The 72,089-nt window shown below is 42.2% G+C and overlaps 1 long non-coding RNA gene across 2 annotated transcripts; it reads right to left on the minus strand.

Moving 5' to 3' along the window:
* Window positions 1-6,952: 6,952 nt before the first annotated feature.
* Window positions 6,953-30,099, minus strand: LOC133082957 (uncharacterized). Of its 2 annotated transcripts, none has more exons than XR_009699097.1 (3): window positions 30,003-30,099; window positions 16,865-17,011; window positions 6,953-7,064 (listed from the first exon to the last, which is right to left on the minus strand). It is a non-coding gene; the product is annotated as an uncharacterized LOC133082957 (long non-coding RNA). The 2 variants fall into 2 exon arrangements; XR_009699096.1 differs by lacking the exon at window positions 6,953-7,064 and adding an exon at window positions 8,943-8,994.
* Window positions 30,100-72,089: the final 41,990 nt, after the last annotated feature.

The raw sequence follows: 72,089 nt of genomic DNA on the forward strand, positions 1-72,089 counted from the left end.
CTTCTAGTGTAGTTTTCATTTCAGTTATTGTACTGTTCATCTCTGTTTGTTTGTTCTTTAATTCTTCTAGGTCTTTGTTAAACATTTCTTGCATCTTCTCGATCTTTGCCTCCATTCCTTTTCCGAGGTCCTGGATCATCTTCACTATCATTATTCTGAATTCTTTTTCTGGAAGGTTGCCTATCTCCACTTCATTTAGTTGTTTTTCTGGGGTTTTATCTTGTTCCTTTATCTGGTATATAGCCCTCTGCCTTTTCATCTTGTCTGTCTTTCTGTGAATGTGGTTTTTGTTCCACAGGCTGCAGGATTGTAGTTCTTCTTGCTTCTGCTGTTTGCCCTCTGGTGGATGAGGCTATCTTAATAGGCTATTTTTAGATCAGTTTTTTAGTTCACAGAAAAGTTGAGCAGAAAGTACAGAGAGTTCCCATATACGCCTTCCTAGACCTCAATTTCCCTTGTTGTTAACGTCTTGCATTGGTGTGATACAGTTGTTAAAATTGATGGGCCAGTATTGACACATTATTAACTAGTCCATAGTTTACAGTTTGGATCACTCTCATGTTATACATATTATGGGTTTTGCCAAATGTATGATGGCATGTATCTACCATTACAGTATCATACAAAATAGTTTCAGTTCCTGAAAATTCCCCATGCTCCTCCTTTTCATCCCTCCCCCATCTCCCCATTCCCTGATCTTTTTCCTGTAGCCTTTTCAGACTGGCTTCTTTCCTTTAGCCTCTGTGTTTAAGGTAATCCCATGTCTTTTTGTGGCCTGAGAGTTTATCTGTTTTATCTCTGAAAATATTCCACTGAATGGACATACCATGGTTTGTTTATTCCATTACCTATTGAATAACACCTTGGTTGCTTCCAGTTTTTGGCAGTTGTCAGTAAAGCTGCTGTAAACACTCATGTGCAGGTTTCTGTATGGGCATCAGTTTTCAACTCATTTAGGTAAATGTCTGGGAGTGTGATTGCTAGGTTGTATTGAGCTTTGTAAGAAACTGAAAAAAATACCTTTTGAAGTGGCTGTAAATAATTTGCTTTTAATTGCATGCCTTTTTCTTTCTCTCTTTCCTGTTTATCTTTTTTCCTCCATTCTGCTACTCACTGCCTATCTGAAGCTGTTGAGTGAACTATTGCATGAGACCAGTCATTTGGGCTTTAAGTGGTTTAAGGTATGAAGAAACTGCTTTTATGTTTGTACTTCTGAGGCTGTGTACCCGTCATTCACTGTCCTCTCCAGCTTCCATCTTCTATTCTTTTATTGTATCTTTTTCTGTCTTCTAACCCTACTGTTAATTTTGCTTGTATGTATTACTTCTATGCACCAAAGTAATCTACAAATATTTGTTTGAAATATCTTAAATGGCTTTTAACGTCCCTAATGGCTAGGGACATTATACTTATTATCTTGCTCAGGTCCAAAATTTATGTCTCTTGCCTAAATTTAGCCTCTGAGAAGAAATGCCTCCCTCTGATAGAAGAAGGGTAGCTGCATCTCTGAATTTCTCAAGAAGCAACGTAAAATTGTTTGGGAACCATTTCTCTTATTAAATTAAAATACACACCCTTTTAAAGTTGAGCAGAGAAAAACTCTCAAAGGAAAATGACTCTTGATGCCTTTCTTGTATTCTTACAGGATCCCCTTACATGTCTTTATTCCTAATATGTGCTGCTCTGCACTGAGCCCATGCCCCAAATTTAAAGACGTTGTCCAGTGATCTAATGAAGGAAGACCTCCTCTAACCTGTGTTGGCAAATGGAAAGAATAAAGTGAATAATTCCGTGGGGGAAAACTCAAGGGCTTTTTTTTTTTTTTTTTAATAAATTTATTTATTTTATTTATTTTTATTTTTGGCTCTGTTGGGTCTTCGTTGCTGTGCGCAGGCTTTCTCTAGTTGCGGCGAGCAGGGGCTACCCTTCGTTGCGGTACACGGGCTTCTCATTGCGGTGGCTTCTCGTTGCAAAGCATGGGCTCTAGGTGCACGGGCTTTAGTAGTTGCGGCACATGGGCTCAGTAGTTGTGGCTCGTGGGCTCTAGAGTGCAGGCTCAGTAGTTGTGGCGCACGGGCTTAGTTGCTCCACGGCATGTGGGATCTTCCCGGACCAGGGCTCGAACCCGTGTCCCCTGCATTGGCAGGCGGATTCTTAACCACTGTGCCACCAGGGTAGTCCCTGTGATGGTGTTTTTGGATGAAATTCATATTTAAATTGGTGGTGGACTTTGAGTAAAGCAGATTATCCTCCATAATGTGGGTGGGCCTCATCCAATCAGTTGAAGCTCTTAATAAAACAAAGACTGACCTCCCTGTTGCAAAAAGGAATTCTGCCAGAAGACTTATAGAAATTGAACTGCAACTCTTTCTAGAGTCTCTAGACAGCCTAACCTGCAGATTTTGAATTTACGAAGCCTCTATTATTGTGTGAACCAATTGTTTAAAATCTCTCTCTCTCTTTCTGTATCTTTATATAGATATGGATATAGATCTAGGTATCAATATCGATATCTAGATCTATATGTATTAACATATATGGGCACATTGTATACACATGCTATTGGTTCTGTTTTTCTGGAGAACCTTGACTAATACAGTGGCCCATATAAATAAAAGGATGAACCCAGGTAGAAAGTAGTACCATGAGAACTGGAACTTAAGGCCTCATGACTCATTCAGCTGTGAACACTGACCCAGAACTGGGGTCCGCAAACTCTGGCCCACTGATCAGATCTCGCTTGACTCCTGGTTTTGTACGTAACGTTTTGCTTGAACACAGCCGCACCCATTCATTAACGTATTGTGCATGGCTGTTTCTGTGCTACAGCAGCAGATGGGCAGTTGCAGCAGAGACATATGGTACACAAAATCCAAAATGTTTACTATCTGACCCTTTACAGAAAAGATCTGCTGACCCTTGCTCTGGGATGCCATCTGATTTCTGATAGCACCGAGGAGAATAATTCATGCACATTGGGTTAGATTGTTCATCTCGTGTCCTCCTTAGGTCAGAGATCTCTTAAATGCTCACCCTTGCCATAGCCAACTTGGGGAGCATTGTCTAGGGATGCAGAAATATTTCTTGCCAGGTCTTTCCAATCCACACTGCTCCCTGACTATGGTTCTTAAAAGCTATTTTTTAAAAATTTTTATTGGAGTATAGTTGATTTACAGTGTTGTGTTAGTTTCAGGTGTGCAGCAAAATGAATCAGTTATACATATACATATATCCACTTTTATTTTTTTTTAGAGTCTTTTCCAAATAGGCCACTACAGAGTATTGAGTGGAGTTCCCTGTGCTAATAAGAAGAGCAGGTTCTTATTAGTTATCTGTTTTATGTATAGTAGTGGGTATATTTCAGTCCCAATCTCCCAATTTAGCCTCCCTGCCACAATCCCCTGGTAACCCTAAGTTTGTTTTCTACATCCGTGCCTCTACTTCTAAAACCTGTCTATTTTAACCAACTACCACTCATTGCTTACTGTCTCTGGCTTCAGGTACTTGATAATAAATCTATTTCTTGTTCTATCCTGGATGACATGTTCCAAGGACTGAGATAATATCTTATTCTACATAATTTGCCCTTGATATTGTCTATCTTGGGGTCTTCATCTATGTCCCAAAGAAGACAGTCACACTCTGTCTTCTAGTACTACTACTAATACCACATTTTATGGCATGAATTTGACCCAATGCACTGAACTATCCCTTTAGAAGCTGTATGCAACCTGTCACTGGGTTTTAGCACAGAGGTAGAACTCAGATTAGTGTTCATATTTAAACAAATCTACTTGACCAGAAGCTTTTTGTCTCACCATTTATTTTATTACACAAGTAACTTCTGTCTTTGCATCTATGATGTAAATATTTTTAATTTCCTAAATTATCTGAAAAATTATTTAGACCTTCCATTTCAGTAGGCATTGGAATTGCTGTGTTATGACTATTTCATTATTTTATTTCCAAATGTTAAATTAGGCTTCAAGCTTTGGCCAAGAGTAGACAGAAAAGGGTTTAAAAAGAAATGAAGAGTGGGAAAGACTTCTGATGCAAAGGAGACTTAATAAAGATTTGATTTTGAATCAATAATTTATAGTAAAGGTTTGATTTTGAATCAATAATTTATTGCATTTATTGTCATTGCAAAGTAACTCCCTGGTAAAATTCCATTCTTTGGTAATCATTAAGTACAGAAATTAACAATCAGAATATGCAGTGCTCGTCTTCATTTTCTAAAAACAAACCTATATCTAGATGAGAGGAGAATTCATTTCATAACTCAGGCTCTGGACTTACGACTCCAAGTCCTGTCTTCTTTCAACCATACCTGCTAAGTTTCTGTCTAACTTCTTGAGCATGAGGTAACGGCTTCAGCTTTCATCCCCTTCCTCAGTATATAGCTTGGTGACTAAGAGTAAGGGATCTAAAACTTGAGAACTTGGGTTCAAATCTTGACTCTAAAATTTACTTGTTGAGTACTCTTGAGCGTGTTATCTGTTTTTGCCTCAGTTTTCTCATCTATAAAATAGAGATAACATTACTTCTCTCAGGGAGTTGCTATGAGGGTTAAAAGAGAAAATTCATACAATGCAAGAATTTATCAGGTCTTGGAACACAATAAATACCGAAGAAAAATGTTAGCCATCATCAAGGGCCCCTCATTTTATGGATAATATAGATTAGTTTATATAGGTCTAATATTTACATATACATAAACATTTTGTACCTATATGTGTGTATATGTTCTTAGAAATTGAGCAGTCAACATTCACATCTAAATATGTGCTCTGTGAAATGTAGATCTCCTGTGTACAGACACAGTGCTATAGTCATCTATTGCTACATAATAAAGAAGTCCAAACTGAGTGGTGAAATAAACAAAAATTTTAATATGTGCCCAGATTCTGTGGGTCAGCAATTCAAACAATACACAGAGGAGATGGCTTGTCTCTACTCCATGACTGATGTCTGAAACCTCAGCTCATGAGGATTCAAATGGCTGGGGCTGGAATCATCTAGATAATTTTAATTCACACGTCTGGCCCTTGAGATGGGATGACTTGAAGACTGGGCCCAACAAGGACTGTTGACTGGCGTGCCTATAGATGGCTGCCCATGTGGCTTGGACTTCTCACAACGTGGTAGTTAGGATTCAAGGTAGAGTATCCCAAGAATGAGTGTCCAGGGTTCAAGCATTCCACGAGAATCATGCAAAATCATGCATGACCTTTTATGACCTAGTCTTAGATGTTACATAGCATCACTTTCATTATATACTATTGCAGGCGTTGGAGATCTTTTTCCATAAAGTGTCAGACAGTCAATATTTTAGGCTTTACAAGCCATACAGTCTCTTTTGCAACTACTTAGCTCTGCTGCTGTGATGTGAAAACAGACACAAACAATACATATACTAAGGAACATGGCTGTGTTCCAATAAAGCTTCATTTATAAAAGCCGGTAGAGGCCTAGATTTGGCCCACCAGCCATAATTTACTGAGCCCTGCTCTATTGTTTGAAGGCATGGAAAGCCTGCCCAAATTCAAGGGAAAATGCCCACATCTGGATGCGAAGAACGGCAACGAATCTGAGACCCTGTATTAAAACCACTACATATGGGATATTTATAAGAGGATCTGTCTGCATACCTTGTTTCTCCCATGTATGTTGGATATGAGGTATTGGGACATCTTACATCTCTGTAAGCCTGGGTCAAGGTCAAAGTTGGAATCTGAACTTAATGACCTTGATTTCTGGAATAATTGGTAACTCTAATTATGATTTCCTTACACTCCTTACCCCAATAAATATACCACAAAAGATAGATTTCAAGTAAACAATTGCTTTATGGCAGATTTTTATTAAGTCTCCATTGACTGAATTATTCCATTTTGGTTGGAAAGCATGGGTTTTGTTTCTTTCCTAAAGAGATCTGCAACTTTTCAGATGTGGCATTTCGTTCTACTGAGAGGATGATGTAGGTTTTTATAAACGGAAAAAGCAGGGCAGGCTGAGTTCACTCAGATCATACTAATGCTTACAGGAATAACCGAAACTGGAACACAGGCTTCCAGGTTTTCCTGTCCTGTGCTCTTTCTGGTAGGTGCCATTGTCTGCTGGGCCTGGCAGTAATAATTTTTGACCTTTACCTCTCTACGCTATTGTGAAGTGGTTTTGGGTTTTGTTAGCTTTCTTATGAGTTTGTACTAAATTGTGTCCATAAAGTAGGCTGAATTCCTCAGGGAAGGATGATAGCTGTTACTGTGTTATTACTTAAAATGTTGTGTTGGTTACCTTTTGTTCTTTTCTTTTCTCCAGCTGTCTCCTGAACTTAAAAGTTATATTATCCTAAATGAAAGATGTGCATCTGGTGGAAAACACTAATTTAAGGGATGAAAATTCCTGATGATTGCTTCAGTCAACCCTTAATACACACTGAGCTTCATTAGTAAATAGACAACTCTCAGACCTTTCCCTTGGAAGAGGTCGCATAATCAGGCTTTGTGTTGATTTTGCATTCTGTTCGTTAGAGACAGAACAAATTAGAATAATTGGCTGGTACAGGGAAAGCACAAAGAACTTTCTTCTATTTTTGTGATGCATCCCGTAATAAGGGTTGAAAATGAGACTAGAGCTAAGAATGTGAAACTCAGAAGAGCAAAGGAGAGAGGATATTGTTTCTTTGAAAATATTCTTTCAGTGTTGGCCCAGAAGAAATATGAAGCTGAGGAAATTTTTTTTTTTTTAAATGATGATTTTTGTGTTAATGATGTGAATTCCACAATTAGTAAGAATCAGGAAGCAAAGCATCCTTTTCCACCAAGGACTTGGGAGCAAATGAAACCATAAATACTCCCTGCTCTTGGAAACCCTTTTGGAGCAGTAATCAGAGAAGGGTAAAGGCAAAGCCTCAGGGCAAAGGTGTTCAGAGCAAAGGGATAGGAGGAGAACAAAAGGAAAGTGGATATTTTTAGAGCTGTCATTTTGAAATTTACCTGCTTCTGATTCAGTGCTGCTTTGCTACCGTGTTGGTCCAGTGGAAATCCTCAAAGCAGGAGCAGCTGTAGTTTAAAATAATAAGGTTAGAGCAAGTGACTTTAATCCAGGTCTCTTTAGCTCAAGAGCACAGAGGAGAGTGTGAGGAAAGGGTGAGGCCACAAGGAATTGTTCACTGGGTAAATTTTCCCCAAACCTCCCTAACTGGGAGAAATTGACCACTGGATTATGTGCCTTGAAGGAAAGCAAAAATGTTGAAAGCAAAGAGTGTGGAGCTTGTTTAGAAAGCAAGCTCTATCATTTGGTCACCTTCTGATAATAGCATTGGCTGAGACCTGACCATTTACCATGAAGGCACTTCTGTAGGTAATAAGTTCCAGGAGGGCCAGAACTGAGTATGTCTGTTTCAGCATTTAGCATGGTTTAGCATCTTAGAGCCCGGTACATTATTGGCATATAGTAGACTTAAAAATGAATATTTGTGGATTGTCTGAATGAGTGGTTGTGTGTGATTCATATCCTATTTGCAGGTCCTATGCCCTACAGTGGGTTTTCAGTGTCAGATTGTGAAAGTATTTATGCCGGGGATTGGCATTGTTCCCTATCTAATAGATAAAGATTACACATCAAAGGACTTGACACTGACAGCCCAAAAGCCTCATAGGAATTACTTAACAAAAAAATAAAATTGGATTCTGTATAATTTCTAATTTATAAGCTGGCCAGAACACTGGTATTTCAGCCAGTCCTCTGGTAGTTCCAGTGATGTCCCCATGATCACCCAGGCATAATCAGAATGGCTTTAGGATTTGGGAGCCAAAATGTTCCTCAGTATTTACTGCTTTGCTAGTCCATTTAAGAAAATGGACTATTGAAAAAATAGCTTCAGACACAATATGGCATTTTATGATTTAGCACGAAATCTGCGAAATATAGAGGTAATCTGAAGCCTGCAATGGTAAAGTTCCCTCTGCTATTGAAGTTATTGTCTTTAAACAATGATTCTACATCAGTAATGCTATATATATATATATATATATTTATGATATTCAGGTTAATTTCCTCTTCTCTCTAAGCAAGTAATTGGTTGGTTGGTATGAGAGATGGTGTGGCTTCCAAAGGTGAAAAGTATTATTTTGTTGTAATTTCCGGCTACCTAAGGATGGGAGAGGCCCAGGACACTGCAGTCAGTATATTATGTGGAGCAGGTTATAGTGTGGTTTATTTATGAACTTTTACATGTTTATTTTCTGTGCAAGTTTGTGTGCTCCTTTCTGAGTTTTGGTAGATAAGTGTTTTGTAACTTTGGAATACTTGGAGTTATATATATATATATTTTAACGTAGTAGTTAAAGCCGTGGAGAGTGTACTAGTCTACGTAGGTTCAAATTCTGGCTTTACCCTATGACTTCCCTGTGGCTTCCTCTGCTCACCTATTAAAAAGGAGTATAATAAGACTGCTGTGGTGAGTTATATACTAAGTGCTATTTAAGCATTTGCTGTAATGATTATGTATACTCGAAGGCGAGGAACTTGCCCCTTGACCGTCTCTGTATTCCTAGTGCTTAAGAATTCCTAGTGCTTTTCTAGTGCATTGTCTTAGGACAGAGATAGCTCAGTATAGTTCTTCTCACTATAAAGTACTGTTACGTTGAAAGTGTTTGCTTGTGTACTAATGATCTATGACATATCTGCTGAGGACAAGGAAAGGAATAGTTTTAAAACTGCAATGGATAACAAAAGATTGTATGATGTAATGCCTTTATTATGTAATGATAAAACTAACAAATGATCATGGTAGAAAATTTGAAAAACTCCTAGACAAAATAGAGATCAACCAAATTTGCAGTAACTTTCAGAGTGTAGAGTTGTCCATGGATATTAGTGCTTTCACATTTTCCAGGACTTCAAGTAGACTCTGCTTCTTAAGAGTCTATTCATGAGATTTTATTTTAATGATGTTTTCATCATGGGGGGACACACACACACAGAAATCTGTTAAAAAAAAAAAAAAAAAAAGAAAGACATGTAAATCACTGATGTTTCAGATAGCCACATGAAATAAAGTGAGAAAGGTCAACAAGCTGAAAGAATGTGGAGTAGCATCTCCTTAATCGCTTACATAATTCTGATAATTACCTCTTTGTGGATAAAGTAATTAATGGGGAATCTAATTCAAGAAAAATGTATGAACTTCAAGCCTTCTTGAAGCCAAGTATTTCTTTCCACAAAAGTTTACTTTCCACGGCCATGCTTCCTTATTACCTGACAGGGAAAGAGTATTGTATGGCAAAGGATCTTCCCGAAGGAGGGTGCTTCCCACACTGATTGTCATAAATGACTTCGGAATTACTGTTGCTGTATTACCAAAATCTTAAACTAGGATATTTTTGACAAATGCGGTCCTTAGTTAATTTTTAGAGCTACAAACTGTCAGATGGCTCTGAAATAACAATTGTCTGGCTATTCTTCAGGGTGATCACAATACGGTAATGACCTTGAGGTATCACTAAAAAGCAGGAAGGTGTGAGTTTTCCTTTGGTTCCAGAGTGAAATGCGAGTTGGAGTTGGAAAAGAGGCCGACAACCAAGTGAGAGAGAAGGAAATGTGAGGTCATTAGTGAAAAACCAGGTTTAAGTTAAGGTGAAAAGGCATGAGGAAATGGTCAACCGTTACAGTATTACAAAGATCATCACGAAGCATATCCATGAATGTGGTTTGTATTGCAATCTGCTGAAAAAGAGACAAATATCCTGGCCTGGCCTTCATGGAGATTATATTTTATTGATTCTGATGATAGATTATTGTTGAAGAGGGCCTCCTATAAATTATAACCATGCAAAGGCAGCAAGATAATTTTTTTTTCTTGATGTATGTGTTTCTCATTCTTACTCACTTCTCTCTTAGGGGAAGAGAAAATCACAAAAAAACAAAAATGTCAAATCTCAGCTATTCATTTGCAAAATAATTTTTTCCCCAAATTCCAATGGAGGCAATAGGTTAACCGTTAAGATTTGTAAGGCTCAAAAGCTAGATTTTTACAAAGTGTAGCCAAATTTTATTCCATAAATAATAGCTTTGGAAAGAATATGTGATGATGCAAAGTTGGAAAAAGCTGGTTTTTCTTCCGTAAATGACTTCACTGTGTTGGGAGAAGAGGCAGAGAAGAAATCAAAGTAATTAAACATGGGGTGAGTTTTTCTGATAGGGGACTCTAGTGCTTTAAAATAGACTACATAATCCTGGGGATAATCTGAGGGTAGAACAGACCAATGCCTTATTTCCAGTCTGGTACCCTGGAAGAAAACAGTGTATTTCCTTTGAGGTCTTGAGAGGTTTTTCTTCTGCTTTGTTTTGTTTTGGGTTCATTTTGTAGTCAACCTTATTAAGGTATCATTTGCATACAATAAAATGCAGACATTTTTAGCTAACGGTTCAGTGACTTTTAATTAATGTATACATTTGTATAACTACCACCCCCATAAAGATAGATAACAATTCTAAAACCCGAGAAAGTTTCCTCCTAGGCTTTTGCAAAAGTATCCCCATCTCCCACCCCAAGGCAACCACTGATCTGGTTTTTATCTTTAGAGATGAATTTTGCCCAGTTTAGAATTTCATGTCAGTTGAATAATACAGTAGGTGCCCTTTTGATCTGGCTTCACTTGCTCAGCATATGGTTTTTGAGATTCATTCATGTTGGGATGTTTTAAACCAGGACTTTAGCCTGGGTGGCTGATTTTGTCTGAAGGCACCTATAGGTACATCTGAGTCTCTGGCATTGTCACTGTCTGTTCTTGGCTCAGTATTTTCAACTTTACTAAGAAGAAGCACAAGGTTGGAGTAAGGAAGATCATTGTCAGTATACTGGAGGTGAAGTGGGTTCTGTTATAGAATATTCTCAGCATAAATTGACCTGCTTGGAATCATTGTGTTGATAATCGACAAGGATACTCTTCCTCCAAAAACCTTGATACTATAAAACTTCTAAAGGACGCTGTCCTAGGACTCTTTTAGTCTTAACTTTTTGGGAAACATTTCTGGAAAATTCAAATGCTCACAACCTGAAAGAAGCAATTATTCACCTGAAGGCTAACTCTGCTAAAGTTGAGTTGTCCGACCTTTACATGCTGATAGAACCCAAATAGCCTTGCAAAACAATGCTCTCTTATTGGATATAAGCATATAGACTATTTAAGATGGACGTGTACATGCAGTAAAGTAAAAAAAACAAAGAATCTTTGAGTTTCCCTTGCAGGTTTTTAAAATTTTTTCATTTAAGTTTCTATAGCATATGCTAATAGTTTAGGGTAACCTCAGGTTAGTTTTAGGTCCACTCTTTACATAAATGTTGAAGTACTCCATACCCACCTTTTTTCTACCTTCCTTCTCTTCTTCCATTTTTCCTTTCTAACTTCTTATAATCCATTATACTTAATCCTGCATTTGTTGAGGTGGCAATTAGTGTAGGAAAATTGAAAGCAGTGTGAAATTTTGCTGTGCAGAATGCATGTTGACCAAATTCTATATTGAGAAAAGGTCTGAATTTACCCACAGGAACCCTTTCTCAGCGTCTTTGAATAAAGGCCATAGAAACTGGGCTATAATATCCTGACAGGTATGTAGAATTCATAGCAATAGCCCTCAAAGAGCTTACCTAGCGTAGATGCATATGAATGCATTTAATGATTGCTTTATTGGCAGCAGTGCCAACATACACAGTCTATTTTGTTTTATATCATTATCATTACCTGCTGTTTACCACTGTATACATTGCTAATGGTGTGGTTTCTATGGCTTGTGAATTTCACGGCCAAATAATATGTAATTTATTGCACACTTTAGTGTAGAAGATGGAGACTCCATAAATTTTCGTGTGCTCTTTGCCCCTTTGGAATGTATTACACTGAGATCAGGCAAAGTAATAAATTTACTTCAAATGTGTGTGATAGCTAAACATCAATCAGGACTAATGGGCAATATTTCTTCTTCCAGCAACATAACAGTTTTTAAAGACTAAGCCATTGAACGTGGAGTTACTGAACATGGGACTCAGTTCACTGGGATCCCTTCTTAGAAAAATAAAGGAAAACTTGAATTGGATATGTGTGGCTTATTCAAGTAGTAACTAATCAGCTACATCTTCGTGAACTTAATTTGTCACAATCGTTTGGTATTTTATTAACTCTCTTCCCCTTCTTCCCCTGACTCTCATGAGAATGGATTATGAGTATCTTAAAACATACTAGGTCGTCTTCCATCCCTGTTAATCTAACTACAAAAGCACACTTTCCTTATCCAATGTAACTTACTGTCTTTTAGCGTAGCTGTGGTTTTAATTCTCTACAGAATTAAAACCAGCAAGGGAAACATTTTCAAGGAGCCACCACATTGTAGAGCTTTAGAAAGAAGACTTTAGAATTAAGGGCAAGTATATCATTTTATAGCTAAAGCACCTGAGGCCTAAAGTAGGAAGGTAACCATCGAGGTCAGGGAAAGGGGTTGAAGATCAGGTTTCAAGCTGAGAAAGAGTCTACAGGGACTCAATCTGAGCAGTTCAAAAACTGAAAGGAGACCACGAATGTTCTGGGAAGGCTGGCATCTGGCCTCAAGTGTGGGATTTCAGACAGGGAGTGGGCCCCGGGGGAACTGAGCTTCTGCAGTAGGCAGAGAAGTCCACCTCATCTCCAGAAAGTGCCACTGACATCAGGGAGTTGAGGGGAAAGAGCAATGAATTCCAGTCCACCTGAGAAAGCAGGCCAATCTGATTAACTCTGAACTTTAGGCTTATTTCAGATACTTCTTGAGAAAGAACTTGGACAAGCGCAGGTCCCGTGCAGCCTCTTTAAATCCATGCCCAGTATTTTCTGGTGGAGCTGCTTAAACTCTCCAAGTGACTCCAGTGTTTTAATTTCTCTCTATATTTAATTCCGACAGTTCTATGATTGATTATTTAATGGGCAAATAAGTAGGGTCACAAAAGAGTGTGAATGTATTTTACAGGATGAGGATGGGCGGAGTGGAGCAGTCTGGAATAGGACACCAGTAAAAAGGGATCTGGGTAAATAAGAACGTCTATTAGAAATGGAGAGGAATTCGCAAGGAAATTAGTGCCTGACACCACGCCCTTCTCTCTGCATGTTTAGAAGCTAGTTTCTAATTTTCTTTTCATAGGAGATGTCCCTGTGATGAATTGTCTTTTACCTCCACACTGTTTATCACATGGACACATTGTGACGTTTGTGTGAGAGAAAGCAAGGATTAGAATTTGTCTTGCAAGCAGCTATAAACACTTCCTGGAACAATCTAGGGTAGAAGGAAAAGGAAAGGAAGGTGGAAACAAAGGAGAAAGACAGCTAATGATGCTGGAGTCTCTCGCTGGGATTTGTGGTATCGCTTTTTGAAACTAAGTACAGAAAGTCAGAACTTGACTGATTGTTTCTTGATCACGGTTTGTTTTCATTTTTGTTTTTTTCTTGCTGTCTCATCAGTTATTCCAGCCAGTGCTATGTCATTTTCAGTATCAGTAAGCATGCCTGTCTTGTTTCCGTTTGCATTATTCATGCAAATGTTGATTGAACTGATGACCCCGAGTTATCAAGGAAATACTAGATACACCAGTGGATACATTTCTTAATTTTAGAAAAAAATTACCGAGTGAAGGTTAAAATAACTCCTCTTAAATTTGTCATTTAAAAAAAACTTCTCCTAACATACGATACCTCATTGCCTAATAGTGCCAGATAAATGAAGAATTCCTATGTATTCATGAATGCAGGCTAGTCTGTATATTTTTTGGCAGGTATGACCGTCACCGAGGGTAACGGCCTAGTTTGCTGGCCGTGTCCTGTCTCCTAAGAAAGTTGTAGTTTCTGTTGTCTTTCAGTTGGTCCATTGGATATCAGAGGTGAATTTGTAAAACTATACTTCCCTTTACACTTACTTTGTTTTGTTTTGTTTTACTTGAAGTATAGTTGATTGACAATGTTGTGTTTCAGGTGTACAGCCAAGTGATTCAGATAAATATATTTCTTTTTCAGATCCTTTTCCATTATAGGTTATTACAAGGTATTGAATATAGTTGCCTGCGCTATACAGTAGGACCTCGTAGTTTTATCTATCTTATATATAGTATACACTTACTTTGTGTGATCCAGGCTGGTCAGACCACATGATTATTTTCACTTCTGATATAATTTTTCAGGTCCAACCTCAAATCTTTGATAAGAAGATATTTTAAAATAAGTTTAGCATGTGTGTGCTCTAAATCCAACAGTAGTTATTAGAGATATGGTTTTGCACTAGGTATTCCTCTCTTTTTTGTTCTTGGCCAACCAATTGAAAATTAGCTTTTATTTTCTGGTTGGTTTGCTAGATGTTTATGACTATAATAAAAGTCTTAAATTTTGTCTCGTATCTTAAAACACAATCTGAATTAGCAGTGGATATTGTGCTATACATAGGGGCTGTGATATAAATATAGTTTCCAACTTCAAAAACATATAACCTAGAAGGGAACACACACAGACACATATGCAGCAATTATGGCAACTGCATTTGTTTACTAAGTGAAATAGTACTGAGATGGATAAAGTGCTAGCAAGCCTTGAACAGCCAAATCAGCTTCAAAAATAGATGTGCAGTTCTTTAAAAATATTTTTAACATTTTTCCAGCTACATGTAGAATATAACTTAGCATAAAAACGGTATGGGTTTTATTTTAAGTAATTTAGCATTTTGACATCCTCATAATGAAATTAAATCCAGACGGAGGTTTCTCTCCATGATCTCTTGAAATGGTCCTTGATCATCCACAATATTTCCCATCTTCACAAAGGTGGTACCAAGGGCAGGAAACTCCAACATTATTAAAGTTTCATAAAGCAAAGTTAATTTTAAGAATAGAATGTCCCCAAACTGATAAAGGTCTTGACAGATAATTTCAAGGGAAGCATAAATTATTTTCTGTTTGTCAGAGGGCAAAAATATTTAGGTTGAGTTAATGAATGGTAGAGTTTTTGAGTGGAGAGTGTCCTTAAAATATTATGTAGATCTGTACTGTCAACAGATGCTAGCCACGTGGCATTATTTATATTTAAACAAATTTAAAAATAAGATTAAAAATTCAGTTCCTCAGTTGCATTTGCCATATTTCAAAGATGTTTATTAGCTCCATGTAGCTATTGAATACTGCATTGCATGGTCCAGATATAGAATGTTTCCATTATCACTGAAAAGTCTATTGAGCAATACTAAAATTATACCCAGATATTCACAGAGAAGGCAACCAAGTCTCAAGGAAATAATATAACTTCCCCAAGGTCACACAGCTATGTTTTTAAAGAAAGACAAAATGACACAAAGGAAATAGTAACAGAGGCATTAAAGAAACCCAGTAAGTTTCTGGAGCAGTCAAAGTAGGGTTTAAAAGTGCATACTTAACTGTTAGCAGGGTTGAAGCTCTTGATGGTTGGTAAGATCTACCTGCCTGAATTTGGACATGAGCATTTTATGCAATGAATTAAAAGCAAAAAATCATTTCAGCGAATGGCTGCCAGCTCCATATTTTTAGCCACTGCTGTGCTTCCAGATTATGTTTATCACTTTCATATACAGGGCACCACTGTGAAATGTGATGGTTTATCTGACCCCAGAGAAATCAAGAAATCTTGTGGGGGTTATGGCTATATTTGAAAAGGTTGATTTTTAAATGCATCATGCAGACTGGCCCTGTTTTAAAAGGGATTCCTGCCATCAAATAATCAAAATGTAAACTCTCTTCTCACCTTGCAAAAGTCAAAGATACTCCCTGCATTTTTATTATTTCGTTGAAATCCAAATATTATTTTTCCATTCTCTAACTTGTTTTCCTCACAGTGTGATCAACTATTGCCAAGGAAGGAAGGGTTAGATTTATCAATCAAAGTTTGCTAAAGGCCCCCTAGGTAATTGAACCCTCAGGAGAAACAATCGTCATGTATTCTTTTTCTGTTGTTTCAATATCTTCGTAAAGAGTCATTTCAATATGTTTGGTTCTGTAGCAGAGGTTCTGTGAAGTGCTTATGTTCCTCAGAGGTCCAGAAAGCCTGCGAGTCTGTGGGTAAAGGTGGGTAAGGAGAGAGAGGGAAGGAGGCTAGAGAGAGGCTCAGTGCGGAGATAAGGACAGTGTTCTAAAGCCTCCTGGGGGTGAGGCTGGGGTGCACAAACACCCACGACTAATCCAGACAGAAACTGAATAATCAAGGGGATGAGCACTGTGAAGTCATGTGGTCACCTCTCCCTCTAGAAATAAACATTGCCCTCAGTAAGCCTCCTCCCGCCCCAGAAGAGCATTAGGAAGGTCTGGAGAGGGGGAGTATTGGCAGAAATGGAAAAAGCAGATTGAAGGGATTAGCCTGGAGCAGAGAGACCAAGAAACGCAAGCCAGTAGATGGAAGGCAGACTTTTCATGGAAGTCTCCAAGCCCAAGTCAAGTTCTGGGACCACCAAGTACAAGTCAAAGAGTGCTCATTTAACCCCTTTGGGCCCCCACGCGAGTGGAGGAAGACTGGACAGAGAGGGAGAAGGGGCCATTGAAGGTACAGTATTTACTATGGGATTTAACTCCTGCAAGGCCTCCCAGTAGCTTCAGATCTGCTCAAGAATCCTTTCATGTCCTGCTGGTTCGCAGTGAGTGGCTCACAGCTTCAAGGCCTCCTCTGCCAGATGGAGAACTATTTCAAACATCCTGCCTCTATTTTGTACTGTAGCAGTGCAGACAGGAAACCTGACCCCATTTTCAGGTTCTAAAGAGAAATTCTAAGTACCTGAAAGACTGAGGAACATGGTGGCTTTTATTTAAGATGTGGAGATAGAGAGCACATACCTGGACTTGGGCCTGCAGCAGCACCAAATTGCACCAAGGGTTCCCTTTATTTTCTCTCCCGTCTGTGTTTCTTCTCCTTTTCCCTCGGCTGGATTAGCCACGGGGACTCCAAGTTCTTCATTCTGTGGTCCTGGTACCAAGATTCTCCTGGGAATTATAAAGTTATTCACCTTCTACATCGAGCACTTCTTATTTTTTCCCCAGCAACGTAAGTCATCCTTAAGAGGAGTCAGGGTGCTAGCTCTTAAATATATTTCAGTCATCCCTTTGTACATTAAATGCTCTTTCTTGGAGACTGCTCCTGACATGGTGTTCACCGTGCTCTCAGCTGGCCTCCTGAAGTTCTGCCCTGCCTTCCCCACCAGGTACAGTTCAGGAGCTGCCTACCTCAGGGTGATAGGTTATCTTCTAGTTGCTTTATTCCTTTCCCTTTTACATTTAGAGAATATAATTTGAATACATAAACTTCTCTGTGACCACAGCTTTATTTGCGACCCACAGGTTTTGTTATGGCATATTTTCATTATCATTCAATTAATAAAATTCTGATTCCCATTGCGACTTTATCTTTGACCTACATAATGATCAGAAGTATGTTTTTAATATCCAACTATTTGGTAAAATATTGGTTATATATTTTTTAATTTCTTGCTTATTCGGAGTCTTGTTTTATAACCAGCATATAGTCAGTTTTATAAATGTGCCACGTGCACCTAAAAATTTCTGCGTAATATATATAGTCCATCATTGTTGGTGCAGGGTTTTATGTAAATTTAGGCCAGAGTTTTTAATGATGGTATTCAGATCTTCTATAATCTACTGATTTGTCGTTGTGGTTCTATGTTACTGATCTAGGTAATTTAGATTTTTCTATTTCGACTTCGTTTTTTGGAATTTCCCTTCATATATTGCATTGAAGTTTAGATTTATAATATACTCCTTGTAAAGTAACAGTGGGTTTTATTATCCTGCCTTATCGCCAGTGATAATTTTTGCTTTCAAATCTGTGTTAACATTAAAAAATCTTCAATTGTATTTATTGTTGTTATGACATAATTTTTGAACCCTTCAATTTTCAGTCTGACTCTTGTCTCTTGTAAGTGGCATAGAATTAGGTTTCTTGTTTGTTTCAATAATCCTTGTCCTTTAATTTGAGTATTTACAGTTAATGTATTTTCTTATAGACCGTTTACTCCTTGTTTACTATTTGTCCCACCTTGTTATGTTCCTTTTGCTCTTCTTTCCTCCTTTTAGATTTCTTCAAATTCCATTTTCCCTTGTATTAGCTTGTTATTTTTACATAAGTAGCAGTTACACATGTACCATGACTTATTAGCTCTTTTACTGCTTCTCAAGCAATGCTGAGATCTTAAATTTCTTTGACTACTTTTTTCCTCTTCCATTTGTTTTTAATGCATTCTAATTTTTGATATATTTTATTATTACTCTTTTGTGCAGTTAGATTTTATTTAGGTTTATCCACTTATTTATCCTTTCTGTTATACATAATTCTTTATAAAGTCCTTATTTTCATCTGTGATAACCTTCCTTCTGCCTGCGGGTCTCCCTTTATAATTTAATTCAGTCGGTTCTGATGAGAACATATTTTCTAAATTTTGTTTGTCTGCAAATTTCCTTATTTCATCTTTCCTTCCAAACAACATTTTCTCTGCCTCTAGAATTCCCAATGGGCAGCTCTTTTCTTTAGCACTTAAAAATGTTATTCCATTATTTTCTAGTTTTGTTGAGTTTTCTAGTTTCTAGTATCCAATCAGTTTCGTTGAGAAGTAAGCTGTAATCTTAATCCTGTTGTTCCTTTGAAAGGAATCTCTCTCTTTTTCCTCGGGCTGCTTTTAAGATGTCATGTTTTTCTTTGTTATTCATGAATTGTACTGTGGTGATCTTAGGTGCGGTTTTCTTTGTATTTATTCTTGTTGCATTTTTTTAGTGCTTATTGAATTTATGGCTCCATATATTCTTTTTAGTTTTAGAGAACTCTCAGCTGTTATTTCTGAAATATTGTTTTCATCCCAATCTCTCTCTCCTTTTTTCTTTGGACTCCAGTTTACACATATGATAAAAATGTTTACTGTGGCCCGTATGTCTCAAATGCGCTTTTGTGTACTTTTTATTCTTTTCGTTTCCCATGCTTTAGTCTTAATATTTTTACTACTCTATCTTCCAGTTCACTTACCTCTGTTTACCTGTGTCCAATCCACTACCAAGTTTTAAATTTCGTATAATTTTTAGTTCTATCAGTTCAACTTCAATCAGTTTCTAGTTTCTAGTTGTCAAGTTAAATTCTCCACCTTGTCATCTGTTTTCTTGAACTTGATAACATTTACCAAAATATGTATGAACTTTAGTGTTTAGGTCATCTATGATTCTGATTCTGTTTTGTTTTTTATTCTAATTCTCCTTTTCTTGGTAGTCTTGGTGGTTCTTCAGTGAATGAATACCAGACTTGGGATATGACAAGTTGTAGAGAATCTGAATGACATTACAGTTGCCCTTTGAACAACCTGGGTTTGAACTGCACAGATCCACTTATACATGGATTTTTTTTCAATAAGTAATACAGTACTACATGATCTGTGGTTGGTTGAATCCTCAGATTCAGAACCACAGATAAGAAGGGCCGACCATAAAGTTATATGTGGATTTTTGACTGCACAGGGAGTCAGCGTCTCTAACCCCTACATTGTTCAAGGGGTCAACTGTATTTTCTTGAGGAGAGAATTTCCTATTCTTAGGTAGGGAGCAGAGGGGAAGATCACCTCAGTCACTGGACCAACTTCATACTCATTTTCCTTCTTTATAAGGTTCAATGTAGATGTTGCATCAACCTTCCTAACACACAGACACACACACACACACACACATATGTAGAGACTTTCAATGTCCTAATTCATATCATTAGTTTTCCATTGGGCCAGAAATCTTTCATAGCTTCTGAACCCCAATTTTGTCTCTTCAGCATTATGAGCCAACTAAGTCTTTGCTTTGACTTCAGGTAGTTAGCTTTTGTTTGACTTCTTAGCATCTTGCCTTGTCTACCTATTATACATGGAAAATACTGCAAGGGAACACTGTTGCTGAATCCAGCTCAGTTCTCTGAATCTTTACTCTCTCTGTGATTTTGGTCCTTAAAATTCTAGCTGCCTTGTTATTTCTCAATTCCAACTCTGGTTTCCTTAGTCCTATGACATTGTCCTAAGATCTACTGGCTTTTCTACCTCTTAGGAGTCACATTTGGTTTCTCAGACTTTTGCTCTTCATCAGTAGTTTCTAAATGACTGGGCTAGAAAAGCATGTGCAGAATATTGTTCTCACTTGAGTGAGTTTCTTTCTCTATTTTACTCTTCTAGGTCATGGCTACCTCAGTAGCTTTCTAACGCTCACAGTCAAATGTTGCTTATGATTTATCTGGCCTTTCTAGTATGTTTTCCTAAGGTAAACTGATATAGTTGGAAACAGAAGTTCGTACCCACCATTTAAAAAATTCTGTTTTGTCTTTCTATGAATTCTCTTCTTGTCCCATCTTCTGTCACTTTTTCCTACCAAAAATTCCCATTCTCACAGATAGATTATTTTAAGATTAAAAATTATTATTAAGCTAATATGTTAATTTTGAAAGGAATTAATTTTGCTTTGAACAAGAACACAGATTGGTGAATGGAATATGGAAGATTCCTTAAGACCTTTTTCATCTCTAAGAGTAGTATCCAACCATCGGTACCATAATAAGTTTGTCAACTGTGGAAGAAAGCAGTCTTTGTAACATCAACATTATTCAATAATCTCAAAAACTGCTTCACTTTCCTGCTCATGCCACCAATTTCCAAATGTTCAATAGGAGCAGAGAATCATGGGATGGGACATGGAGAAATGGCCTGTCATAGTAACTATAAATATTGGAAGAATGAAATTATAAATAAAGAGGGTTTTCTATGAATATATTTGAAGTGTTTGTTCCTAAAGAACTTCTAGAATAAGACTCAGAAGTTTAACATAGAAACACCTCTTGATAAGTATGAAACTCAGTAAAATTTATCTCATAATAGTTTTTTCTTTTGTGTTATGTGATTGTCAGAGTGACACAAAACTATTTTTATCTGGACTTCACAGATCTTCTTATTTTTACTATGGGATCAGTGACCCTACATGTTTGAAAAGTGGCAAAATAGTTAAAATTGGAACATTTCCCCCAAATCCAGGGCATATGACTTACATTTCTGTAGAAGGCAATATTATATTTCTGTCTAGTTCTGGGGTAAACATTTTCATACCTGCCAATCCAATTTGACTAATGTATTGTTTTTACAGTGCATTAGTGGAAATTAAATGGTAAATTCAGTCAAACAGCCATTTCATACATCAGAAAGGAAAATCAGTCAACACAACTGTCTGACTGAAATGAATGAAGAGAACAATTCAAGGCAAACAACTGTCCCAGTAGACTTGTATAAATACAGCAGTGGTGTCGTGTGCAGAATTAATCTTTCCTCACCCTTAACTGGAGAACACTCTGCCAGCCAATTCAGTCACTCAAATGATACTGAATTATAATATTCCAGTTTCATTTACTCTCAGTTACTGGTGACTGCCCTTCCTCCTCCTTCATCTGTCCATCAGTGGAGAATGTCAGAGCAGGAGAAAAGTAATATTGGCATATTGTAATGTACTGTCTTGAATTCCACAGCTTCAAAATTCTTAGGCTAACTCAGTGATCTTAAAAGAGTCTGGTGCAGAAAGGATATGTGAATTAAATCGCAGACCACTGGCTGACCCTTCCAGCACTAACATCCCTTATTCCTGGTTCTAATATATCACAGAATACTCAAGAGGAAGTTTTTGAGTGGTCAGCAGAAATATGGCTCCAAAGCAGGCACATGGAAAAGAAATGTTGTCATCTGTGATCCACTTTAAAGTTGACTTGTCTTTTACTCATAAACCAGATTCAGTGTGAATTCTCTTCTGCTAAATGTTAGAGAATCTGTTGGAGGAGTGTGGCCAATTCTTTTGAATTTTTTTACTCGCTAACATTTTTTTTAACATCTTTATTGGAGCATAATTGCTTTACAATGGTGACTTGGTTTCTGCTTTATAACAAAGTGAATCAGCTATACATATACATATATCCCCATATCTCCTCCCTCTTGCATCTCCCTCCCACCCTCCCTACCCCACCCCTCTAGGTGGTCACAAAGCACCGAGCTGATCTCCCTGTGCTATGTGGCTGCTTCCCACTAGTATCTGTTTTATATTTGGTAGTGTATATATGTCCAAGCCACTCTGTCACTTCATCCTAGCTTACCCTTCCACCTCCCCGTCTCCTCAAGTCCATTCTGTACGTCTGCATCTTTATTCCTGTCCTGCCCCTAGGTTCTTCAGAACAATTTTTTTTTTTTTTTTTTAGGTTCCATGTATATGTGTTAGCATACGGTATTTGTTTTTCTCTTTCTGACTTACTTCACTCTGTATGACAGACTCTAGGTCCATCCACCTCACTGCAAGTAACTCAATTTCATTTCTTTTTATGGCTGAGTAATATTCCATTGTATATATGTGCCACATCTTCTTTATCATTCATCTGTCGATGGACACTTAGGTTGCTTCCATGTCCTGGCGATTGTAAATAGTGCTGCAGTGAACATGGTGGTACATGTCTCTTTTCGAATTATGGTTTTTTTAGGGTATATGCCCAGTAGTGGGATTGCTGGGTCGTACGGTAGTTCTATTTTTCGTTTTTTAAGGAACCTCCATACTGTACTCCATAGTGGCTGTATCAGTGTACATTCCCACCAACAGTGCAAGAGAGTTCCCTTTTCTCCACACCCACTCCAGCATTTATTGTTTATAGATTTTTTGATGATGGCCATACTGACTGGTCACACAAAGAACTTTGGCATGGTGTTCATCATCTAGCTAATCCTAACATGCAGACATTTATGAGAGTAAAGTCAGGTCTTTGCCAGAGTGGGTTGCTTATTTGGGCAACTGGGTCAAATCAAGAAGGGCAAATGTAGGCTGCCAGAGTAAATAAGGAGAGGAAAAACAAAAAGAACGAGACATATCATTCATCAGTGATTTTTCCCCCCAATATTCTTAGCCTCCACCTCTCTCCTTCTTACTGGTAACACAGGAACTAGACTGAACAATCAGGTAAAAGGTCTCTACAGAAACTGAGTTAATATAGAAAATAAAAAAATAAAACATAAAATTGTAAATTTTCTTCCTAGGGATAATTGAGATGATAGTTCAATAATAACGTAAGATCAGGTGAAGTCTAAAGAAATTTTAGAAAGCCTGGATAAAGTAAGAAAACATCTGTTCGCCGGCATCCGAATGTTAGAGAGACACCGAGACATGTGGGCCAAGTTCTGGAGAGAAGGGAAACACAGACGCAAACTTGACATTTGGTGCAGCTTTTCTCCTTGGGGCATTTGCTGATTCAACTCATACAGCCTAGGAGCTGAAAAGCCAAGGAGTTCAAAAGACTCTAACCACAGAAGCCAAACGGCAAGAGCTCAAGCTAAAAGCAACAACTAATGGAATGACAAGCTACACGTATCCTTAGTCTCACGGGGCTGGGGGAACCATTACATTTAAAGCCTAACAAATACAAGGGTAGTTGGGAATAGGGAGAATCCAGACTTTCACATGGTAATCCCAAAGGGCAACACTGGTAGAGGAAGGACAAGACAGAAATAGAGCAACCTTCACACAGACTGAAAAACAGCTTTGAATGAGCTCAAACTGAGAATGGACTAAGGTTTCCAGTCCCTATAGTAACTGTCTGCCATGGGCAAAAGGAAATCTTTTCAAGAGAACGATAACAACATCCAGAATGTGGAGGTATCTTTATAGTTTCCTAAAATAAGTTAAGCCCGATTTTAATATAAAAAATAATTGGACATACCAGGAAAAAGACTAAATGATTAAAAGCTCAAAAAAAAAAAAGAAAAAAAGGACAAGGTAAATAGACACAGGAGGACAAGAGTTAGTAGGCGGTTAAAAAACAAAACAAAACAACTATGATTAAACAAAGAAAATAGACACATGGCAAATAAGCATATGAAAAGATGCTACACATTCCATGTCATCAGGGAATTCTAAATTAGAACGATAGTGAGATACCACTACACACCTATTCAAATGGCTAAAATCCAAATACTGAAATACCAAAGTTGTTGACGATGCAGAACAACTGGACTTCTCATTTGTTGCTAGCAGGGTACTTGGCAGTTTCTTACAGAACTAAACATACTTTTACCATACAGTGATCTAGTAATCATGCTCTTTGGTATTTACCCATAGGAACTGAAAAGTTATGTCCGCATAAAAACCTGTACATGGATGTTTATAACAGTTTCTTTCGTAATTGCCAAAACTTGAAATCAACCAAGGTGTTTTTCAATAGGTGAATGGATAAACAAACTCTGGTATATCCGTACAAAGGAATAGCATTCAGCACTAAAAAGAAAAGGCTATGAAGCCATGAAAAGACATGGAAGAAGCTTAAATGCATATTGCTAAGTGAAAAAAAGCCTGTCTGCAAAGGCTACGTGCATATTATATGATTGCTATATGAAATTTAGGAAAAGGCAAAAGTGTGGAGACAGTCAAAAGATCAGTGGTTGCCAGAGGTTGTGGGGAGGGAGAAAAGGATGAGTGAAGCCCGGAATTTTAAAGGCAGAGAAACTCCTGTGTATGGTTCTGTAATGGTGGATACAGGTTATTGCACGTTTGTCAAAAATCATGTAATGTACAAAACAAAGAGTGAAGTCTAAAGTAAAGCATTGACATTAGTTAGTAATAATGTATCAATATTGGTTCATTAACTATAACAAATGTATTACGCTAATGTAAGATGTTAATAATAGGGGAAACTGGGTTGAGAGGTAAGGAAGTGTGAGAACTCTGTCCTTTCTGCTTAATTTTTCTGTAAACCAGAAACTGCTCCGAAATAGTCTGTTAATTTAAAAAACAAATCTAGACCTGCATACAAAACTTGCACGTAAATCCAACCACAGCAGCATTATTCATAAGAGCCCCAAAGTGGAAGTAACCCAAATGGCCATTTACTGTGAATGGATAAATGAAACAAACATAGTAATATCCACACCGTGGAATATTATTCAGCCATAAAAAGAAATCAAGCACTGATACATGCTACAACATGCATGAACCTTGAAAACATGCTAAGTAATCGTATGATTCCATTTGTATGCAATGTCCAGTCTAGACAAATCTGTAGAGACAAAGGATATTAGTGGCTGCCTAGGGTTTGGAGAAATGGGGGAGTGAGTGACTTATAATAGATTCTTTTTCTTTTGGGGGGTGGATGAAAGTTCTAAAATTGATTGTGGTGGTAGATGCATAAGACATTAAATTGTACACTTTAAATAATATGGAAAGTAAATTATATATCAATGAAACTATTATTTAAAATTATGATTAATGTATTAAAAAAAGGACAACATATACAATTTAAGCAAAAAGTATCTGTGAAATGCAACCAAAAGAAACTTCTAGAATTAAAAAAGCTGAAATTAAGCACTCAGAAGATGGGTTGAACAGTACCTTAGTCAAACAAAAGAAAGGATTACAAATGTCAATTAAAAAATAACTACACTAAAATTTGGAGGGAAAATGATGGAAAACAGAGAAATAAGTACTTAGGACATATAGAGTATATATAAAACACTGTGTCTAGCCAGCCCCAAGTCACACAGCCTAGGGAGGAGACACACAGCCTACCTGAATCACAAGGACTCCTCCAGAGGAAAAATGAGGTTCTGATGCCAGAAGTGGAAGGAATGAATTACAAAGAAAAAGAACAATGGTAAACTATAATCTAGATATACATCGGTAAATACATAGGTTCCCTGGGGTTGTGATCTGGTACAAACAGTAAAAAAAAAAGATAAGACTCATAGTAGAGGCTGCTAGATTCTGCTGAGGGAAATGTCCAGGGAGGGAAGAGTTGATTTATTTCATTGTTTTTTTAGAGTCCACATATAAGTGACATCATGTACTATTTGTCTTTGTCTTATTTCACTTAGCATAGTGTCCTCCAGTTTTATCCATGTTGACTTAAATGACAGGATTTTCTTCTTTTTTAAGGTTGAATAATATTCCATTGTATATATATACCATATTTCCTTTATCCATTAATCTACTATGGACACTTAGGTTGTTTCCATACCTTGGCTCTTGTGAATAATGCTACAGTGAATGTGGGAGTACAGCTATCTCTTCAAATAATGATGATGTTTCCTTTGGATATATACTCAGAAGTGGGAGGGAGGAAGAACTTAGGACACAAATCGACCATGTGTAAAAGATGTAGGAATGAAAAACTCTGAACACCTAGGAAGAGTGTGGAGTATTTGGAAAGGTCATTGTTCAAGGTCATACATAGTTTAAAATTATGACATTTCAGTGAGCCTGTGTGCATGAAGGCTTGCTTATATTTCGGGATTTGAATACAGTGCAAAGAAGTGCTGCTAAATTTTCGATCAACATCAAAAAAAGGGTGGAAATGTTTTTTTCTTTTATTATGAAACTGGAGGAAAGGCAAGCCTAGAATTCTAGGCCCGCTAGAATTTTCCCTGATGATAGTGGTAATTTAGGAGAAGAAGAAGGATCCAAGGCCATGGAACAATTTTGAAAGCAAAATAAGGCTGCTGAGTCTTCACCCAGTGTATGAGATTAAGTTTTAATGGCATATGATGAAGTGGGCATGACACAGCTGGCAGAGCTGGTTGAGTTGTTGAAAATGGCTCTTGAAGCTACAGGTATTGGACAGTAGACGTAGAAAAAGAACAAGGTAAATCCAAAAGAGTGGAAGGACAAAATTAATCAAGAGAAAAGTCAAAAATAGAGAAGAAAAGCAGTAAACTTGGCAAATAAAACCAAAAGCTTGTTCTTTAGAAAGACCAATAAAATAAGCAATATTTGGCAAATATGATAGAGATGGGACTAGCTATAAAACAGAGAGAATTTTTTTTTTTAATTACGAAAGAATACTATGGTAGCTTGATACCAACACATTTGAAAATCTGGACAAAATGGCTGATTATTGATTAGTTATATGCAGCCATTATTTACTCCTGTTTTGAGTAGAGAATACAAGTAGCTTTATGAAATTAGAAAATATAATCAAAGATATACACCTTAGAAAGACACCAGTTATTTTCTAATGTATTAAAAAATGAGAAGAGTCCTAATACAAAAATCAGATATGGAAAGTTTACCCAAAAAGTAACTAGAAGCACATTTCTTTTAAGATCTTAAGTTCTAAGTAATATTAGCAAATAGATTCCAGCAACATATTTTTAAAAAGTCATTATGATCAAGAGGGATTTATCACCATAAAGCAGATTTTTTCAAGTAGGATAAAGTTGGAATGAGGAAAGAAATGTCCATATCCAATATCAAAACACACTCCAAATTTCAGTAGTTTTAAAAAAATCTAATAAGCTGTAACAACAGTACATCAGTAGATTATTAAAGCAGAATAGGAACCCATGTATATGTGAGAAATAAAATATGGGGTAAATAAAGTACAGGCTGTCTTCACTGTGGAGCTATAAAAATGATCATACAAGCTGAACTGTGCAAAGTTGATCTCAGTGATGGATGGGGAACATATTATTGTTCTATGACCTTAAAATCTTTCTGACAAAAACACTAGAAACTTTCTTGTTTGTTATAAAGTTATAGATAGACTTAAAAAAATTAGTAAATCTTATATTTAGTTAATACAGTGCCACCTAAAACATTAGAAGTATTGAAAATTAACATGTTTTATTCCATTGTAAAAAACTTGTGAGACTTCTAGTTTTGAGTCCAGCAAGGAAGGAGCTTGGAAGTTGCCACTGTGTCCTAACAGGTAAATATCTGGACACACTGAAAAATCAACAATTCTTCTTAGATTCATTAGAGAAGTGAGGTCACAGGAAAAATCACCGTGCCCAAAATTGGAGAGGCAGATGGCAGATACAGAGAATAACAACTTACCGGAGCAGACATCTCTGTGGAAAGCAGTGGTGAGGTAGGAAAACCTGAACTATATTTGAAGGATTGCTGGAGGCTTGTGTGGAAAAGTCTGTGAGGTAAAAACTCCAGGGAAGCCCCTATCCTTTTGCGAGTTTTGTCTCTTGAGCTCTACCAGGTTGTGACTACCAGGTGAAGGTCAAAGGAAAATCCCCTTGGAATTCTGGCAGGGGGAGGGTGAAAGGAGCAATTTTGAAATACACCAGAGCACTCTGCTGTTCTTCATAAGGCCTGCCCTCAGGAGAAACTGTTTTACCAGAGGCCTAACCTATGGGGTTTTGTCAGAGCCTAACTGACCTGGGGGAAGGGAAATATCCTACCGTGACCCCTGCCGGCCATTGTGTTTCACCTAAGGTGAGGGAAAATACTGAGAGGCACTTGTGACATTCATAGCTGAGGAGCACATGCTCATTATAAGACTGAGACCTAATCATAAGACTATGCAATGCTTCTATAACACCACATCTCTAAAGGACTATGTACTGCAGTGAATTTCACCAGTCCATCGTGTCTGGATTTTCAAGGAAGAGAAAAGTGAATCATATAAAATGCTTGATTAAACCGAGAAATGGCAGAAAAAGAGTGGAATGTAAAAAAGGAACAAAGAACACTGGCAATAAATATGAAACAGTAACAAATATGGTAGGTATTAATCCAATGATATCAATAATCATTTTAAATACCAGTGGTATAAATACACCAGTTAAAAGACAGATGGTCACAGAGGATCGATAAACAAGATCCAAATATAAGAAATCTACTTTAAATATGAAGGCACATACAGCTTAAAAGTAAAGGGTTGGGGAAAGCTACATCATGCTAACACTAATTAAAAGAAAGTTTGAGAAGCTGTATCAATCTCAAAGCAGAGTTAAGAGCAAAGAAAATTATCAGACAAAGAGGGACATTCCATAATGATAAAGGGGTCAGTTCTCCAAGAAGACATAACAATTCTTCATGTTTATGTGCCTAACAACAAAGCATCAAAATTCGTGAGACAACAACTGATAGAACTGCAAGGAGAAAGAGATAAGTCCACTATCATAGTTGGAGATTTCTACACCGCTTTATCATAAATGGACAAATCCATCAGGGAGAAAATCAGTACAGACATAGCTGAATTCAGCAACACCATCGACCAAATGGATATAATAAACATCTACAGACTACTTCAACAACAGCAGAATACACATTGTCTCAAGCTCACATGAAGTACACACGAAGACAAACCACATTCTAGGCCATAAAACACACTCTAACAAATTTAAAACGTCAGAAATCATATAAAGTCTGTTCTCAGACTGCAGCGAGGTCAAACTGGAAGTCAAGAACAAAAACAAAGCTGGAAAATTCCAAAATACTTGAAGATTAAACGGTTCAATTCTAAGCAATACATGGCTCTTGCTGTCTGTATGTGAACTGAATAACATGCACAGTGACCAATCACCTACAGACTTTGAAAGAAGGGACCTGATTGTTCACTGACCATGATACACATCTGTTATATCCCGGGTGATTTGTGGAGTTAAGAACTAGCTGTGAAGTTTGTACTTTATGCCCTTCCTCACAGTTAATATGGCAGTAACTGAAATTTGATGGTTTTGTTGTGGTCCTGGGATTATTTAACTAAATCATGGCAACTGAAATTCATGCATGGGCAAACTGTTCAGAGCGAGGACTGCATGTGTAGCATACGTTGGGTAACATTCCATTGCAAGAAACAAATACCTAGAAGAATGTAAGAGAGGATGAGAAATCATACGCTTGTTATGAGGAAGTCTGTCCCTAAGCAGAACATGAAACTGAGGTATCATAAAGAAAAAGGCAAGTTGATTTGACTTCATAAAAATTAAAGAATTCTGCACAGCAAAAAGGCAACCCAAACATAAAAATAACTGACAAACTGGGAAACATAATATAAATATTTGACCATGGATTTGGCCAACAGTTCCTTTTCTTCACAATAGTATGAGGAGGGAAAATCTCAGTGAGTCAAACCTCATGAATCAATAGATGAGAGGTTAGACTAAAGTTCTCATATGGTGTGGATTTAATTTTACGGAATGCAACTTACCTTCCAACAGAAAATGTGAGTATTACCAGTCTTATGAAGATCCTTGGCAATGCAAGTAGAGAAACCTTGAGTAACTGTGTGATAGATGAATCTCTTTCCTGATCTGTAAGAGGAGGAGAACAATTAACAGAATGTCTGTTTCTCCAGGGCAGAATTCCAATATTGCCTCTGTACCACTGAGCCTTGTAAAACATCGAAGCGGACAGTCTTTAGCAAATCACTCTTAAACAGTCAAGAGGGAAAGAAATGGAAAGGCTAATGAACTTGCCAATTACCTATGTAGCCCTGACTGCTGAAAACAGCGATGATGGGAAATATGTGATGCCACGTATGTGAAACTTGAAGAGCACAGAGATTCAAATGGAGCAGAGTAGGGAAGAATGCCTCTGATAACCCACCCAAGTTGAATTATTTATAGTCTCAACTGGGAAATGTTGATTAAGAAATGAGAGGAAACAGGCAAGAGCAGCCCCTGAAATTGTGCCTAAATACCTCCAATATTCCTAAGGAATCCCGCGGACAGCTGTGTCAGAGCGGAGCTGACAAAGGGAGTATAGTAAGCGCAGAGGTCATGCCCTTGTCAGCCAGCATACGGAGAGCATTACTGATCCTCAGCAAATCATTACTGATCCTCAGGAAAATGTACTGTGACTGGATCTAAAACCTGACTGGAATTTTCCATAGATGTGTGATATTGGAGATGGGTTTGCAGCTGCACTTGCCAAATCACCTTTGCAAAGCACAGTAGGCCACAGCCAGAGGAGCAAAGGCTGCTCTGCTCTTTCTCAAGCAGAAAAGGATTTTAGAAGTGCCCACTTCTGTCCCACAAAGGATCGGGATAGCAGATTACGAATTAGTGATTAGTACAATATCTGTGATCCCTCGGCTAATTTCCGTCTTGAAGCTGGGATATAAAGACTCAGGTGTTGGGTGATGAGCCACAAGCCCTCTGAACAGGTGCTTAATTAGGACTGGATAGGATGAATTCAGGCCTGGGCATCTGGCATCTGGTTCCAGCCCTTTTTCTGGCAGTTAACATTTAGACATGTCCCTGACACCTTTGCATCTGTAGCTTTTCGTTGTTGTTGTCTGGTTGTTTAAATATGTAAAATGGTGATAACACTACTTGGTGGCATATTCTATTTTAAAAAACCTTCCATTACTCCATGCACATCAAACAGTAAATGCGTTCTCTTAGTAAACCTGCATAACAATTTTCTGAACTCTTCTGCTCTGGGCAAGATTTATGAATACACCAGGCAAATAAAGTGAAAGGTGAGACAGTACATAGTGTTGTATTCAATTGGGTCTTGATACCTAAGTGTGACTCTTCACCAAGGATTATGCAGTAGTTAAGGACACGGATTAAAGTCGTTTAGAGTGTGTCCTAAAGTCTCACTGGCAGAATTTAAATCCCTACTCTGGAAATTGTAGACCTGAGACAAATTGCTTCCCTCAACTTCATTTCCTGCATCTGAGAAAGATAATAGTATCTACCTTGTAGTAGACTGAATAATACCATTGCCCCCAAATGTCCACATTCTAATCCCCAGAACCTGTGAATATCACCTTAAATGGCAGAAGGGACTCTGCCAGTGGGATGAAAGTAAGGGTTTTGAGATGGGGAGATTCTCCTGGACTACCTGGATGGACCCAAATGTAACCACTGGTATCCTCATAAGAGAGAGGCAGAGGGAGTTTTTACTCCAAAGAGAATGTGATGATGAAGTTGGGGTTGGATTGATGTGGCCAGAAGTCAAGGAGTGCTGGCAAGGAAACAGATTCTCCCTTAGAGCCTCTAGAAGGAGGATGGACGGCCTTGTCAACTCCTGGTTCCAGCCCAGGGAAACTGGTTTTGGACCTCTCTCTTCCAGAACCGTAAGAAAATAAGTGTGTTTTGTTTTAAGCAAGCACATTTGTAGTAATTTGTTACAGCAGCCATAGGAAACTAATGCGTACCTCATAGGAACTATTTCTCCAATTAAAATGTGTGACTGGAAACACACTTGGTGGCATGTCTGACACATGGTAGGTATGCTACTGTAGGTCGTTCTCGGAAACTGAAGCCTTGGTTTTGAGGGATCATCAAAACCAGTACAGTGGTTGCCATGTCTCTCCTTGTTCATCCTGGTGACAAACCTGGTAGAGAGAGCTCCATCCTTTCCCACAGGACGCCCACCCCTAGTACTTAGAGGGAAGAGGTTATGTCTCACTTAAGGCACCTTCCTCTTTTCCTTTCTACTTTTTTTTTCCATTAATCTTCATCCAACTGGCCTTTCTAAATTTTAAAGAAAACAAGACCATTTCTCGATGGATTCAGATACTACCCCAAGTTAATATTCCAACCAAGTTCTTGTTCTTCCGGGTCTCATCACCAGAAATTTCTGAGCCTAAATCCTCTCTAGTTTCTAGGATCACCCATTTTCTCATTTCTCCCTTCTCTAGTTCAGAGTCTTGTCAGTTTAGTCCTTTCCCTAACCACAACTTATAATAAGGTGACACAGCAAAGTGATGAAAGTCTAGACGGTCTGGTTTTAATCCTGGGTTTTTGCCACCTACTTACTGTGTGGCATTAGGCAAGCTATTCAACCTCTCTGGGCCTCAGTTTCCCCCAAAAAAGGTGAATATTACGTACCTATAGGGTTGCCATTATGAGGATTAAGTGAGTTAATATTTGCTAAGCACTTAGAATAGTACTTGTTGTAGTCTAAGCACTACAGTTGTGCTTGTTAATAATAGTAAATGCAATTCCAAGCGTAAAACTTACTCAGCTTTCTGTCATAACTTTGAAAGGTTGGTCTATCTTTTGGCCGGCGTTGCAGGTAAATGAGTCGAGGCACGGGCTGAGGCATTGCTACCACTGGGTGGTGTGTTCCCAGAACTTGGAACAGCGGTGTGAAATGGGTAGTGGTTCTACTTGGAGACGGGGCAGACTGGACAATGACGGCCCGGGAAGGAGGTGTGGTGTCCATAGCTTCGGGGTCAGAGGTGCTGCCTGCTGAATGACCAATGGCAGCCGAAGCCGTAAATGGGGGGCTGGGGAGAACAGGGGCAGAATGGACGACGGCCCGGGAAGGAGGTGTGGTGTCCATAGCTTTGGGGTCAGAGGTGCTGCCTGCTGAATGACCAATGGCAGCCGAAGCCGTAAATGGGGGGCTGGGGAAAACAGGGGCAGAATGGACAACGACGGCCTGGGAAGGAGGTGTGGTGTCCATAGCTTCGGGGTCAGAGGTGCTGCCTGCTGAATGACCAATGGCAGCCGAAGCCGTAAATGGGGGACTGGGGAAAACAGGGGCAGAATGGACAATGACGGCCCGGGAAGGAGGTGTGGTGTCCATAGCTTCGGGGTCAGAGGTGCTGCCTGCTGAATGACCAGTGGCAGCCGAAGCCGTAAATGGGGGGCTGGGGAAAACAGGGGCAGAATGGACGACGACGGCCCGGGAAGGTGGTGTGGTGTCCATAGCTTCGGGGTCAGAGGTGCTGCCTGCTGAATGACCAATGGCAGCCGAAGCCGTAAATGGGGGGCTGGGGAAAACAGGGGCAGAATGGACAATGCCGGCCTGGGAAGGAGGTGTGGTGTCCATAGCTTCCATATCAGAGCTGCTGCCTGCCTGATCTGAGAAAAGAGAGTGAAAGTGGGAGAGCTTCTCCCTAGCTTCTAACTCTTCTCGAGGTCTAGCACGCACTGGACACTGGACAGCTCAGCCTGGTGCTGTGACATTCCATTGTACGTGTCACAGAGCAAGGGCAGGCGGGGTAGGGGCTGGGGCGGGGGCCACAGGCAAGCCCAGCCCGTGGAGAAACCCGGCCCAAGGGCGAAGAGCCCGAACACTTCTGGATTTTCTAGCAGCTGGGACTTCTCGCTGCGGGTGGCGGCTGTTTGGCACTGGATGGGCCACCATGTGGAGACTGTTGGGGACTCTGGAAGCCTTCTCCTCCAGAGCTCACCCTGCCTGGGCACCAGCTCTGCAGGCCCCTCAGCCCTGCGTATGTATCGGCCAGCCCTTCCCCACCACGGGGCCCAGAGGCCAGAGCCTGCTCAGAGCTGAGTGCAGGAGGCACCCAGAGCTTGCCAGGGTGTGGGCCACCTCCTCCGGGGACCTCCCCAGCTTGTCTGCGAGCCCTGGAGACAGGAGCACCTTCTCCAGGGCTGCTCAGCTGCCAGCATCACCATGAGCCAGGTGGCGAAGGTTTCTGAGCAGGGGATGCAGAGCCCTGACCCGACTGGGTGCTGCACCCCACGATGTCCCTTCCTGGCAGATAGGTTCTTTCTTCACTTCTTTTTTGAAATTTGGTAAAACAACATTTAAACCTTCGACTGTTCTTCAGGGTATGCAGATGGTAGTGGCTTAGCCGGGATTCCAGCCAAGCCTGTGTGATTCCAGAGCTCGTGCTCTGGACTGTGGTGCCTCCTTATCATATATGCTTCATGTGTTGCTTTTTCTTTAAGTCCTTATGATACTTAGCCCTAAGTGCCATACCTGTCATGAACACATACACTGCCCTGTAGGAGATCTTCTTTTGTTCAACGCATGAATTGGTCATCCACCACACTGGGTTCTAGTCTCAGAAGATAGGTCAGGGACCACCAATTGTCAGCATAGCACCACCCCACATTTCTAATTGAGGCTTGCAGCCCAGATTTTCCCTTTGTCTAGTTGGAAGGATCCAGATATGTAAAGCTTATATTCTAGACAAATCATGGGCTATCCTGAAAGGAATTCATCAGTGAATTATTCCGTATGGATTAGAAGCCAGTTTCTCTGGCCTTCCTGGAGTATATCCAGTAAGGCATCTCATTCATGTCTAGAAAGCAAATATATCATTTATTGCAACTTCAGCACAGAGCGATGTATTGGTTTAAAATAAAGTACAATCAACACAATTTGGTCATTGTGAGTATGCCAGCTGGGTCCACACTTTACTACACATATGTAACTGTAGAGCTTCTTGTGCCCCAGAGAGGAGACATACTCTTGGGTCTAGGACAAGGGAAACATGTGTTGTTATTCAGGAGCTGGAAGCTACAGCATGACAGGAAAGAATTGAAAAATCCTGGTCTACACATCACTTTACCTTGTTCGACTCTTGTTTCCTTGGCTTGCTTCACTGGAGTGTTTTCTGTCTCCTGGGACTGACATTGTGTGTTATGTATCAGGCATGTAACGTGTAGAAGTTTCAGAACCCAGAATCATATAGATCAGTAAAAATGTATTTCTATATTTTTGTTTAAAATCTATTGAAAATAACACTGGGCATAATTCATATATTCCAAAATTAGTTTGACCCTCTGCTCATGAGATTCTTTTTATGGTATGTCAAAGAAAATTTGGACTTCCATCCCGAATAAACTTTGAGGTTGGAGGACACAAAAGCTTTTGCTCAGACCTAAATTCTGTCTGGAAAAAAAAAAAAAAGGGTAAATATTATAAGCCCTTTCTAACCTCTCCAGGAGCAGAAATGATTTACAGCTATGGCACTGAACCATAATTTCTTTTTTTTTTTTTTTTAAATAGTAATCTTGTTGTGTTTTTTTTTTTTTATATTTATTTTTGGCTATGTTGGGTCTTCGTTTCTGTGCGAGGGCTTTCTCTAGTTGCGGCAAGCGGGGGCCACTCTTCATCACGGTGCGCGGGCCTCTTCACTATCGCGGCCTCTCTTGTTGCGGAGCACAGGCTCCAGACGCGCAGGCTCAGTAGTTGTGGCTCACAGGCCTAGTTGCTCCGCGGCATGTGGGATCTTCCCAGACCAGGGCTCGAACCCGCGTCCCCCGCACTAGCAGGCAGACTCTTAACCACTGCGCCACCAGGGAAGCCCTGAACCATAATTTCTTGATCTCATTTGAGACGAGTTCAGTAAGAAACAGTGTCTTGCTTTTTGTTTGTTTGTTTGTTCCCTGTTTTCTTGTCTTGCTTACCAACAATCCATTGTAATTCATGAGTTAGGATGGCAGCAGGCTGAGTGTTCCCTGGAGCTCATTAAATGAACTTTTGTTCCTAAAATGACTTTTGTCTCCTTGTTTTCAGCCCCTCTTCTTTCCTCTGCCCTTTACTATAACCAGAGCTCAGCAAAAGCTGACTGGCTTTGTGCAGACCCTACTTAGGGTAGTCTTTTCTTAATTATTTTATTCATGGCTCCTCCATTTCATTGTTTGCCTTCCCAAAATGTGTTGAAATCTTTCTGTGGTTGATGACTTCCACAATGTCTTGGCTTTTATTGGTTGATTAATTTTGGTATTTCTACAGTTTTATTAAAATATGGTTTCAGGAGGAACAGAAAGTAAATATGTTTCCTAGTCTGCCATCTTGAGCTGAAAATCCCTGTTGATTTTAGCATCCAGTGTTCCCATGGGAAAAGACCCTACCTTGGCATTAATAGATGTAACACTCAAGATTTCAGCTTTTCTTGAGCAATCACTAAGGATTTAATATGTGGTCATTTCTAATGGGAAAATACTAACTATCTCATGGCGTTGATTTGAGGATTAAATTAGATAATGAACATGAAAATGCTTTGTAAGGTTTAAAAATCTGTAAAAATGTTTTTTGTTATTATTTGATTTGTTGCTTTTTCAACTATACCTGACAGTTGTTTATGACCTTGCTTATGTGAGAAAATGCCTTCTGGTTTATTGTTTTGAAAGCCAGATTATATTTTTCAGTACCTCAATGGAAATGGCATCATTTGTGAAGGTTAAGGGTGAAGGCATAAATGTTTCTTGACACCTATCACTTTACAATGTTTTCAGGAACTAACTGACTCATGTATTCCTCTTCCAAATTTTGCTGAGCACCTCCTACCAGCCAGATGCCTTACGTCAGGTGTTGGAAAGCATTTTCTGGATTTTAAATATCTTAGGCATTGTGGGCCATGTACAGTTTCTGTAGCTTCTCCTCCTCTTTCTTCAACAACCTTTCTGAAGGTGAGAACCATTATTAGCTCACAGTCACACAGATCCAGGCTGAGAACCTGATTTGATTTGTGGCCATTATTTGCCGATTCCTGCTCTGCCTCCTCACTGAGGAGGAGGCACATTTTTGAGTAAATCACTTCTTTGAATCAGCTGTTGGTCTTCTGGGCCTTGTCCGTATTCTCCTACAGTCTCTAATCAACATGGCATCCAGAGAGATCCTGTTAAAACGTAAGTAAGATCATGTCACTCAAGTCTCTTCAATGGCTTCTTCACAGGAGAAGCAAAGTCCTCAAAGTGCCTCCACAGCCCTAGAAATCTGGGCTTCTGTTTCCTCTCTGTTTCCGTCTCCTCTCCACTTTGCTCGCTCTGCTCACCACACACTGACATCCTTTCTGCTCCTTGGACACTCCAAGCCCACTCTTGCCTCATTGGCTTTCCCTCTGACTGTTCCCTCTGCTTGTACTATTCACTTCCCAGACGTGCACCTTGCTCCCTCCCAGAACCTTAAGTTCCCTCTTAAATTTTATCTTCCCCAGAAAGCCCTCAGTGATCACTTAGTTTCAGATCGCAGCCTCCTCCTACCAGCTAACAATCTCCATCTCCCTTCCTTGCTTGCTGTTTTTCTCTGGCACTTACCTGATATACTATTCTATCCATTTATTTAATTTTTATTGACATATTTATACTTATGATTTTATATTTGCTTATTTACTTTTGTCTCCCCCCTCAGCTCGAGAGAGGGTATATTCATCTGTGTTAATCACTGCTGTGTTTCCTGAACATGCCTACAAATCGTACTGAAGAATGGTGCCTGAAATTTGGTAAGAGATCAATAAATTTTCTTGGCTGAATGAAGAAATGTGTTCATAAATTAATGAACAAATCTTCGGGGCTTCTGAATTGAGGACTAATGGGAAGAGGAAGGCAAATGGTTGGGACAGGGTACTGCAAGAAGTAGTATTTGGAGTACTCTGATAGCTATCCTAATAGATAAGATTGTGTTCATTTAAGTAGTTTTAATGAGAGAGCTGGGAACTAGGGACACACAGCATCAAGGTTTTTAGAATGCATTCTGTAGAGTTCTTTTTAAGTGTGTACAAATATCATTGAAAATATATGCATACATATACGACTCTGTTACTTTACTTAGTGCTTTACAAGAGCCCCTCAAGGAAGGGGTAGTAGCAACTATCAGTCTCCTTCCTTTACGATGAGCTTAATTTATTCAGAGTTACATCATAATTTATTTGTAACTGTGAAACGAGGCTTAGTTATTGAGTAGACCCTCCCTAGAAACCTATGACATTAATAAAACCAACAAAAATGTGTTCAGTTTCCAATGATACACACACTACAGACTCAATTATGGGCCATCCAGTTTAATGAAGGGAAGAAGTGATTTAACAAATACAGAGCAAACAGAATATTAAGTTTTGTCCTCCATTAATATTAGTAACGGATAAAGTGGGCTCCAACGCCTTCAAGGTAGCTTGAGACCATCATCTCTGTGTCACGGGCAGGGGAATGTTCAGCCAGGATATCTTTCTCTGTCAGTCACTGAGAAAAATTTCCATAATATATAATGATACTTACTGAAACAGATATGGGGCATTTGGGTAATTAGGAATCCGTTAGCATATTTTTCCAGAAGCCTTGACTACAAAATGAAGACTGTGGATTTGGACACTTTCTGCTATGAAGAAGTTGTTTGGATATTCATCTTTATGCTGAATGAAATAAGCTTATTTCATCTCTGCAGCTTCCCATATACCATCTTCCCACCTCTGTTTTGTGTTTGGAAAGACTTTTAGAAATTGAAAATCAAGTTAAAAAGTGAGTGACAACTTAAATGATATATGGAATATTTTGCTGACTTACAAGAGCATGCAGAATTAAATATGACCCAGTTCAAATGTTAATTTTATTTTAATGTGTATGTTGAGGTGGAGTTTTCAAGGTGCCAGAAAACAAGAATTCACCCATCCTGTTTGGAACTGCAGCACACACACACCTTCAGTTACCAGTTCTGTTCATGCCACAGAATCATCTTCAGAAAACATACTGTTTTCTGTGTACCTGGTGTATATCTCAATTAGTTTGAAGAATTTCCCAGATACCTCTTAATATGTAGTGCTCCAGTTCCAATCTTGCCAAGTCCTGTACCAGTGACCCAGCACACAGGAGTTTTATTTCTCTTTCTTTCTCTGGCTTGTTCAGAACCCAATGAAAGAACAATGGAATGGGATCAAAGAGATCAGGGTTCTTGTCCCAGATTTACCATAAAATAATTGTGTCCTCTTGGGAAAATTATGGGTATTCTAGGCCCCTTTCCTTTTCTTTACTTTGACAGAGCTGCACTAGATGACCCCAAATAACATTGCACTCTTTCAGTCGTAGCTTAGATGTGATTGGTTTTCTGAAACAAATGAAGACAATGACACATGAAGCTGTGCAACATCTCTGTAACTATGTTTTCTTAGAGTTGCCTCCATTTTACAGATGATAAGATGACTGTGCATAGAAGTAGATGTTTGGAACCAGCGGTTCCAAAGTAAATGGAACTAAACCACAAGTTTCCTTCCTTCCTGAAGCTCACTTAGCCAAAACATAGGCTTCTGAATATTAAGCTGTAAAGCATATTATCAGTATAGTTTAAAAGAAGCTCTTCTTCTAGGATTTCCAATTAATAGCAGGAGGTTTTGAAATTCTTAAAAGATCATCTAATTTTGTGAGATTTACAGCTCTATTTTCCTGTCAAGCGAGTTGTATTAGTGCCAGATAATCATCTGAGCTTCTGGATGCTTCTCTGAACCTCTTGAATTTTTCTTCTTGCTCTCTGAAATTCATGCCAGATAAGCCTTTTTATAGAGAGTATGTACAGACTTGTCTATTTTCATGTAAGAAAGCGATGCAGTAAGTCAGGATGGGGGTTAAGCCCTCATTCTCAGAGTGGCATTGAGCTCCTGGTGAAATAAAATCATCGTTTCCTCAGAATAGAAAAGCAGTTATCTCAAGTGTTTAATCCCATTAACTATTTATACATTTACGTATGATACATGTATTTATTGTACCTACGAGGTGTGTTCTGTTTGGGAAGTACAAAGCTCTTTGAGACATAGGTTGTTCATTTTTTTTGTTTTCCCACAAATACTGTGACCTTTTGAGCAGGAAGGTCTATCTTTTACTGACATCTAGAACCAGCAGTTAACACGGTGTCTAAGATGTAGTCAATAAATATGAAATAGATAAATGAACACATGTTTAAGTAAGGGCCAGGACATGAACAAATAGAAAATTTTCATTTTCAGTCACAAAGCAACAACAGACATAAAAATGATACAGACAGCAAGTGCTACGGCCATTCAAAGAAGGCATAGAATAGATAACAACAAGGATCTCCTCTATGGCACAGGGAACTCTACTCAATATTTTGTAATAACATCTGTATGGGGCACCTGCTCCGCACCAGGCCCTGTGACAGGTGCTTACATACTTTCCCTCTCCCTCATCCTATGGGGAAAGTACCTCTGCTATAGATTTAACATTTGCCTCCCCCAAAATTCATATGTTGAAATCCTAACCCCCAAGGTGATGGTATCAGGAGGTGTGGCATTTGGGAGGTGATAAGGTCATGAGGGTAGAGCCCTCATGAAGAAAATTAGTGCCCTCATAAAAGAGACCCCACAGAGGTCTCTCGACTTTTCTGCCATGGGAGGTTACAGAGAAAACACACCAACTGTGACCCAGGAAGAGGATACTCACCAGACAGTGAATCTGCTGGCACCCTGATCTTAGACTTCCAGCCTCCAGAACTATGAGAAATACGTTTCTGTTGTTCATAAGCTACCCAGACTCTGGTATGTTGTTATAGCAGCCCAAATGGATTAAGATAACCTCTGTCCTTAGTTTTCAGACCTAGAAACTCAGCTCTGTAGAGGTTACGAGGACCCTAAAGCCACTCAACCAGGCAGAGGCAGATTTGCAATTTAAGTCTCCAAGTCCACATGTAAGTCTATCAGACCCTGTCTCCAGACATGACGTCATGAACAAGAGCTAATGCAGCAGAACGAAGAGTTTACATGCAGCAACACAATTAGCAAACAAAGTAAGAATATAGTAGACGGACTGTTTTTGTCACCCAATAGCCATTCACCGCTCTTCCAGCTGAACAGAAGCCAGGCCCCATGGGCACGTTCAGCCCTGCTGTTTTCACTTCCCAGATTTGAGGGGTAGAAAGTTATTATCCCTCCTGGCCATCAGCACCCTGACCTCCACCACCCACCGGGCCAGCTTCAAGAACGGCTGGATCCACCTGTTCAAATGAAACAGGTCTGCTCTCTGTGTTGTTGGCTTCTAATTCAAGCAGCTCTCCCCACGTGATAGCAAAGCTGGCTCCCAGCAGTTGCAAGCATGAATCCTACCAGCCCAGCAGTCCCAACAGATACCTACCTTTTAAGTAAGTACTTTTTCCCCAAAGCTCCAGTTAAAAGAAGTCCTAGGCTGATTCCAATTTGACCTGCTCTGGACAAACGTTCTCTTTAGAAACAAGAAGGCTGCCAGACAAAATACAGGATGCCTGACTCGTTAAAGCTGAACTTCAGACAAACAGGAATTTTTTTAGCAGAAGTATGTTGCATGCAATATTGAAGACACCCTAAAAAGTCATGGTTTTCATCTGAGGCTCAGCTTTAACTGGGCGCCCCGTGTGGGCTTTGCCGGCTGTGGTCGCTCTGTTGACTCTGGCAACCTAACAGCCAGTTGTGGGCGCCGAGCGGGGGCGGGGGCGGGGGGGGGGTGGACAGTGGGGGACTGTGGCCCGAGCCGGGCTGCACACCCAGCCCACAGCGTGCAAGGAGAGAGGGGCAGCCTCGTCTCCGCTGCAGGAGCTGAGACGCGGAGAAGGGGAGCGCCCCAAAAGGAAACCAGCTGCCCCTCCCAGGAGAGCGGAGATGGCCGTTCACAGCAGCCAGCAACAGCAGAGGAGCCCGAGCACCGGAGCGGCGGCCTCCGAGGACGAGGCGCACATGTTTCTGGTGGGCGAGGGGCCCGCGGGCCGTTCCGTGGGGAAGAGAGGAGCCCGCGGCGGCTCCTCCGCCTCCCGAGCCTGTGTGTTTCCCTAAAAAAGCAGCAGCTGTGCAAACTGAACGGTTCACAGTTGTGATAAATCGCCTTAGGAAAGCACTTCGATTAAAGCCACATCTAACTAGAACGCAAGAAGTCATCCCTGAACAAATCAATTGCGACTGGAATTTGCGGAGCCTTCGAGGGGCAGCTCTGGGCGCGCACCCACCCCGCTGCTGTTTTGCTTTCCTCGCAGGACGAGGGCCGCCCACTGGGTCGCGGGGGCAGCGCGTTGTCTCAGCTGGGGAATAGGCGCTTCCTCAGGACACAGGCGAAACCCAAAGTGTGAAATGAGGCCTTTATTCCATTCCTGTGGGGGATTTCTTAATGACTTAGAGCCCAACTTGGTTTCGGATCTGCCTGGCATTTCCATGCCAGAACCTTCCTGGGGGGGGGGGGTCCACCCAGCAGCGGGGTGGCCGGCGCCACAGGGCTGTGCTCTCCTTCCCAAGCCAGTTCATCTCCATCTGTAGCATTTTCAGAGAAACTCACGGATAGGTTTTCTCCAACAACAGGTTCTTTTTCCTTCAGTTTAGAAAGTCATTCGCCTGCACAAAATGAACGGCCTGAAGACATCACTGAGCCTCTTTTTCTCCCAGGGTCAGGGCCAGCACGGCCCCCAGACCACAGGGGCCCAGGGCCTCACAATGGGCTTCAGGCCTTCCCCGCCCCGCCCACCCCGCCCTACCCCTCCCCTCCTCCCACAGAAATCACGTCCCTTTCTCCAGACTCCCCACTTCAGCTTGATTTCCAGCAAATCTTTACCCTGCCAGTTAGTAATTCAGGACTAATTAGGTGATTGCTTTCATTTATGGTAGCAGTTAGGGCGGGGGGGGGATGAAATGGCTTTGCCCCTATTCTTGTTGGAAAAATAAATTACACCCACTGTCACTTGAGATCTTATTTTTCCCTCCAATCAAGCAAATTAGCAGCGTGGTTCATTTTCCCAGCATTCACTCCTGAACAGACGGCAGTGCACTGGAACGTGGCTTAGAGCTGTGTGGTCAGTGCAATTGTTTGGGGCTGTTTGTGCCGACAATGAGAGGAGACGCCTGTCTCCCGAAAGAAGGGTGGCCCTTGTCTTGCTTAGGCCAACGAGCTGCCCTGAGCGCTGCCCGCCTGGCTTCTGAGGAAGATGTACACCGCCATCTAGTGGAGATTGGGGCTCGCTGCAGTGTGCTCGTTCTCCCCCTTTTCCTTCTGGCCGGTGAGGACAAGCAATAATGTTTCTTGTCAGTTCCTGAAAATAGGGAGGTCTCTTTATATCACCAGGAGTGTAATGTTTGCCTCAATGTCTGTAATGAAAGTGCAACCCCGTGCTTGCACAGCGTCTGTCTTGTCAGTAGCCCTCTTTCATCCCGATGTTTAGGTCCAAGACAGGATTGTCATTGTCTGAGCAATGGGTATCTCTGTGAAGCTGGGTAGTTCTCCCCTGTCCTAAGTAGTGTGGGAGGAGACAGCACCTTCACAGGCACCTTCATCTCTGCAGCCTCGCCATCACTCCTCATCTCGCCCACAGCAAGCCCGATTCCAAAGTGCACAGGATAGAGGCGTTCGAAAGTTGGCTTGTTCAACCAGGGGCATTGCCACTTCCCAGCGGGAGCCAGAAGCACACCCACATTCTAAGACTCTTTTCAGTCTTGGCGTTGAGGGGGTTCCCACTCTGTCTCCTGACTACACACAAGTCAGTGTCTTTTTCCTTTCCGCTCATTCTACCTACATGAAGAGCACGTTGATCTCCCCAGTTGTAACACAGGAACCATGATTTTCTTGGGTTTTGTGTACGGGGGGAGAGAATGGGAGAGAGAGCAAACACATCCCAATATGGAAGGGCTTGGGGCCGTGGCTCTCAACCAGGGGCAAGTTTGCACCCAGGAGACATTTGGAAGTGTCTTGGCACACTTTGGATGGTCACAGCTTACGCGAGGCTAAAAGTCCTTCCGTCACAGGACAGGCCCACAGCAAAGAAGCATCCAACCCCACCCAGCAGTCGTGCTGAGGCTGAGAAAGCCTGTTAGGCTCGCAGATACCGCCCTCCAGCAAGCCGGTGAGAACACTGAGTGTCCTCAAATGGGCCGCACTGCAGAGGCTGTGGATGGATAATTCATCCTCTCCCAAGTCAGTATTGACCACCGTTTTTCTTCTTTTAGACTCTTCCATTTTAAACATAATTTAGCTGTCTCTTTTTTCTCCCTCTGCTCTGCTGGGAAGAGAAAGGATTGGAAAGGGGGAGGGGGAGGGGACAGAAAAGGAGGATTAGAGGCCTGACCTGTTTCTCCTGGAGAAGCTGGGCACATTCCTCTCTCACACGTGCTTTGTGACCAAGCAGGGTACAATTAAAAGCACAATAATTTGCTTGTTATTCAAGTCAGGCATTAGTCTGGGTAATGGTGTGCTTGGTGGAGAGGTGGATTTCCTTGTTAGGAGCTAAGCACAGGATTAGCTGAATTCTCCATGGAGAAATCTTGATTTGTTCAAGGTCTTTCATGTTTTCTACAGAGAAGGGATTATGTCTTCTTAAAGAGGGGCCTTGCTCAAAAAGCTACAAAGTATAAGAAAAGGATTTAGGGCAGAGGGGCCTGTGGTTAAGTAGCTGAGGGGTACAGGGAACTTCAGAGTCAAGGACTATTCAAAGCCATAAAGTTCAAAAAATAATTGGTTTAGCAATACTGCGTCAGTGCGGGGGAGTACGCTGTAAAGGCAATTAAGCATGAGCTAATATTCATTTTACTTTGGCTAATTATTGCATGGATCCAGGAGAGGGAGGGGAAAGAAAACATGCCCCCTCCCTGGCAATCAGGGAGGATGTTGGTTTTGGTTTCTTTGCCTTATAGGCACGCTTATTAGTTGTGGTGCCCAGAATCCAGCCATCACAAGGGCCTAATTAGTTAAAACACAGGAAAATTGTTCTCTCAAGGCAGAACAGTGAATGCTCTGCTGTCCCAGTGACCAAGCAGAAGCCACTATTAGCTTTAACTCCATCGATCATTGTTAGCCAGAGAGGACATGACATACACAGCCCTGACTTCACCCATGTGCCTGCTGAGCCTGGGTCAGGGGCTCTCAACCCAGAGCAACTCTGCACCCCTCCCCCCAGCTCCCCGCCCCCCGGGACAATTGACAATTTCAGGAGACATTTCTGCTTGTCACAGCTGGGGAAGGACTACTGGCGTCTACTGGGCAGAGGCCAGGGATACTGTAGGAGTATCCTACAATGCCCAGGACAGCCAAGAATTATCGGGCACAAAATGTCACCAGTGGCAAAGGTAAGAGGTCCTGGTCTAGACAGAGGCAATTTCCTCTCCTTGAGTAGGTGAAGGTCTTCAGAATCTCCGCTTCCTCAAATACATAATGGACAAGTCATCAGATGACCGTATTTCATGCTAACCCACACGCTTTTCTTCCCCCTTTTCTACACTGGGTATTCATTCTCCCAATTCAGGAAATCGAGTGACGCTGAGAAAAACTTGCCCTGGAAGAATGGTCCGCGGGGGCGAACCGAGACCCAAGTCGGTGTCTGCCCTCTCCTTCCCCGATTCACACACACGCACCCAAGAGAGAAGACAGCGAGCTTCTCTGCAATCCCCTGGTTCGGAGTTTTGAGAAGTTTTATTCCCTTTTCTGAGATTACCCACTCCTCCCTGCATGAAGCATGTTCAGCGAAGTCATTTGTCCTGCAGCTTTACAGGAGTTAAGAGGCCGCAGCTGCGAGGTATCCATTTCCTCCCTGGAGAATGAGGACTCCCCCTGAGGGAGGTTAACGCTCAGGACAGGAGCATCCGTGGAGCTGGTTACAGCCAAGGGGCTGTGACTCAGGACTGTCCCAGGCAGGCCATCAACTCTCTGGGAGAGCCTCAAGGATGCACTTAGCCTCCGTTTACAGGAGGTGAGGAGGGCAGAGTGCTGCAGACGGGGAGCGGGGGTGGCCACACCCAGACTAAACCCTACTGGGCACCCTGCAAGAGACAGAAAACCTCTCCCCTCAGGTCCCACCAGCCCTGCTCTCCCCTTCTGCGCACCACCTCCAAACGCGTTTTTCTGCTTTGCCCCCTCCCATTCAATCCGTTCTAGGTACAGCGGTCACGGTGATCCTGGTAAGTCCCAAGTCACATCGTGTCACTGGGAGCTCAAAACCCTTCAGAGGCTCCCATCTGGATTCGAACAAAAGCAGTCTTCTCCCTCTCTCCCCCCTCCCCATCCCTCTCTCTCTCTCTCTCTCTCTCTCTCTCTCACACACACACACACACACACACACACACACACACAGTCCCTCCCCTTCCCTCAAGCCCTTCCAGACCCACTGGCGTGCTGTCCCTGGCTGTTCCTAGCAGCTCCCTCCCCATAGCCTCCCGCACTTACTCTTCTCTCTGCCTAGAATGTTCTTTCTCTCCGCATCTACAGGGGCTGCTCCCTCCGGTCTGTCCACATGTCCCCTTCTAATTAGGGTAACCCTCTTTCCCTTTGATGCTTTATTGTTCCCGTAACCTTCATCATCTGGTAACATGCTTAAAACTTCCATGCTTTTATTTGGGGGTCCTTCCCTACCCCACCTCTCCCAGATTGCAAGGATCTCTGTATAACTTTTTCACAGCTGTCTATCTCGAGGACCAAGTACAGTGCCCGGCTCCAGCAGGCGCTCAGATACTCGTTGAAGAAATTCGGAAATAGACCAGGCTACTTAGCTTCAGAAGCTCTTTCATGGAAGTTCCCATCCCCTCTGTACCAGTTCTCAGCTAGTTGACTGAAGACTAGCACCCTGACAATGAGGCAGCTCTAAACCTGAACGACAAAAATATTTACTGTGTCTCCGAGGGGCACTTGTGTTTGGTTTTTTTTTTAAATAATTTTTAAAATTAATTTTTAAATTTGTTTATTTATTTTTGGCTGTGTTGGGTCTTTCTTGCTACGCGCGTGCTTTCTCTAGTTGTGGCGCGCTGGGGCTACTCCTCGTTGGGGTGTGCGGTCTTCTCACTGCTTCTCTTGTTGCAGAGCACGGGCTCTAGGTGCATGGGCTTCAGTAGTTGTGGCACACGGGCTTCAGTAGTTGTGGCTCGCAGGCTCTAGAGCGCAGGCTCAGTAGTTGTGGCGCGCGGGCTTAGTTGCTCCGCGGCATGTGGGATCTTCCCGGACCAGGGCTCGAACCCGTGTCCCCTGCATTGGCAGGCGGATTCTTAACCACTGCGCCACCAGGGAAGTCCATGTTTGGTTTTTAATTGTAGTGAAATGAACATAAAATTGTATCATCGTATCATTTATGAGTGTAGAGTTTAGAAACGTTCAGGACATTCACGTTGTGTGGCAGCCAATCTCCAGAACTCTTTTCTTCTGGAAAAACTGGAACTCTCTGCCCTCCAGCAACCCCTACCCCCAGCCCCTGGCGCCCACCATTCGACTTTCTGTCTGTATGAACTTGACCACTCTAGGTGCCTCATACAAGTGGAATTGACAGCATTTGTCTTTCTGTGACTGGTAGGTTAGCATCATGTCCTCAAGGTTCATCCATGTAGCCTGTGTCAGAACTTCCCCTTTAAGGCTGAATAATATTCTGTTGTGTATACACCCCGTTTTGCTTATCTATTCATCTGTCAGTGGGCAGTTGGGTTGCTTCCACAGTTTAGTTATTGTGAACAATGCTGCTATGAACATAGGTATACAAAGTATCTTGGAAAACCTGCTTTCAATTATGTTGGGTATATACCCAGAAGTGGAATTGGATCATATGGTAATCCTACTTTTAATTTTGAGGAACCACCATAATATTTTGCACAATGGCTGTACCATTTTCCATTCCCACCAGTAGTGCACAGGGTTCCAATTTCCTACATCCTCATCAACCCTTGTTATTTTTTGTTTTCATAGTCGCCACCCTAATGTGCGTAAGGTGGTATCTCACTGTAGTCTTGGTTTGCATTTTCCGAATGATCAGTGATGCTGAGCATCTTTTGATGTGTTTGTGGGCCATTTATGTATCTTCTTAGCAGAAATGTCTAATCAAGTCCTTTGCCCATTTTTTAACCAGGTTGTTTGCTTTGTGGTTGAGTTTTTGGAGTTCTCTGTACACTCTAGATATTAATCCCTTATCAGATATATGATTTCCAAACATCTCCTCTCATTCTGTGATTGCACTTTTCCCCTGTTGATAGCGTCTTGATGCACAGATTTTTAAAACTTTTCATGAAGTCCAATTTCTCTATTTTCCTTTTGTTGCCTGTGCCTTCGGTGTCATATTCAAGAAATCATTGCCAAAATCTAATGCCATTAAACTATGGGGCACTTGTGTTTTTTAAAAGGACCTTTTAATGACAAGTTCCCCAGTTTGGGGAGTTCAGAGCCCTGAAACCTAACTATAAGTGTTCCCAATGCAGAAAATACATAAGAACCAGAGTGCTTAGTCAACATTTCTGTTGGCAAGCGAGGTCCCAAGGAGCGTGTGGAAGCACAGCGGAAGTAACATGGAGGACTTTTAGGAATGCTCTGTGCCACCTTGGTTTCCTCCCTCTTTCTCCGTATATCCCTCCCATTTTTCCTTCCTTCCTTCCTTTCAGATAACATGTCTGGGGCAGGATATGGTGAGGAAAATGCTCTTACCTCACTCCCCTCTAACAACACTGACCGCCCCATGAGCCTTGGAGAAACAATTTGCCTAATTTGGAGAGAAAAACTCCATTCAAGCCCTGCTGGGATTCAAGTTCAAATCCGCGTGACCACAACACCCACGTTCATGGACCCACTTGCCTCTATTGCTTTTTTAAGCTATAGGAATGCTGGATGAGGAATGTTGGCTGTTATTAACTAGAAAAACATGATCCCCCTTTGAGCCTTCATGTCATTACCTATAAGATGAAAATGGACAAGCACAGCACGTTTCCAGTGTTACTTTTGAAATTTTCAGTGCTATCTTACATGAAAATAACATGAAGACACAGAAGCAAGCCTGCCTGATTCCCCCTTATGCCTTGACTTCTTGGCCTGCAAAGAGGTCTGCAAGACCCTCCTTGGACGATCCAGGGTTCAGCCCAGCACTGAGCTAGACGACCACGGGCTCCCTTCCAGCCCAGTGAGTCTTTGCATCACTGTTTCGGGGTTTTTTTTCCTAGACTCCCATTTCTTAAAAGTTTAAGAGGAGAGCCAATCACAGATCTCCATTTCAGCCGAGGGCTGGCATGCCACGAGGTCACCAATATTTGTTTTATTTACTGCTAAGAGATTAAGTGGCAGTATAATTTCAGAGAAAAGTTACGTTCCCTGGAAGTCAGGAACCCCAGCATCCTGCCCTTAAACACTCGAATGACCTTGAGCAACGAAAGGTCTCCAGACCTTCATGTCTCATCTTCAAATGAGAAGACAAATTGGACTACATCACTGTTTCCTAAAGTGTAGTGTGTATACCGCTGTGGAAATTAAGCAATAGGTAGAAAAAAGTTAGGTGCTTTTATCTTACGTATGTATCTATAAATACTTAAATAGCCTCTCAGCTCTACAGTATCTTAGCTATTATTGCTACAGCAAGGCTGAAGTCGGTGACACACACACAAGCAAGACCCAATGCTAGTATACGTGGTGAAGGTATCTCACCTTCAGGAATTGTCCTTTCCACCCAAACCGTCCAGAAGTATTGACACCGATGAAATGGATCGCTAGTGTGGATCCTCATATACCAAATTCCCATGAGCTTTGCTGAGAAGACCTCAGCAGTGCATCAAAGCATCCCTTTGATGCAATGTGAATAAGGTTTAAAAAAGTTATTAATGTGGTTAGTAACTAACTGCAGTTTGGGAAATCCCACACTTGATTTCTTGGTTTCTTCCACTTCTAGCTGTCTTTGACGTGTGACGTGCTTAGACGAAAGTCAGTGTGCTCTCTTCAGGTCAGTCTTAATCTATAACCTGTGTTATACATGTGCCTCATTAAGGACAAACTTTCTAGTTCCAGATGGGGAATGTGGAGCAGGCTTTTCTCTCTAAATGAATGGGCCTCTACTCCAAGAACACGGACTTCACGTATATGGGTATAAACACATACATACATACACCAAAGTCAAGTCACTTTCTATCCCTCTGTTCTCTGTTTAGGCCCTGAAGGTATTGTTTACAGCCCGACACTTGGCCTGCAGGGAAGACTCTCATCCACCTGAGATCTTAGGCACAGTGCCTTCAATCCCCTCCTCTCTTTCTGTTAAATTTCTGCAAAGGCAGGAAGTACCAGAGTGATGCAGAGGTTGGCTGGAAGAGGCCCCAAAGATGTAAGGCTTAGGATGACCCTGAAGAACAGATGGGGTTTGGACGGTCGGCACGGAAGCTAGAGAAAATTCCAACTGGGCAAGGAAGGAGTGGGCACTATAAATGGGGGACGGGGAAAAGACTGGAACATAGGGTTTGGACTGGGAAGCAGAGAAAGAAGATGCTATAAGGCAGGTTCGAGGGGTGAGTTAGAGAGAGCACGATGGCCCGCTAAATCTTTTAAGCTCCACTCTGTGCCACTCACGTGCTACAAAAGGATTTATTTCAGTGTGAGGTAAGATGTGAGTGCTGCTTTAAGAATTAACTGATCCAGAATGACCTGGGGACCAGGATGCTAGTCTACTGTTATAGGTACTGTTCTCCTGGGGAAAAAAACCAACATAAAATGGTGCATTTAGTCTGCTTGGGCTGCCATAATAGAATACTGGAGACTGGAGGCTTCAACAACAGAAATTGACTTTCTCGCAGTTCTGGAAGTCTGCAGTCTAAAATCAAGGTGCCAGCAGAGTTGCTTTCTTCTGAGGCCTCTCTTCCTGGCTTGCAGACAGCTGCCTTCTCACTGAGTCCTCACATGGTCTTAGCTGTGTGTGTGCATGGACAGAGGCCGCTGATGTCTCTATCTTCTTATAAGGACACTAGTCCAGTCTGATTAGGGCCTCACCATTATGACCTTATTTAACCTTAATTACCTCCTTAAAGACCCTATTTCCTAATACAGTCACATTAGAGGTGAGGGCTTTAACACAGGAATTGGCGGGGGCTGGGGGGATACAATTCAGTTCCCGATAAATGGTGTGAACTTGGACCAAGCATGTGATCACAATGGAAATGCAAGGACAGGACAAGAGGGACTTTGGAAGAACGAAGAGAAGATATTTGTGAAGGGTAGAGAGGACTCAAAGACAGCACTAATGTTACCAACCCAAGCACATGGGGGCTGGAGATGCCTTCCGGAAGAGCCCCCTCGCAGGGCTTTACATGCCATTATCCGCCTCCCCATCACTCTCTCCTGCAGGGTGACTCATGCATTTTCCAGTGTAAGAGCAGCCTGTCTTTTATCAAACGAGAATCGTCAGGACCAAGTATAAGGAGTTCTTAGGATGGTACAATAGACTATAACTAAGGAAAATGGGATGGTATTAAATGAAGGGGATTTAGACTTCAGCAAAAAAAAAAAAAAAAAAAAAAGACCATAATATTGAGCTCTGTTAGACAGGATAATATTCAGTTTCCCAAAGGAAGAGCTGACACATTCATTCAGCGATCCAAAGCCAGTTTCAAAATTGCACTCAGGTGTGTTTGGCAAACCACTGTCAGAAGCTGTGAAGCCTCTTCCTTTTTTCATCTACCTCCCAAGGTACCTGAGATCCAATGTCACCGGCCAGACCATCGTAACGTCCCATCTGACTAGCAGTCGTGCTAGCCCTTAATCATTTACATTAAATGTTTGTGCCATCAGAAACCTGAAGATCGTTCACAAGCTGGCTTTGATTGCACTCCCCAGAAGCAGACCCTAAGATGAGGATTCGTGCACGTGTTCCCAGGGAGACTGGCAAGGGGAGGGGGGAAGCAGGACAGAGACGAGATGAAGCCACGCAAAGACACACGCCCAGCAGGTCCTGCAGAGGGTAGTTTCACCACTCTGAAGTGCAAGTCGTGCCTCAGAGCTGCGGCCAAGGAGCTGGGCTTTCCTACGCCCTCGTCTACCTGTCACTGGCTAAGGGCTACACCAGAGTGATTTCCAGGTACCACAGTCAAACTTCAGGCACTTCAGTTTCTCCAGGTGTTCGGACAAACTCCAGTAGCCCAAGTGCAGCTTTCCCAAAAAGAGTCCCAGGTACCTACTGTGGCAGTGAAAGCACATCAGGCGGTGGGAACATAAAAACTATAAAAAGGAATTCAAGGGAATCTGGCCAAACACACACACCCTAATTTCACAATTCTACTAAAATATAGGCAAAGGAAAAAGTCATGAATGGGCACAAAGATTTAACTGGGTATGTTTGTTGCCGTGCTGTTTTAAATGGATGTGTCAGCTAGGATGCTTTTGGTTTCAAGTAACAGGAACCTCAACTCAAACTGGGCTCAGTCATACAGGGAGTCTGCCGGTTCACCTACTGAAAGGTTCAGTAGTAGTTCGAGTTTCCACCATGGTTCTACCTGGACTTCTCTGCCAGTTCTCTCAGCTCTGCCTTCCTCCATGTGCAGACTTTGTTCTTTTTTTTTTTTTCTTTTTTAATTTATTTATTTTTGGCTGTGTTGGGTCTTCGTTTCTGTGAGGGCTTTCTCTAGTTGCGGCAAGCGGGGGCCACTCTTCATCGCGGTGCGCGGGCCTCTCACTATCGTGGCCTCTCTTGCTGTAGAGCACAGGCTCCAGATGCGCAGGCTCAGTAGTTGTGGCTCACGGGCCTAGTTGCTCCGTGGCATGTGGGATCTTCCCAGACCAGGGCTCAAACCCGTGTCCCCTGCATTAGTAGGCAGATTCTCAACCACTGCGCCACCAGGGAAGCCCCAGACTTTGTTCTTAACTTGGCTTCCACGTGCCTTTTTTTTTTAAGGGCTGCAGCTGTTAGAGGAGAGGAATTTTTTCCCCTTTTCCTAGCCATAGAACACACAGAACATAGTACTGAGCTTCATTCCAACGGAATTAACTGAGGTTCCTTGCTTGCTCCTGAACCAATCCCTGTGGCAAAAGGACATGGGGCCACCTTGGGTTAGTTTACACCAAGCAGGGCTGATTTGGGGCGGGGAGGGAGAAGGGAAATCCTACCCTGACCACGTAGCTGATAGACAGCGGACAAGGGGAAGTTCTAAATAGCCACTAGAGCCAGGCAAACTGAAGATAACCTAAAATGACTGTAAATTGGACACTGGTTTTACCATTTATCTTCATTCGGTGGAATACCACACATCCATTTAAAACACGTAACAAAACAAAAAGATGTTCAAAATATACTTTATATAGAAAGAGTAGATTATAAAACTCTTGGAAAGACATACACCCATTCATTAACAGCCATTATCTCTATGTGGTGGCATTTTGTTTGGTTTTAAGATTTTCATGTTAAATTTTTACTTACCCATATTCATATTTTCCAAAATTTTATAATAAAATATTTTTCTTTGTAACAAGAAAAATATCCATTCCACTACCTCCATGCTTTTTAAGGGGCTGCATTTTTCTCATCTGCTTTTCCCATTAAACTTCCAAAGTAGGTAGTGTAGCATTTATTCTTTTTTTTAATAAAAGAAACAGGTCCAACAAAATTACATGACATGCCCAAGTTCTCACAGCAAATTATTATAGGAGTTGATGTTAAAAATCAAGGAATCTCGGTTTCTATGGCAATTCTGTTCCAGTTCTCCATGTTCAGTGATTCCTTGCCCTGAGCTGATAAGGAATATTCACACTCTTGACACCTTTGCTCCAAACAAAATCAGCGCTGACAAAGGGACTTCTCCACTCGGCACCGAAAAGGTTCAACATTTCCAAGAAATGCCAGTTCCTTTCGTGTCACCCCAAAAGCAGTCTAGTGGACCCAGCCCTGATGAACAGGATTATTAGCGACACACAGTGAATGAGGTTCTCCGGCCAGCCCCCATTAGGGGCGCACGGCTAACTGCTGACTGCTGGGGCCAGTCCTGTTGGAATGGGAAACCTGACTCTACGTCCATGGGTTATTTTGTACTTTGTTAACTGTCAGTGCTGGTGTCACGGAGGATTGATCCAACCATCGGGGCGCGGGGACTTCTCCCAGTTCACAGGCCCAAAGATGCACTGGGCTGTCTTTCCAACCTCTCCATCAATAGCAGTGCCAAGCACTTGGGAAAATAACGCTAAGGGAAAGATCAAAATACCAGATCTATGTCCTTAGTGAACCACGCCACGTGGAATTTAGATAAATAATCGTCACACCCGCACCCTCATTACCAGCACCAAATCTCTCAGAACCACTACAAATCATCTCATTTTATCCTTCATGTATTTTCTATGAAACATCAGCCTCATTCTAAATTTGGGCCATTATTTTAGACTACCCAGGCCATCCGGAACCCTCAATTCTGAAGACAAATGAAAAACATAAGGTCTCTTTAAGGCCTAATGTAAAACTTCAAACTTCTGTGGCTCCAACATCAGCCAACTTCCCGGAGGACATTTGCCTGGTATACGGCTGCACTGTGTACTGTGACATTTTCTTTATCTACGGCGACATCGAGTGCGGGCGGGGCTCATCCTCTTCTGGGCACATGGGAAGATTACATCTTTGCTTCTTTTAACTTTGGGTCCCATGACTAGTTCTGGCCAATTGGTTCTAAGGGGCAGTGATATGTGTCATTTCTGGGCCAAAGCACTCGACAGACAGTGAGACCCTCCACTCGCCTCCACGTACATCATCGATCACAGAAGTATGTGTTGAGATGGAGGGGCCGCGAGGTCGAAGCAGCCTTTACCATTGAGCCAACCCTTGGAAGAGTCTCCCAGACCCATAGCCAACATCAGGTGACTGAAAAATAAACGTGTGTGTTTTAAAGATACTTAAATCCTGTGTTGATTGTTACAATAACACAACTAGCCTACCTTGGCTAATACACATGCTTACTATGGGGTCAGTCACAGTGCTGGGCACTTCACAAGCATTATCTCACTTACTCTTCAAAAGTAAGATTGATTCTATTAGGATTCCACTTCACTGATGGAGAAACAGAAAGGTTAAGTAACTTATCCAAGATCACACAGCAACTAAGTGATGCAACTGGATTAGACTCCTAAACGTACATTCATAACCACCACATTGCTAAAGGAGCCAAAGGTGAGCTCATAATAATGAGCTGAGTCAGAAGAAGGAGAGAAGCAGGGAGCAAGAGAGCCTTAAGGGCTAGGATTGAGAAAAATTTGAGGATTAGGGGGAAAGTAGGCACCTTAGAAAAAGGCCTAAGGCATCAACTCCCAAAATAACGTTTGGCAATTCAACTACATCAGAATTATTACATGTTAAAAACTACAAATGTATAAATAAACTAACAGTTAACTGAATTACATTTGTGTAAATGGAACATGTCACAATCAAGATGAGTATAGCTAAGTTTCACCTATTTTCAATGCTGAGAACAATTGCCTGTTTTCCTATCAGGTGGAACACTGAGCCATTTTTCCTCACAAAATACTTTACTTCCAATGACTACTCAGATGCCAGTCTTCATATAAACCCAACAAAAATTTTAGGAGAATAAATTCTATTGACCATTCATTTGTTTCGCATGTAACCAGACTTGGCATTCCATTGGACAGTAAATCAAAGAACCCAAAGCAATAACATTGAACCAGAGTCATTGTGGCGTGCCTTAGATGCAGACACATATATTGCCAGTTCTAAGAAAATTTTCAAAATGTGATTATAAATAGACATCTCCAGACGTTAGTAAAAAAAATGTAAATTCAAAATTTCAAGCAATAAGCATGAAAGATGATTCTTCAGTAAATTAAAATTCATTTTCTAACAATGTTGGAAAACATCTACTTATATATATACACATTTATGCATATAACATTTTATTATGCTTTAAAGAAAGCCAATTGGAAGAATCAATATAAATGTATCATGTCTTAATATTCCCAAAGTTTAACTCCACCTAAATACTGACAATGAAAATATCAATTTTAATTTAACCCATAACTATCGGTTTGCTTTAGAATCTATGGAACTGTTTTAATTTCTTAACTTGTCAGAATCCACCTGCCCTCCACTCCTGCATTTAGTTCCTGGTTTCAATTTCCATCCTTTTCTGCCCTGTAGTCTTCATGTTTCTTCCATTAGACTCTGGACTAAATATCAGCAGAGGACAGAGACACGCCCCCCCCCCCCAACTAGAAGAGAGGAGGTGCCATTTACATTCTTTATTGAGATGTGCCTATAAACTCATAAAAAATATCCAAGGAATAAACAAAAACTGAAAGTAGGTTGTCACCCAATGAGACCTTCTCCTCAGATCGTGTCCTCTGAGCACAAGGACTCTAAAAATGATTCCAACCTTCACGTTTCACGGATTGTTGCCTTTTTAAAGCAATTTAAAGCCCCTCAAAAGATGTTTTAGAATGGGAGGAAAGCCAGTTGGAGGAGATACAGGAAAGAACAACTACCCATCTCCCCGCTGTCCCACCTCTCCCACACACACGATTGCCACTCCAGTTTGACTTCTCAGGTATCCCAGCACACAGCATGCCAGCACTTATTCTCACCCTTTGGTAAATGCCCTTCCCAGGTTCTTTTTCCTACCAGAACCCCCATATCCATTCTTCAGAACCCAGTTCAAGTGCCACTTCCACCATAAAGCCCCCATGAAAGCTCAACCCACTGGGATCTTTTCTAAATTTCTATTGTTCCAATCTTCTTTTATTACACACTCAGGATGGGTTGTTTTTGTCAACATTTCCATGTGATTAGTCTTCTTCCCCCACCTAGACAGTAGCCTTCACACATTTTTATTTTCCAGGGTATCTAGCATGACATTGATCACTAGCAGAGGCTAAGTTTCAATGTGTTCTTTAGATAACTACGTATAATAATGAAATATTGAAAATGGGATGACAAAAAGTCAGACTTAAGGATTACAGTCCAGTTTCCTCAATATAAGTAAACATCAGTCTTAATTGTGGCAAACCCAACCCCAATGAACTAATTCATCATTAAGACCCCATAAATAATTAATTTTTAAATATCCTTTGCTTCTAGGAGGGAACAAAAGGTTACAGCCTTGAGCTTTGACACTAACCCACGAACACATTCTGTAGAACAATGTGACCTGAGAAAGGCAGCTCAAAAATCATGCCGCGACTGAATTTCATTATGGCGAGACTAGATGGAAGGCAAGGGCTCCACAGTTGCAGTAATATTGATTTTTTGGAAACCTTGGTTTCAGTAGTACTAGCTTTTGCCCATTAAGCAGCAACCACTGCTAGGCATGTCAGACAAAACTTCTGAGAACCTAACATTAATGCACTTTCATGCCAAATTTTGAAATTCAATTTAGTTACGTTATAGAACAGGAATCACTGAAAACAAGTTGACTCTCCAACAATAGGGGAACAGATGAGTTAAATGTAGGGTATGCTGCTGACGCCTCCCTTCCCGCCTTGGGTGGCAGCCAATAGTCTGCTTGGGCAGAACTTCCCCCACCCCCAATACAAGCCAGTCCAAATCATCTCATCCTCCCACCCTTTGCTACAACGATTCTATCAGTTGTGGGCAAAAACCCAGCTAATCAGTTTGTGGCATTCCCTGGCTGCAATGACTGGTTTCGTCTAGTCCAATCAAAGTGAAGACAGAGCTTTTGTTTGACAGCTGGGGGAGAAGATCTGTCTGGCAAGTCCAGTCCTGTGGACTGAACTGCATCCCCCACCCCCAAATTCACATGAAGCCCTAACCCCCAATGGGATTACGTTGGAAGATATGGCCTTCAGTTGGTAATTAGGTTTATAGGAGGTCATGAGGGTGGGGTGCCCTTAATGGGATTAGTGCCCTTACAAGAACAGACACCAAAGAGCTTGCTTCCTCTCTCTCGCCACCCACAGGCAGCAAGAAAAGGCCATGTGAAGACAAAGAGGAGGCAGCAGTCTGCACCCAAGGAGAGAGCCCTCACCAGATATTGACTCTGCTGGCACCTTGATTTGGACTTGCAGTCTCTAGAATGATGACAGATAAATTCCCGTGGTTGTGGTATTTGGTTCTGGCAGCCGAAGCTGACCAGGACATCCGGTATGTAGGTGTGAAGCCGGAAACAAGACGGGCCTTTTATATCCCCTGAAGAAAGCCAGCCTGAGGATGGAGCCTTCTGAAGAAGGGCAGACCTCTTGAGACAAAGAAATGCAAACAATGTCCTGATGACCTCACTCCTAATGCCACCTGAAGTTTGGGCTTCTTTCACTTGCTAATAAAAGCCTCCTAACATGCACAAATTACATAGGCACAAGAATAAGGTTTAAAAGAGAATAAGGAAACATGAAAACCTTGAATTTTCAGGGTAGGGAGGATGGCAGTTTCTCTTTTATTCCAAATCAGTTCACCTTCATTAAGAGCTTACAAAGGGTCAGATATATGCATTATCTCATTTAATCCCCATTTTACAAGGAGGTAACTCTAAGCGCAATTTTAATGTTTGTTCCATAAATTAAAACTTGCACCTTAATAAATGAACTGTTAAAAGATTACTTTATGTGCTCCTAGAAACCATTCTCCTATAGAATAGTAAGAGTATAGAAGTTGGTTGACACTGAAGAATCACTCTACATAATACCTGAAGGGCAGATAGACAATCTCTTATCCAAACAAGTTTACAAAGGAAAGACAGCGCTGGCTGAACCTCACATAAATATCAATTAATCCTGCCCTTTATTACAGTGATACCAATATGGTTCATAGATAAGATGACCACAACACTAGGGACATGGTAAGGATTCAATAAATATTTGTTGAATTTTACAAACAACCATGCGGTTAACCCTCAGTCATGTATTTCATTCCTTTAATAGTGTTTATTCAAATGCTTCTGTTGAGATAGCATTTCCATACTAGTCTGTTCAAACTAAAACTAAGAATTACACTCACCTGAATCCACATCAAACTGGCATCTCATTACTCTATCTGGAAGTCCTTGATATTTTAAAATGCTGTGCTCGATAGCTTCCATACGCCTCTCCAGAACCCCTCTCCAGCCTTTCCACCCTGCGACCCGTATGATGTATACTGACAAGCTTCCAGTTGGGTTTGGCCAACGGAGAGAACAGACAGTAGACAGGAGAACGAGGCTGGAACACTTATCCCTCTGGCTTTCCTTCTGCAGGGCCACCACAGGCTGGCAGTCTCCTGTCATTAGCCACTTCCATACAACCTGGCTCCACAAGTCGGTATCTCCACTGAGGGTAGTGCTAACAGAGCCCCACAAACAACCCACTGTTTCTAGCCCCAGCAGGTGGCACAACTGCCTGTGGTTCTGCTCCACACATAAATAATCCCTTTATCAAACTCACTACAAATTATCCAATTAGGCTATGGCATGTGATTTCTCCAGGACCCTGACTGATACGTAGTGCCCAGGCCAATTTGTAATACAAGTTGAAATCACAAAGTATGCAGATGCTCTCTTAGCAAAATAAGACCTACAAGTTATGCAGATGTGGGAGATGTGTCTCATAAGTTGACTTAGTGGCCAAGTATTAAATATTACAGTAGAGATGCCTAAATTGTTTTCAGATCTCCATAGAAAATAAAAGAGGGGAAAAAATATTTTAAGCCACCACCCGGTGTCAAGGCCACCTTGACTTCCTTTCTTTCCTCTACCATTCTTGGCATTCTAAGTCTCACCCCAACCCAAAAGTGAAAATAGGTAGGAGGAAGGGCACAGCTGTGATTTATACCCAACTTTGTAGGTCAAAGTATGGAGGAATCTGGGGAAAGCCACAGCTTGGGAAGAGAAGGGAGGTGGGGACTTCAGGAGAAGGGAAAGCATTAAAAGGACCTAGCCCCGAGGTTAGGGGCCATAGGCTATGGGAAAGAGGAAGTATGTCCATGATAGAACACCCAACACTGGCAGAAGGAACCTCTATGATACTAAACCAACACGGATGGTTGTGCAGTTGTGTGCTTCCCACCACACAACTCCAAGGAGCACCGTATACTGTGTTACTCAACGGAAAGGCCATATAAGCAGCAGTCCTGCTGAATCTCACTCAGACCCCAAGTTCCCACATGGTACCGTGGAGGGATTAGCTAGACCAGATATCATGCCCTACTTTTTAAGCTCAAGCTTCTATCATTTGGATTCCATCACAATAAACATGAAGAACAGACGGAACCTTTGGGGCGTTCTGTGTGTGTGCAACCTCAGCTTACCTCCAATCATCCAAAAGCTCACAAGATTCTTTCACGTGAGCAATAAACAGGGAAAGGGGGCTACTCTAGGACTGGTCAGCAATGTGCCCTCAAAAGCGCTTAAGGTATGTGTGCATATATAATCTGAGTTGTCCACCATCATGAAAACCTGGCACTCCAGCTGCTGCTGGAAAAATTCAAAAGGTCTGGCAATGCTGGGCTCACATTCCCAAAAAGCCACCATCACTGGGGCTGAAAAACAGCCATGCCCGTAAACCAGGCCTTCCACCATCTGCCTTACCGACTTATGTTAAATCCCGGCTTCTGGAACCATCTAAGTGGGCCAAACCTGAAAACTCAGACAAGGAGTTCCTGACCCCCCGTTCTCCAGGGAGAAACAAGACACTGCTTGTCACCAGCAACCTGTACGGCTCACTCTAATGAGGAGTCAAAATGCTTGGACCCTTGTGCCCGAGGGAGACAATCTCCTTCATCATAAGAAGTGGCATCAGCTTTACTGTCGTTGATCAGCAAAGAGTAACTACCCAGATTATAGAAAGACTTCCAAGGACAACTGCACTTTCAGTTCCAGAGTCTCTCTCCATCTAGAGACATTTAGGAGAACTCCTTAACTTTTCAAGCAGCATGCTGTTTCAGGTTCTCCTCTGTACTGGGTCAGGGACTGGGTCTCTGGCTATGCCACCCACCCCAATCCCATCCTGGTGAGATGGTGAGAACATGTGCCCTTGCCTGCAGTTCAGCCCCTTTGCTTTGGGAGGTGCAGGTTTGCGCCCCCATTCGCCTGTCTTTGGAGCTTTACATCACACTCCACCGGGCCTCTGATGAGAACAGAGGAGGAAAATACAGGAGCGTTTCATGAAACAAATGGGGAGCCACTCCTTTTTCATCTCTGTCAGTCGTGCCACCATGACCATGAGGAATAGAAACGAGTGCAGCCCTGAGGAAGCCTCGGCTAACTTCTCAGCCCAACAGCCTGTGGAAGCAGGGAGGAAGTCTTCTGCCCTGAACACTGCCAGCCCTCCATTCCTAATGCACCTAAAACAGTCGGCACTTATCCCACCACGTCAGACTGCTGCGGGCAGAGCCACAAGCCCTTTTAGAGCTGGGACGTCAGTGGTCTCCCAAGTCACCTCGGAAAAGTTCTCTAAACATAGCACATGATTTTCAGGGTGGCTGCCACTTCCAAGGTTTCAAGGATTAAAGGGTAAGTGTTAACTTGGAAACCATAGGATTCCATAGCCCTGAAATGGCATAGGATGAATGAGCAAGGAAAACCCTGTGTGTGGATACCCAGGACCTCATAACAAAACCTTTGTCCCTCAGCTGGACGATGAGGTGCCACGTGGTCTGCACAGCAGGGTCCCGGCAGATACCTTGGTCTAGTGGGGATGCCACGGTCAGGGACTCAGAAAACAATGTAACTGAATTAGGTCTTCGTTCATATGACAAATAAAGTATTGTTTTTTATTCAAAAGATAATAACCGAGTTTTACTTCAATAACAAGTATGCTTTCTTTGTTGTTTGTTTACTTGTCTCCTATTAGAATCTTTGTGTACATGAGGTCTGGCATTCATCAGGGGCTTGTTCAGACCTATCTAGGATCTCCTGTGAATAGAAACAAAAAGCTAAGTGTGGCCCGAACAAACCAGAGGGTAATATGTTAGCCAGATACCACTCTCAAAGGATCATTCCAAAGATAAATGCGTTTTTGTGCACAAGGTTCTTTGAGCTCCCAAGAAAAGAGATATGCTGTGCATCTGGTCCTGTTAATAACTTCTTTGGTTTTCATTTGTGCTCGTACCTGCGGTAACACAAGCAGCTATGTAGCCTGCTTCATTCATTCATGCATGCACTTTAACTTTATGTACGAAAGTAAACGCTGGACCCTCTCACTTTTTTCAAAGTCTACATTTAAATAGAAAGCAGGGGGGGCAGGGGACAAATAAAACCTCTTTTCCATCCCTGTTTACATCTAAGTCTGTAACTCCCTGTAATTAGTCTTTTTCCGGGGATCTAAGGTACAGCATGGTGACTATAGTTAACAGTGTGTTATGTACTTGAAATGTGCAAAAAGAGTAGATCTCATGTGTTCTCATCACAAAAAATGGCAACTATGTGAGGTAACAGATGTTAATTAGCAATTATCTGAGTTAGCAATAAAGTCAAGGGCAAGAACCCAGCATTTGGAGGAATCCTTATTCTTTAGCTAACACACATCCTTGCCTCACAACAGGAAAGTTCTCTTTCCCTCATCTACTTCTTTCAAATTGAGAAGGTGATTTAACGAATCAAATCCTACCTGTTACATAACAAGTATCCTGAAAAGCAAAGTAAGGTATTTGAAAACACATGTGTTGTAAAGTGGTAACAAGTACAGCTTTAGACTCAGGCCGACTTAAGTTCAGTCTGGGGCTTTTTCATGTACTCCCTGCATGATTTAGGGTAATTATGACCCCTCTAGGTTTCAGTTCTCTCACCTGTAAAATGGGGTGATTCATACCTACGTCATGAAGTGTTGAGAGGACTGAATGAGATGAAGTCTGGAGACACTTAGCCAAGGACCCGGCATATTGTGAGTGCTGAGTAGCAACTGGTTTTTGTTGGGGAGGGGGTCGTGGTTATTGACAGACCCCATTCTCACCACACTGAACACTAGCTGAGAGGCATCGTGTCCTCTGCCCCTCACCACAGTACCATGCACAGAGTGCAGACGCCATCAACACTTGCTGAACCGAATAGAAAGCACAGTGAGGACAGTAATCAAGTCATTCAGCAACTGTCTGTTAGGCACTTACTGTCTTCCACAGAACACCTTAAACTCTGGAGATAAAGCCGTAACGGCAAACAGGTAAACTCCCTGTCTTCGGAGAGTTTACATCCTACTGGTAGAAGGCAGATAATCAACAAGTAAACAAATTACGTAATTTCCGATGCCGATGGAGCAATATGAACTACGAAACATTAAAGAGGATTATGGAGTGGAGAAGAACTTGGAGCGGGGAACAACTCTGTACAGGTACATTAAGGAAACCATCTTCGAAGAAGTGGTATTAACTCTGAGAACTGAACGGTAAAGAGCTAACCACGAGAAGATCTAGAGGCAGAGGATTTCTGGGAAGCAAGTATAAAAACCCAAAGTCAGGTACAAGCTTTTAGTATTTGAACAACAGAAAAGCGGCCTGCATGGTAAGCATGTGAGTGTTTGGCGTGGGGTGGGGGACAGCAGAGCCAAGGACCTCACTACGGACAGCGAGGGTAGTTTGAATTGTTTCCTAGTTATGGTAGGAAGGAAGGCATCAGAAGTTTTCAGTATTTTCTCAGAAAAGATGCCTGCTCGGCACATGATTACGGGATGAAGCAATGAGGCTGTGCGGGCCCCTGCATAATTATTTCATGCTAATACAGCGGGCAAGATTGTCAAAGCAGGTGCTGCTGTGGTTGGTATTCAGAGCTGTTGTATCCAAGGAATGTATTTCCTCAGAAAAATAAAATCAAATCAGGACTTGCTTTTAACTTCAGAGAAGAGAAAATTAGATCAAACCTATCAATTCATTCAATGTCAGAAGGCTATAAAGATTTATGGGCACGGGGAGATCAGCTCGGTGCTTTGTGACAACCTAGAGGGGTAGGATAGGGAGGGTGGGAGGGAGACGCGAGAGGGAGGGGCTATGGGGATGTAAGTATACGTATAGCTGATTCACTTTGTTATACAGCAGAAACTAATACAACATTGTAAAGCAATTATACTCCAATAAAGATGTTTAAAAAAAAAAAGATTTATGGAAGTCAGGTAGGGGAATCTTGCTTTGAAGCCCTTCTCAATCAGAAAAGTTTTTAACATCTTACCTCTGCAAGAGACCATTTTTCTCTTTATATTGGAGTTCAAACACCCCATTTACTAGGATTCACACCCTAATCTCCAGGAAGTAAAATTTTATAGTGATTAATCTAAACCTCAAGAACACAGAAAAATGAAAAATTCCTGGGAATGGGATTGTGCCTTACTAGTGCTGTACCATTCCATGTCTCATCAGGAAAACAGAAGCCACTATAGGTATTGCAGACAGGAAATTTAATACAGGAAACAGAAATCTGGAAAGATCCTACAGAGAGAAAAGAGAACAGGTGAACTTAGCCACAGGCTAGTAATTGCAAGAAGCTGTTCCCATCCTAGGACTGGAGGAACAAAAGGAAAATGTTACTCAACGTCCACGATCCCTACACCATTGCCAGAACATTCCATGCTGGTGTTGTTGGGACAACAGCCAGGGTTTCTCTGCAGAAAGTTGAGTCTAAACTTGTCCACAGCAGTCATGGTTGCTACTGGAACCAGAGTCTACAGGTGCTTTGTTGCTGGAATACCCACTGCCTGGGCAGGATGCCTAGAGTCTAGACTTGTCTACCACCACTACCATCTCTGCTGCACCGGAGAAGCACATAAAATATTGTTTCCTTCCTCATGCCTCCTAATCTCCCACCAGTGCCTCCAATTTGTAGAAAGTAACTAGAAGCCATGGGGCAGGGGGATTTTAGAAATGCAGCTGTCAGACTTCTAGCCCACCACGATACACAGGAGAGCATGGAAGAGTGGAAATGGAGCCTGAAGCCAAGAGACTGGTAAGTAGCACTTCTCCTCTTGAGCTTCACTGTTAGAAGTCCTAGTAAACTAAGGCAAATAAAGGTTGCCTGGAGATGTTCTGAGAAGTGTTTGTGACTATAAAGAAGAAAAGGGAGAATCTGAAAACCTAGAGAACAGAAGAGGATAAGCTTGCGAGACAAGCAAGAACTGTAGCGCTTCCTTTGCATCCTCTTTCTTAAGCTACTTTTCTTTACCAATCAATCTATTCAAGAAACCAACCAAGCCTCATTCACTCTAAAGTCTAAATGACTGATAAGAGTTTCAAGAACAGCCAGTACAGTAGGCAGGAAAAACTTAGAAACATCAAGGAATAGTAGCACAATGAAAACTGACCTAAAACAGTTTCTCAACCTCAGCACTACTGACATTTTAGGCCAGGGAATTCTTTGTTGTGGGGAGCTGTCTTTTATATTACAGAACATTTAGCAGCAGCCCTGATTGATATCATGCCCAACTTGTGACAATTAAGAATTTCTCTAGACATGGCCAAATGTTTTCAGGGAGCAAGATCTAAAATATCTTACAGAAACTTAAGTGGAGAATTAGAGTGTAGGTAGGAATTGCCTAATGAGAGAGGAAGGGAGGGATTTCAGGCAGGAACAAAACATCAAATGCAAAGGTAAGAAAACGTAAAACAGGAATGTGGCTGAAGCATAGGGTGTAAGGAAGGGAATGGAGGGATGAAGCTGGGTGGCAGAAAGTGTTTACTATGCCAGGCTACAAGTTTGAGCTTTAATTTCTAGACAATGGGGAGCCATTGAAGGATCAGGAGCAGGGCAATGATTTATTCAAATTTGCGACTGGAAGCATGTCTTTGGTGGCTGTGTGGATAACAGAATAACGGTAGAGGAGATGAAGAGAAAGGAAGCCAGTTACCTCTTTGTCATCATCCTGACCAGATAATAAGGATCGATATGAAGGCAAGATGAGTGAAACTTAGGAGAGGGAATCAATACAAGTTAGTGATTAAGTGAATGTGAAAAGCAAGGAAAAGGAGTACAAGAATTGCAGATTGAAGGCTCGAAACAGGAAAATGAAGCAGGCTAAGAAATCGGTCTGTGGTTTAGGTTGTGCTTTTCTTTCGGTGACAGGTCCTACTTTGGATATGTAAGTTTGAGTTGTCTGTGGGACATCCAGGCCAAGATGTCTAGTGGGTAATTCTATATATATAAGCCTGTTGCTCAGGAAAGGGATCTGGTCTAGATCTGTTTGAGGGTCTTCAGACTAGACAGCAATTGACACGCCCACGAATTGCACCATGGAGGGAAAGCAGACAGCATGAGCAAAGACCCGAGGACAGACTTCAGGAGAATATTAACATTTGAGAAAGGGAGAGGTCAAGGAAAAACAAACCGTACAATGATTCTGAAACCAGCAAAAGTTTGAGAGGAGGGAGTTCCCTGGCCGTCCAGTGGTTAGGACTCAGTGCTTCCACTGCAGGGGGCACAGGTTTGATCCCTGGTCAGGGAACTAAGATCCCGCATGCTGCACCTAACCCTCCGGTGACAATGGGTCTGGTATGCCTGACCCAAAGGCCGCTGAGGACGGTTATGTAAGAGCAGAAGAAAAAGCCCCTGGAGGGCCACTGACTGGAGCCCAGCACCCTGCATGCTCCCCTTTCTCCCTTGCGCACCCACTCCTATTATTGGGACACCCCTCTTGCTCTTTCCCAAGGAGGCTGGCTTGGGAGGGAGGGCTCGGGTTGGCCTTGGGTTCAAGCTCCGAGTGACAGTCTGGTGGGCAGGCAGACTCATGACTCAGCTTTGTCTACTAGTGACAGACCAATGTGTCTAGGCCTGTTGGCCCCGCTCCCCCATCTGATTTGGGCGGGAGGGGGGGCGTCAACCTTATCGAGGTATAATTTACATACAGTAAACTGCATCCATCAGGCAACGGGATGAGTTTTGACAGATACTTACACTCATGAAAAACCACCACCACAGTCAAAACACACAACATTCCCACCCCACCCCACAAATTTCCTCGTGCTCCTTTGCAGTCTTTCCCTCCCTCCACCCCCAGGCCACCACTGATCTGCTTTTGATCCCTAAGGGTTCTGCAAGCTGCGCAGCATGGCCAAAAAAGAAGTTTGAGAGGAAAGGAGTGGTGAACTGTGCAGAGAAACCAAGCAAGGTAAGGACTAAAAATTAGTTCCACCATTGGATACTGTGATCAGGAGCCCCTGGTAACCTTTGTCAGGAAGGTCCAAGCATTTGATAGCACTAGTATTTCCATGACCAGACTGAGCATGTTTTTAGGCTGAGAGAATGGACCCAGAGAAGGAATGAGTAACACTGGTCAGACCTTGAGGAAAAGTGTGGAAATGAAGGGTGCAAACAGTGGTAGGGTCAATCGGAAAGGAGGGCAGGACATCTCTGAGACAGGGGTTTGAAGATGACGTGTTCAAGTGACAGAGAATGTTCATACCTCTGAGATACAGAAGGCAAGGCCACCTGCTAAGAATTAGATCAAAGGAGGTCCTGGGAGAGGAAGAGCTAGATTGGGCATTCCAGGGGGGGCGTAAACGTTTCTTATAACTATCACAAGAAGGGAGAGAAATCAAACACAAGACAAGGCTGACCAGGCAGCTTTGATGACCCAACTGAGATCTGAACCCACTTGCTTTCAGAGGGGCCACTTTGTAGGGATGTGCAATTTTCTGGGATGCACTCAACAGCTCAAGTTAGGAGTAGACCGAGTTTGGGTAGACCCTGACTGCACTGTCCAACAGAATATGGTAGAAATGATGCTATGCGAGCTTCCAGGTCAGGCCTTTAGACGCTGGCAGCTTCTACTTCTGGCCTGTGGAATACTCTCTTGGAGCCTTGGGCAACGAACGGTAGGAGAAGTTCAACTACCCTGCTGGAGGGACCACGTGGTGAGGCAGAGACCACACAGAGAGAGCAGGGGGCCAGCTGAGCCCTGCATCCAACTAGCCCCTTCCATCAAGGGGCCAGGCATGCGAGTAAAACCCACCAGGACCCTCCAGACCAGTTGAGCACTGAATGACCCAGTCCGTGCAACACGCTGGGTCCTGCCCAAATTCCAGACCCACAAAACCATGACGGGAAATGATGAGAAGCTGTGGTCTCAGTGGAGCTGAAGACTTCAGAAGTAGGGCTGTCCCAAGTTTGGAGCAGCTTGGTGAGGCAGGTGGTGATAAGATCCTGGTAGTATTATAAACGTAGGGGAGAAAAATTGCGGACAGGCTGGGGAAAGGGGGAAAAGCTTACCAGGTTCAGATCATTGCTAATCATTCCTAGCAGTTCTTACTTTAAAAAACAGGATTCAAGGAGGAAAACTGTTCACCAGCAGTCACCTCAGCTGCCACTGTGATGCCTGGTGACACATAATTAGAAAACATGACAGATTAGTTTAATAATGGACAGTGTTTCCTAGTGAAAGCAGTTTGGGCTGTTCGTTGATTTTAAGCAATCTGCTCCTCCCCCTCCTTCGCCCACCTGCCTTTCAGCTAGAGGCCCGGGGCTCGAGGGGGAAGGATGGCAAATGGGTCATAAAACACAGCACAGAGGGGCAGATGGTTGGGGGAACAGAAAGAACAAGAGGAGACAAACTCAGAGCGGGAGAGGGGAGATTCCTGGGCATCCTGTGGGGAGAGGAGAGAGGAAGGAAGGAGGGGAGCGTGAACCCACCCTCCCAGCTGTCTGCAGACATCTAACTACTGTCAAAAACAACACTTCCATTTGCCTCGGGGAGGAAGCGGTGAACGGGGGGAGGGTGGGGGGAATCCGTGCTTGCTTTCAGGCATTGTTGTTTTCTTTTTCCTTAAAAAAAAAATTTATCCTAAGAATTTTAAGGACATGCAGAAATCATAGCCGTCTCGCTGAATCGCTGTAGGACAGTTCTTCGATTATTCAGCTATCAAGGGCCTGCTAAACGTTAAATTAAGCATCCTCTGTCCCCTGTCCTGAACCATTAAGTTATGCACGTGCGCAGATAACGGGGCACACGGCAGCGGGAGGCATTTATCACGCAGCCCTGTCTCTGGGTTGCTGTTCTGTAGAAACTGCGTCTGCCACAGGCCCAGCAGCCGCAATTCCATCTCGCCTGGTGGAGTGAGAGGCACCGCCCAGCCCTCTGCGCCGGTGTTCCTTGTAGACCCGGGAGTGCAGGCGGCACGTGGAGCTCCGCTGGCCCTCGTCCTCCCTCTCCTCCCTCGCCCCGCCTCTCTTTTTAATACCTGCTCCTCCGATTGACATGAAAAATTACCTGGAATTGTTATCATTTGCAAACAAAACCCATCAGAAGACAAACCTGCTGTTTACAATGGGTGTTTTTGTTGTTCCTCCGGTAGGGCTCCTTGGGGAACTTCCTGGATTTGTTTTTTTTAACGAATTCTCGGTCTTTGAGGGGAGGCTGGGGCTTGGGCGTGGGAAGAAGCAAACAGACTTCTTCTTCTTTTTTTTTTTTTTAACATCTTTATTGCAGTATAATTGCTTTACAATGGTGTGTTAGTTTCTGCTGTATAACAAAGTGAATCAGCTATACGTATACATATACCCCCGTATCCCCTCCCTCTTGCGGCTCCCTCCCACCCTCCCTAACCCACCCCTCTAGGTGGTCACAAAGCCCCGAGCTGATCTCCCTGTGCTATGCGGCTGCTTCCCACTAGCTATCTAGTTTACATTTGGTAGTGTATATATGTCCATGCCACTCTCTCACCTCGTCCCAGCTTCCCCTTCCCCCTCCCTGTGTCCTCAAGTCCATTCTCTACATCTGCGTCTTTATTCTGTCCTGCCGCTAGGTTGTTCAGGATTTTTTTTTTTTTTTTTAGATTCCATATATATGTGTTAGCATGTTCCCTCACGGCCTCCAGATTGCCGCCTGGGAGGCCAGACTGACTTGCCCCGCAAGGCTGTTTGCTGGAACCCTCGCCAGCTTACCTGGGCTCTCCTGCGGCTGCCGTGCTCCCGCCAGCACCTCACTGTACAGGAGAGAAGGCGGGCAGAGACTAAGCCAGGGTCTCTCCCCGCAGTAAGGGGTGAATTAAATGGGCTGGGAGACAGGCCACCGTCTTCTCAAGAACTTTCACCGTGCTTCCTCATGATTTAACACTCAATTTACAGCTTATGTCTTTTTTAAAATCCACGTTGTTAAGCATTTGTATGGCGGTCCATTGTTTTGTCTTGTCTGTTTGGGTTTTTTTTTTAGTTTGACTCTTAGGGTGTGAGGATAACATTGATGGCTTTGTAGGAATACGTATATATGCTTATATGCATACATGCAACTCTATATAGGAGTTGAGTTGGCCTATCTTCTTTTTACACCAAAACGTTGATTTCCACCTCGTGTCTCAAGAACCCTGTGGTTCTACAGTCCTTCTGGGTAAGTAGGAGGCCCACTGCGGGGGAGTCTCATGATCACCACCCTCGCCAACCCCCAAAAGCAGCAGGGGCACCGCTTAACACTGCAGCTCAGTATGTGAAACAGGTCTTTTTTAAGTTTTTCTGTCTTAAAAAGAGTTTGGGAAACCACTGCTCTAAAATGAAGTCATAGAGACATTTAGACTTGGTCCCTGGCAACAGGCATTCCATCTCAGATCTGTTCTCCCTGTCTGCTAAATACAGAATCACAAAATTGCACACAGTCAATGGCACTGTTTTTTCTCCTCCCCTCGAAAGTTCTCCAACACTTTGAGGAAATCTACATGTGTTTCTGAGCAGGAAACCCAGAGAGGAAAGGAGGAGGGATGGTCTGCCAATCATTGAAGCAGGCTGCCCTCCCCTACTGTCTCCACCAACCCCCATGTCAGGCCAGCTAGCTCTGAGCTGGGTCAGCGCACCCCTGACCTCCACATGCAAAGGCAGCAGATCTGCACTTGGGGTTGGATAATTTGGGGGGGGTCGGGGTAGGAGCTGTCCTCTTCATTCTAAGATGTGTACCTAGATGCCAGTAACAAGCCCCAAGTTATGACAACCTACAACGCTTCCATACGTTACCCAGTGTCCCTTGGGCGACACTATCCCCCCACCCCGTGAGGATTCTGTTCCGGACTCACCCCTTCCAGACCATTCCTCACAGTGGCAGGCAGGAGAAATTTAAAACAAATCTCATCAGGGGCCTCCCTGCTTTGAAGTCCTTCCTTTCGTTCCTTCAGCCACATGGTAAACACTTGTGAGCACCTGCTGTGTGCACGAGCTTGCACTGCTCCACGTGGCCTCCAGAGGGCGCCCTTCCCGACCTGAGCCTCCTCCACTGGCACTTCCACCCGCAGCCCTCCACCACCCGGCCATCACGTAAACCTGGAGATCTGTTCATACTCCTGCGACTCTGTACTTGCTCTCCCCTGTGTCTGCAATTCCCTTTCTCAACACATCCACCTCGTTGGGAGTCTTTTTTTTTTTTAATCATTGAGCAAAGCTCCATCTACCGACGTTTGGGGGATAAAGTTAGGAACCCTACAGGATCCCTGCTCTGCCAAGACTTAGCCACTAAATACAATCAAACACCTCTCTGAACCTATTGCAGTTGAGGGCTGATCATCTACCTCTTCCTAGAGACTGAAACTCCTTGAGGAGCTCCTATACGCTCAGCAACCACTGCAACTGTTAGAAGAGTAACTTTAGTAGGATAAGAGTTTCCTGTAGTTCATCAGACATTTGTGGGCCACTCCCACGGTGTTAAATGCCACTAGAGAGGATAAAAAGCAGAGAAACAATCCACAAAGGAATATTCACTAGGAAAAGACACTACGACTTTTTATAATTCATCGTAAGGACAGCAAAACAGCAACAGATGTTTGATGGGAAAAATGGGTAATCGACCAATTTCAGTTCTACTGATTTCAAGATTGCTGGAGAAAGAGAACCCTGGTTGAAGCTAATTTTGAGCCCTCTTTTCAAAAGCTTTGCACCAGCCAAAAGCTGTTTATTAGGCTAAATCTCCGCTGGCTTCTCTAAGTTTGTGTCCAGACAAATTGCAAACATCACACCATCCAGTGGTCACTGTGAGTCTGCTTTTCACAGGCTGATGGAGTTTTATAATGTTCCAGGCAATTTCAAGTTGTCAGTAAGAACTAATTCTGTCTCGTTATTGCCTTCACTCTTGCCAGCTCCGTGACCACTTAGTGGTTTTTTTTTTTTTTTCCTTCATGTTCATTTTCTCCTGCTAACTCTAAAGCCTTGTTTTCCCTCTCTAGCCCCATTCAAAGGTCTGAAGCTCTAATCATAGAGAGCCCCCAAGCACAGTTACAGGTGAAAGCATCAGCCCTTCTCAGGGGCTCCAAAGTTGAACCCTAAAGCCCCATACCCCATGAAACCTCCTGC

Source organism: Eubalaena glacialis, unplaced genomic scaffold, assembly GCF_028564815.1.
Source record: "Eubalaena glacialis isolate mEubGla1 unplaced genomic scaffold, mEubGla1.1.hap2.+ XY H_1, whole genome shotgun sequence".
Classification (NCBI taxonomy): Eukaryota; Metazoa; Chordata; class Mammalia; order Artiodactyla; family Balaenidae; genus Eubalaena; species Eubalaena glacialis.